Source organism: Aristolochia californica, unplaced genomic scaffold (genome assembly GCF_029961685.1).
Source record: "Aristolochia californica isolate CCGP_79_NKW_82.1479 unplaced genomic scaffold, dmAriCali1.0.hap1 SCAF_15, whole genome shotgun sequence".
Classification (NCBI taxonomy): domain Eukaryota; kingdom Viridiplantae; phylum Streptophyta; class Magnoliopsida; order Piperales; family Aristolochiaceae; genus Aristolochia; species Aristolochia californica.
The window spans coordinates 24,801,662-24,858,483 of record NW_027181826.1 but is presented as its reverse complement, the minus strand read 5'-3'; the positions used below and the strand labels follow the sequence as shown (position 1 = coordinate 24,858,483).

The following is a 56,822-nucleotide window of genomic DNA, read 5'->3' as shown; positions in this document are numbered from 1 at the left end:
TTGAAAGGTCTCCTTTTGGATTTGAAAGTGGTTGAGCAGGCGGCCTTTATAAGAAATTAAAAAACAACTGGTCAACAAGTGTGACCGGCTCGAACTTTGAGGCAGTGTATGGGCCCCAACACAACCCCACCGGCACCGACTCAAGGAATGTTCACGTGGAGGTGGGGCCACTGTGCAAAATGCATCTTTGAATTTTTTTAAAAGGGGTTATTCTAATCATCATCGTACCCTCGCCCATGCATCCAAACCCATCCTGAAAAATGGAACGGTTGACGGTTAGGCCCTTTTGGGGCTTCCTCGGGAGTCGCGGGTGTGGGGGTGGCTTTTGCCAATTATATAACGTGCCATGTACGTTAAATTATGTACTAATTAAGCTTGATTAGATCATCTTAATGGTGGTTTTGGCTCTTTTGCATTTATGACGTATGGTGATATCATAATTGATAAAATTATGATGTCATTATTATAATATTTGTTAACTAAATAAAAATATTTTAATTATTTATTTATTTACAACATTTTTAAAATTAACAATTAAACGTGTAATTTTTTTTTACGACTATTGATACAAACGAGAGGTAGCGTATTAAATTTTTATCCATATCAAATATCATTAAATATCAAACATATATCAATTTAGATGTTGTCATGTATCGAGTAGTACACTATTAAGCACCTAGTCAATACTATCCAAAAGACTAGCGTGTTAACTTAATATAGCAAGTCATCCATTCTCAAGTCCATTAAGTCATGCCCTCAGAGAAATTACTATCCAATGGACTTATAAGTCCATTATAAGTGGTTTGGAAAATAATGGTACATTTGGGGGGATGCGCTGGTTTCTGACTTAAAAGGACCCATTTTTTGTGCTTTTAAAAGGGGGCATGCCAAACGTGTTTCTAGCCCCCCCTTTTCAAACTAAAAATGGTTTGGGCTGTATTCCTTAAGACAGTGCCAGAAACCACTGGTTTAAATGTGGTCCTTCTTAGTTAACATTTTTCCTTAAGACCATTATTTTTTGATATCCTTTTATCTAATATATGTCAAATAAATTATACATTTTTTGGATAAAAAATATTTTTTATTTCCTTGGACTTATAATGTCCAAACCACTTAGTCTTGCTGCTCTCGTGCTGTATCTGAATCAGGAATCCTTTATAAAGTGGAACGAATGACGAACACAGAAGATGTGGGACTAACATTAATTGTAAACCCACCCCTAATCAGGAATCTTGCGGCCTCTCTATTTCCACTTCCCCTTCGCTAGGTATTGTGCCTTTCTATAGTAAATACAATAATAATCATCCTATGCATTAATAATATTTTCATGAATGAGAAATAATAAAATAATTATTTTATTATTTTAATGACAAATAAAATAATAAAATATTGAACTAAGTCCATATAAGTTAGGTATATCTAGTTATTAATTTAATTATTAATTTTGAATCAAATGACTAAAAAGTTTATCCCTATGTTCTTGTTTTGTATTTTTGTTTTATCCAATGCATTCATTTGATTATATGTTTATTTTTATTAATTTTATTGATAAAATAAAGATAATGATACAGTCATACACGACTAATCAAATTCTCTAACTTGAAGTTTTGAGATTTTTTTTCTCCAATTAAAGAGAGAAGAAAATCAAGTGTTACTAAGGGCCTTGTAGTAATAGGAAGCTGATTAAAATGATTTCAAACGGCAAATACTACCACTGCTGCTACTATTATTTGTATTGAACGTTTAAAAATATTATTTATAATAATTTTATTTACATTATTACAACTATGTTATTATCCTTAATTTATCAATATAAATTAATAAAAATATAAAATGAACGTATATTAACCATGAATGCATGCTATAAGAAATAAATTCAGAATTAGAAGATGTAAAAAATTTAATCGTTTAATTTAAAATTAATCACCTTGTTTGTACCAATTTTTTTTTTTTTGGAAAAATTACATAATTTATAACAATGTTAATTACTTTATCATATTTATGAATATAAGAGGTTAATACAATACGAAAAACTATTTGGTGTGAAACATATGGAACACTATCTTAACCGTTTGATCATGGGAAACGACTATCTTAGCCATTCGATCAATGGCATGATCGAATGACTGATATAGCCCTTTCCCATGTTTCGAACCAAATGATTTTCTATATTGGATTAGTCGTGTATGACTGTATCATTATCTTTATTTTATCAATAAAATTAATAAAAATAAACATATAATCAAATGAATGCATTGGATAAAACACAAATACAAAACAAGAACAAAGAGATAAACTTTTTAGTCATTTGATTCAAAATTAATAATTAAATTAATAAATAGATATACCTAACTTATATGGACTTAGTTCAATATTTTATTATTTTATTTGTCATTAAAATAATAAAATAATTATTTTATTATTTCTCATTCATGAAAATATTATTAATGCATAGGATGATTATTATTGTATTTACTATAAAAAGGCACAATACCTAGCGAAGGGGAAGTGGAAATAGAGAGGCTGCAAGATTCTTGATTACGGGTGGGTTTACAATTAATGTTAGTCCCACATCTTCTGTGTTCGTCATTCGTTCCACTTTATAAAGGATTCCTGATTCAGATACAGCACGAGAGCAGCAAGACTAAGTGGTTTGGACATTATAAGTCCAAGGAAAGTCCCCGGGCCAAAATTAAGTATTTAGAAATCATAACTCCTGGGGCGTGTTGTATAAATAAACACGAATTTGAATTCATGTTTGGGAAATTCCACTAGTAAAACCCCCTAATAGCCTGGTGGAATTTTATAGGAAAGAGACTTCTAACTGATCCTAACATGTTTTAAAAGTGGTGAATATGCATGCCAGAAAAGTGTTGAGGATGCAAGTGACCTAATAATCCAAAAATTTCAAGGAGTAGAAAAACTCAAATTCCCAAGCTAATGTGTGGTTGGAAATTTACCAGAGCCAAACAACCCACTTTTTACCTATCCTTAGAAATCATAGATACTTTTTGGAATTAACTCTCTCAGCTTTTGTGCATTTCCAATTTGGATGTTAAAATTTTTTTTCAGATCCAAACTTGAGTTTTCACTCTCCAATTTTTCTCATAAACAAAAAAGATATAAGGCAAATAGATTGAAACAAAATTAAAATTTTAAAGTTCATGTATGCAAAAAAATTTAAACACTATAATAAATGTAAGCGAAGAAAATTATTTCACGCACTAAAAATGAACTCCAAAATTTTGTTATCCATGTTTGGGAAATTCCACTAGTACAACCCCCTAATAGCTTGGTGGATTTTTATAGGAAAGAGACTTCTAACTGATCCTAACATGTTTTAAATGTGGCGGATATGCATGCCAAAAACATGTTGAGGATGCAAGTGACCTAATGATCTAAAATTTTCAAGGAGTAGAAAAAATTAAATTCTCAAGTTAACGTGTGGTTGGATATTTACCAGAGCCAAACAACCAACTTTTTGCCTATCCTTAAAAATCATAGATATTTTTTGGAATTATCTCTCTCAGCATTTGAGTATTTCCATTTTGGATGTAAAAAATTTTTTTCAGGTCCAAACTTGAGTTTCCACTCTCCCACTTTTCTCGTAAAAAAAAAAAGATATAAGGCAAATAGATCACAACAAAATGAAAATTATAGAGTTCATGTATGCAAAAAAATTTGAAAACTATAATAAATTTAAGTCAAGAAAATTATTTCACGCACTAAAAATGAACTCCAAAATTTTGTTATCCATGTTTGGGAAATTCCACTAGTACAACCCCCTAATAGCTTGGTGGAATTTTATAGGAAAGAGACTTCTAACTGATCCTAACTTGTTTTAAATGTGGTGGATATGCATGCCAGAAACATGTTGAGGATGCAAGTGACCTAATGATCCAAAAATTTCAAGGAGTAGAAAAAATTAAATTCTCAAGTTAACGTGTGGTTGGATATTTACCAATGCCAAACAACCCACTTTTTGCCTATGCTTAAAAATCACTGATACTTTTTGGAATTATCTCTCTTAGCATTTCTGCATTTCCATTTTGGATGTTCAAATTTTTTTTCAGATCCAAACTTGACTTTTCACTCTCCCATTTTTCTCGTAAAAAAAAAAAAGATATAAGGCCAATAGATCGCAAAAAAAGGAAAATTTTAGAGTTCATGTATGCAAAAAAATTTGAACACTACAATGAAAGTAAGTGAAGAAAACTATTTTACGTACTAAAAATGAACTCCAAAGTTTTGTTATCCATGTTTGGGAAATTCTACTAGTTCAACCCTCTAATAGCTTGGTGGCATTGTATGGGAAAGAGACATCTAACTGATCCTAACATGTTTTAAATGTGGTGGATATACATGCTAGAAACATGTTGAGGATGCAAGTGAACTAGTGATCCAAAAAAATCAAGGAGTAGAAAAAATTAAATTCTCAAGTTAACGTGTGGTTGGATATTTACCAGAGCAAAACAAGCCACTTTTTGCCTATCCTTAAAAATCACAGATACTTTTTGGAATTATCTCTCTCAGCATTTGTGCATTTCCATTTTGGATGTTCAAATTTAATTTCAGATCTAAACTTTTTTCACTCTCCCATTAACAAAAAATGATTTAAGCCCAATAGATCGCAACAAAATGAAAATTTTAGAGTCAATGTATGCAAAAAAATTATAAAACTATAATAAATGTAAGTGAAAAAAATTATTTCACGCACTAAAAATGAACTCCAAAGTTTTGTTATCCATGTTTGGAAAATTCCACTCATACAATCCCCTAATAGCTTGGTGGAATTTTTTAGGAAAGAGACTTCTAACTGATCCTAACATGTTTGAAATGTGGAGGATAAGCCTGCCTGAATCCTGTTGAGGATGGAAATGACCTAATCATCCAAAAATTTCATGGAGTAGAGAAAATTAAATTCTAAAGTTAACGTGAGGTTGGATATTTACAAGAGCCAAACAACCCACATTTTGCCTACCCTTAAAAATCTCAGATACTTTTTGAAATTATCTCTCTCAGCATTTGTGAATTTCCTTTTTGGACCTGAAATTTTTTTTTCAGATCCAAACTTGAGTTTTCACCCTCCCATTTTTCTTGTAAACAAAAAAGATATAAGGCTAATAGATCACAACAAAATGAAAATTTTAGAATTCATGTATGCAAAAAACTTTCAAAACAATAATAAATGTAAGTGAAGAAAATTATTTCACGCACTAAAAATGAACTCCAAAGTTTTGTTATCCATGTTTGGGAAATTCCACTAGTACAACCCCTTAATAGCCTGGTGGAATTTTATAGGAAAGAGACTTCTAACTGATCCTAACAAGTTTTAAATATGGTGGATGTGCATGCCAAAAACATGTTGAGGATGTAAGTGACCTAATGATCCAAAAATTTTAAGTAGTAGAAAAAATTATATTGTCAAGTTAACGTGTGGTTGGATATTTACTAGAGCCAAACAACCTACTTTTTGTCTGTCCTTAAAAATCACAGATACTTTTTGGAATTATCTCTCTCAGCATTTGTGCATTTCCATTTTTTATGTTAAATTTTTTTTTTCAGATCCAAACTTGAATTTTCACTCTCCCATTTTTCTCGTAAACAAAAAAGATATAAGGAAAATAGATCGCAACAAAATAAAAATTTTAGAGTTCATGTATGCAAAAAAAATTGAACATTATAATAAATGTACGTGAAGAAAATTAAGTATTTAGAAATCATAACTCCTGGGGCGTGTTGAAAAATAGCAAAATATTTTATATCAACCCTTGAATTCATTGCAACCTTTTTTTTAACCTTATATACTTTAAAGCAGTCGAATTGGTATTTGGTGCATTGAATCAGGTGGAGCTGAGATGTATTCCATTTTTCAAGGGTGCATGTGTCGTTCCTTGTTTAAAACATTAGTAGGAAAAACTAATGGAAGAATTGAGGTTATTAATATTGCAAATTAATAAATGGTGCAACAACTCAATTCGTAGCAACAACTCAATTCTTCCATTAGTTATTAAACAACTCAATTCTCCATTTATAACCATGAATGCATGCTATAAGAAATAAATTCAGAATTAGAAGATGTAAAAAATTTAATCGTTTAATTTAAAATTAATCACCTTGTTTGTACCAATTTTTTTTTTTTTTGGAAAAATTATATAATTTATAACAATGTTAATTACTTTATTATATTTATGAATATAAGAGGTTAATCCAATACGAAAAACTATTTGGTGTGAAACATATGGAACACTATCTTAACCGTTTGATCATGGGAAACGACTATCTTAGCCATTCGATCAATGGCATGATCGAGCGACTGATATAGCCCTTTCCCATGTTTCGAACCATGTTTCGAACCAAATGATTTTCTATATTGGATTAGTCGTGTATGGCTGTATCATTATCTTTATTTTATCAATAAAATTAATAAAAATAAATATATAATCAAATGAATGCATTGGATAAAACACAAATACAAAACAAGAACAAAGAGATAAACTTTTTAGTCATTTGATTCAAAATTAATAATTAAATTAATAACTAGATATACCTAACTTATATGGACTTAGTTCAATATTTTATTATTTTATTTGTCATTCAAATAATAAAATAATTATTTTATTATTTCTCATTCATGAAAATATTATTAATGCATAGGATGATTATTATTGTATTTACTATAAAAAGGCACAATACCTAGCGAAGGGGAAGTGGGAATAGAGAGGCTGCAAGATTCCTGATTACGGGTGGGTTTACAATTAATGTTAGTCCCACATCTTCTGTGTTCGTCATTCGTTCCACTTTATAATGGATTCCTGATTCAGATACAGCACGAGAGCAGCAAGACTAAGTGGTTTGGACATTATAAGTCCAAGGAAAGTCCCCGGGCCAAAATTAAGTATTTAGAAATCATAACTCCTGGGGCGTGTTGTATAAGGGGGGGTTAGTGCACATGACTCAGGACATGATCTTCATGCGCATTACGCAGGTCATGTCCTGATGTCGTTAGGGAACACCCAAATTCATGTCATGTACATGAATATACATGAATCAAGAGTTCATGTCTCAAGAGTAAAGGGCGGAAAGTGCTTTCCGCCCGATTTTGAGAATCATGTACATGACTCTCTCGCGGGGCTGTCTCTCGGGGATCTCTCTGCCGCACACCCTCTCTGCCGTTGCATTCCGGCAGCCCTCTCTCTTTCTCTGCTCCCTCTCTCGTCTCCTTTCCCGCAGCCCTCTCTCGTCTCCGTTCCCGCAGCCCTCTCTCGTCTCCGTTCTTCGTTCCCGCAGTCCTCTCTCGTCTCCATTCCCGCAACCCTCTCTCATTCTCTGCTCCCACTCTCATTTCCGCAGCCCTCTCTCGTCTCCATTCCCGCAACCCTCTCTCATTCTCTGCTCCCTCTCTCATTTCCGCAGCCCTCTCTCATTCCCGCAAAGCACGGGAGGTCAAACATTTGCAGAGCTTCTCGGCCTCCCTCTCTTCTCCCTCTCGGCGTACCGTCGGAGCGCCGCCTCTGTCGGCATTGCCCCCCGCCGCCGTCGCCGGCCATTGCCTTTGCCTTTCCCGGCCCCGTCGCCATCGCCCCGCTGGCTCGCTGCTGAGGAAGACGAAGATGTTTAATTTTTCCTAAGTTAGGAAAAATTAAACTATCTTCATAAAAATTATTATTTTATAAATTTTATTTATAAGATAATTATTTTTATTTATAAAATAATTATTTTTATTTTACAATTACTATATTAAAATAGTGATTTAATAGTTATAATTAAAATATTATTAAAATAAATATTTGATAAATTATTTTGGCATAATTATCCGATTGTTATAGTTAATTAAACCAATGGTTTTAAATTTTGTGATAATATATTATTAATTAATAATACATAAAATATATTATGTACAAATATATAGTGTGTTAAAGTTATGATTAGATCAATTTTTTCTCTTAAATTATTCATTTTTAGGTTAAAATATATCATATGTTATTAATAAATTAATAACTTAATGTATTACTTTTGTTTTTTTATTTATAATGTTATTTATTTATTATTTGTAATTAATCATATACGTATTTCATTGGCTCGTGTAATTACCATATTAATGTATAATAAAATATCTAATTCAATTAATAAATATATTAGTATATTTAATTATACTTTCAATAACTTATTCGTGTAGTAATAATGGTTGTTTTACCTAATTTGGGGTTTAAGGATTATGTTGTAATTAAGTGCACTGTAAAGGTTTAGAAATTCTCTTGTTTTTTATGTTTTTCTCATGTTGGGGCACTAACACTGGAAACTGTTTTCCAGTGCACATGAAGTCGTTAACACTAACACAAATTCTTACTTGATCTTCATGTACATGACATGACATGATCTTCATGTTGGACATGACTTGATCTTCAAGAATCCACTTTGGGGCACTAACCCCCCCTAAATAAACACGAATTTGAATTCATGTTTGGGAAATTCCACTAGTAAAACCCCCTAATAGCCTGGTGGAATTTTATAGGAAAGAGACTTCTAACTGATCCTAACATGTTTTAAAAGTGGTGAATATGCATGCCAGAAAAGTGTTGAGGATGCAAGTGACCTAATAATCCAAAAATTTCAAGGAGTAGAAAAACTCAAATTCCCAAGCTAATGTGTGGTTGGAAATTTACCAGAGCCAAACAACCCACTTTTTACCTATCCTTAGAAATCATAGATACTTTTTGGAATTAACTCTCTCAGCTTTTGTGCATTTCCAATTTGGATGTTAAAATTTTTTTTCAAATCCAAATTTGAGTTTTCACTCTCCAATTTTTCTCATAAAAAAAAAGATATAAGGCAAATAGATTGAAAAAAAATTAAAATTTTAAAGTTCATGTATGCAAAAAAATTTAAACACTATAGTAAATGTAAGTGAAGAAAATTATTTCACACACTAAAAATGAACTCCAAAGTTTTGTTATCCATGTTTGGGAAATTCCACTAGTACAACCCCCTAATAGCTTGGTGGATTTTTATAGGAAAAAGACTTATAAATGATCCTAACATGTTTTAAATGTGGCGGATATGCATGCCAAAAACATGTTGAGGATGCAAGTGACCTAATGATCTAAAATTTTCAAGGAGTAAAAAAAATTAAATTCTCAAGTTAACGTGTGGTTGGATATTTACCAAAGCCAAACAACCAACTCTTTGCCTATCCTTAAAAATCACAGATATTTTTTGAAATTATCTCTCTCAGCATTTGTGTATTTCCATTTTGGATCTTAATTTTTTTTTTCAGGTCCAAACTTGAGTTTCCACTCTCCCACTTTTCTCGTAAAAAAAAAGATATAAGGCAAATAGATCACAACAAAATGAAAATTATAGAGTTCATGTATGCAAAAAAATTTGAAAACTATAATAAATTTAAGTCAAGAAAATTATTTCACGCACTAAAAATGAACTCCAAAATTTTGCTATCCATGTTTGGGAAATTCCACTAGTACAACCCCCTAATAGCTTGGTGGAATTTTTTAGGAAAGAGACTTCTAATTGATCCTAACTTGTTTTAAATGTGGTGGATATGCATGCCAGAAACATCTTGAAGATGCAAGTGACCTAATGATCCAAAAATTTCAAGGAGTAGAAAAAATTAAATTCTCAAGTTACCGTGTAGTTGGATATTTACCAATGCCAAACAACCCACTTTTTGCCTATGCTTAAAAATCACTGATACTTTTTGGAATTATCTCTCTCAGCATTTCTGCATTTCCATTTTGGATGTTTAAATTTTTTTTCAAATCCAAACTTGACTTTTCACTCTCCCATTTTTCTTGTAAAAAAAAAAAAAAGATATAAGGCCAATAGATCGCAAAAAAAGGAAAATTTTAAAGTTCATGTATGCAAAATAATTTGAACACTACAATGAAAGTAAGTGAAGAAAACTATTTTACGTACTAAAAATGAACTCCAAACTTTTGTTATCCATGTTTGGGAAATTCTACTAGTTCAACCCTCTAATAGCTTGGTGGAATTTTATGGGAAAGAGACATCTAACTGATCCTAACATGTTTTAAATGTGGTGGATATGCATGCCAGAAACATGTTGAGGATGCAAGTGAACTAGTGATCCAAAAAAATCAAGGAGTAGAAAAAATTAAATTCTCAAGTTAACGTGTGGTTGGATATTTACCAGAGCAAAACAAGCCACTTTTTGCCTATCCTTAAAAATCACAGATACTTTTTGGAATTATCTCTCTCAGCATTTGTGCATTTCCATTTTGGATGTTCAAATTTATTTTCAGATCCAAACTTTTTTCACTCTCCCATTAACAAAAAATGATTTAAGCCTAATAGATTGCAACAAAATGAAAATTTTAGAGTCAATGTATGCAAAAAAATTATAAAACTATAATAAATGTAAGTGAAGAAAATTATTTCACGCACTAAAAATGAACTCCAAAGTTTTGTTATCCATGTTTGGAAAATTCCACTCATACAATCCCCTAATAGCTTGGTGGAATTTTTTAGGAAAGAGACTTCTAACTGATCCTAACATGTTTGAAATGTGGTGGATAAGCCTACCTGAATCCTGTTGAGGATGGAAGTGACCTAATCATCCAAAAATTTCATGGAGTAGAGAAAATTAAATTCTAAAGTTAACGTGAGGTTGGATATTTACCAGAGCCAAACAACCCACATTTTGCATACCCTTAAAAATCTCAGATACTTTTTGAAATTATCTCTCTCAGCATTTGTGAATTTCCTTTTTGGATCTGAAATTTTTTTTTCAGATCCAAACTTGAGTTTTCACCCTCCCATTTTTCTCGTAAACAAAAAAGATATAAGGCTAATAGATCACAACAAAATAAAAATTTTAGAATTCATGTATGCAAAAAACTTTCAAAACAATAATAAATGTAAGTGAAGAAAATTATTTCACGCACTAAAAATGAACTCCAAAGTTTTGTTGTCCATGTTTGGGAAATTCCACTAGTACAACCCCTTAATAGCCTGGTGGAATTTTATAGGAAAGAGACTTCTAACTGATCCTAACAAATTTTAAATATGGTGGATGTGCATGCGAGAAACATGTTGAGGATGTAAGTGACCTAATGATCCAAAAATTTTTAAGTAGTAGAAAAAATTATATTGTCAAGTTAACGTGTGGTTGGATATTTACTAGAGCCAAACAACCTACTTTTTGCCTGTCCTTAAAAATCACAGATACTTTTTGGAATTATCTCTATCAGCATTTGTGCATTTCCATTTTTTATGTTAAAATTTTTTTTCAGATCCAAACTTGAATTTTCACTCTCCCATTTTTCTCGTAAATAAAAAAGATATAAGGAAAATAGATAGCAACAAAATAAAAATTTTAGAATTCATGTATGCAAAAAAATTTGAACATTTGAAGAAAATTAAGTATTTAGAAATCATAACTCCTGGGGCGTGTTGAAAAATAGCAAAATATTTTATATCAACCCTTGAATTCGTTCCAACCATTTTTTTAACCTTATATACTTTAAAGCAGTCGAATTGGTATTTGGTGCATTGAATCAGGTGGAGCTGAGATGTATTCCATTTTTCAAGGGTGCATGTGTCGTTCCTTGTTTAAAACATTAGTAGGAAAAACTAATGGAAGAATTGAGGTTATTAATAATGCAAATTAATAAATGGTGCAACAACTCAATTCTTCCATTAGTTATTAAACAACTCAATTCTCCATTTATAACCATGAATGCATGCTATAAGAAATAAATTCAGAATTAGAAGATGTAAAAAATTTAATCGTTTAATTTAAAATTAATCACCTTGTTTGTACCAAATTTTTTTTTTTTTGGAAAAATTACATAATTTATAACAATGTTAATTACTTTATTATATTTATAAATATAAGAGGTTAATCCAATACAAAAAACTATTTGGTGTGAAACATGTGGAACAATATCTTGTTTGATCATGGGAAACGACTATCTTAGCCATTTGATCAATGGCATGATCGAGCGACTGATATAGCCCTTTCCCATGTTTCGAACCATGTTTCGAACCAAATGATTTTCTATATTGGATTAGTCGTGTATGACTGTATCATTATCTTTATTTTATCAATAAAATTAATAAAAATAAACATATAATCAAGTGAATGCATTGGATAAAACACAAATACAAAACAAGAACAAAGAGATAAACTTTTTAGTCATTTGATTCAAAATTAATAATTAAATTAATAACTAGATATACCTAACTTATATGGACTTAGTTCAATATTTTATTATTTTATTTGTCATTAAAATAATAAAATAATTATTTTATTATTTCTCATTCATGAAAATATTATTAATGCTTAGGATGATTATTATTGTATTTACTATAAAAAGGCACAATACCTAGCGAAGGGGAAGTGGAAATAGAGAGGCTGCAAGATTCCTGATTACGGGTGGGTTTACAGTTAATCTTAGTCCCACATCTTCTGTGTTGGTCATTCGTTCCAACCTGATTACGGGTGGGTTTACAGTTAATCTTAGTCCCACATCTTCTGTGGTCGTCATTCGTTCCAATTTATAAAGGATTCCTGATTCAGATAGAGCACGAGAGCAGCAAGACTAAGTGGTTTGGACATTATGAGTCCAAGGAAAGTCCCCGGGCCAAACTCTGTAGAGATACAGCCCCCGCGAGGGAGGAAACCTTCGAGTGATCATCTGGTTCGCTTTATTGCGAGGGCTGAGACGCGAGCGGAGCCTAATCACCAGATGGTCGCCGGAAACTTTGGCCGATTTCACAGATATCCACTTGATCCTCAGAGAGGTATTAACAGAACGGGGCTTATGTTCTAGCTGCTCTTCTTTTTTGGATGTTCAGAGAGAAACTAGTAACTTTCAATGATCTGTTTCAAGTTCATACGGTAAAGAGACGGCTTGTTGGAGCCTAATCAAGCCGCAGATATGAAGCAAATGGAAAGCGAAACACCATGATGAGATACAGGATTGATGTACAAAGATGAATTTTTTTATCTAACTGTACATGATTGATTACAAATGCGTGTCTGGATACGTCAGGTTCAACTCAGTTTTCGGCTGTAGAGATTGATGCTTCTTCTGCTTTGATTCTGTCTAAATGGGCTCCTGCTCTTCTTTTTTGGATGTTCAGAGAGAAACTAGTAACTTTCAATGATCTGTTTCAAGTTCATACGGTAAAGAGACGGCTTGTTGGAGCCTAATCAAGCCGCAGATATGAAGCAAATGGAAAGCGAAACACCATGATGAGATACAGGATTGATGTACAAAGATGAATTTTTTCTTCTAACTGTACATGATTGATTACAAATGCGTATCTGGATACGTCAGGTTCAACTCAATTTTCGGCTGTAGAGATTGATGGTTCTTCTGCTTTGATTCTGTCTAAATGGGCTCCTGCGGATTTCTCGTTACTGTCAGTTGATGGTTCTTCTGCTTTTGCTCTGTTAAAAGACTTCTGGGTTTCCAACACGGCGAGCTTATGGGCTGATTTCTGGTAACTGTCAGTTGATGGTTCTTCTGCTTTTACTCTCTTAAAAGACTTCTGGGTTTCCAACACGGCGAGCTTATGGGCTGTTGTCGATTTCTGAACATTCTCTGTTGTTGGTTCTTCTGGTTTTATTCTGTTTAAAGACTTTTGAGTTTCCAACACGGCTGGCTTCTGGGCTCTTGCAGTTGATGGTTCTTCTCGTTTTATTCTGTTTAAAGACTTTTGAGTTTCCAACACAGCTGGCTTCTGGGCTCCTGCACATGATGGTTCTTCTCGTTTTGCTCTATTAAAAAACTTCTGGGATTCCAACACGGGTTGCTTATGGGCTGTTGGCGATTTCTGAAATTTGAACTCAATTGTACAATTCGAATTAAACAACTCAATTGTTTTTACTTCTTTAGGTTGGGGAATAAGTTCCCAAGTGGCATTTTTTTGTAGAGCCTCCATCTCTTCGTTCATCGTTTTTTTCCATTTTGGATCAGCTAATGCATCCTGCACATTACTAGGAATAGAAACCCTGGATAATTGATCAACAGTAAATGCATATGATTTAGTCAACCTATTGGAGGATACATAGTTATTGATTAAGTATTTGGTCTTGGCTTCAAGATCAGGTTCATACTGTTTTTTTGGAACTCCCCTATTCAATCTTTGTGGATATCTAGATGTTATGTTTTCTATAGGAAGACATATTTCATTAGACTCATCAAACACAGGATTCGTATTTACCTGAGGAGGAACATTCTGGGTTGATTCTTCAGTTGTTGGTGCAGACGGGGGCAACTCTGGGGGTTCTTCAGGTGAAATTACTGAATCACAGTCTTGTTGCACATCATGACACTTAAAAAATTCATTCGCCGCTTCTAACTCAATAAATTCGGCACCTCTTTCAACTTCTCCGTTGGCTTCATGTGGAACATTCTCTTCATTTGAACTCTCCCCCTGAAGAGATGTCCAAGAAACTCCTCTTGAATAATAAGGGACTGATTCATGGAAGGAGACATCTAAAGTCACATGGAGCTTGTTGGTGTGTGGATCATAACACCGATATCCTTTTTGAATATTAGAGTAGCCAACAAATACACATCGCTTGGCACATGGATCAAGTTTATTTCGCAAGATCTTTGGGATATGAACATAAGTGGTACACCCAAAAATTCGGGGTTCAAGATTCGGAAGATGGGGAATTGAAACCAGGGATTGCAGCTTATGTAGAGGAGTTTGAAATTCAAGTACTCTAGAAGGTGTTCGATTGATGAGGTAGGCAACAGATGTGATAGCTTCACCCCAATAAAATCGAGGCATGTTCATGCCAAAGAGAGAGGCACGCACTACTTCCAAAAGTTGTCTATTCTTTCTTTCTGCCAATCCATTTTGTTGGGGAGTATAGGTGCAAGAAGTCTAGTGACGAATTCCATGAGTGGTCAGAAAAGTTTCGAGAGAAGCATTAACAAACTCAGTACCATTGTCAGATTGCAAAACACGAATCTGCTTTTGGTATTGAGTATGTATCATTGTATGAAATTTTTGAAATGCTAGACACACATCACTTTTGTGGATAAGCATAGAGACCCAAGTCATTCTAGTGCATTCATCAATAAATGTCACAAAGTAACGAGCTCTAGAAATAGAGGGAATCTTGGCTGGACCCCAAACATCAGAATGAATAACCGCAAAAGGTTTGAAACTTTTATTCAAACTCGGGAAATAAGCAATACGGTGGCTTTTAGCCAATTCACATGTGTCACAATGAAAATGCACATTAGTCAAACCTGAAAAAAGTTGAGGTCGCAATTTCTTAAGATAACCAAAGGAAAGGTGGCCTAATCGTCGGTGCCATAACCATACAGTTGTTTGAGCATTATCTTCACTTCTAGCTTGATTTGTCTGACTGATTTTCGATCCCCCGTTCTCTGTTAACTCCAAATAGTAGAGTTTGCCCCGTCTAACACCATAACCAAGAATCTTTCGGGTTAGAATGTCCTGAAAGACACAAAATGAGGGCCAAAAAGTTACAGTACAAGCAAGAGTGGAAGTAATTTGGCTAACAGACAAAAGGTTATATTCAAGAGAGGGAACCACAAGGACAGTATCTAATGTCAGATTATTGGATAATATAATAGATCATTCCCCAGTAATAGGAGAGGTACTACCATAGGCTGTTGAAATAACAGATTGTGGAGAAGGTAGGATGGATTGTAACTGACTAGGATCCCTTGTCATGTGATCAGATGCACCTGTATCAATAATCCAAGGTCTATTCTTAGAATGTACAGAAAATACTAATGCATTATCGAGAATACCTAGATGGGCAATATTTGCAGTAGGTAGCTCCTGATTCTCTTCCATGGATGTCACCATAGCTTTCCCAACAATCTTGTTACAGGGATTTTTCGAGAAATCCCACCACTCCGGATAGCCAATAATCTCATAACACCGATGTTGTGAATGTCCTTTTTTTTCGCAGTGAATACATACACGATTGTTACCTTTGCCAGAGGATTGAGGGTTCCGACTGCTTGATGATCCTTGTCGATTTTGGTTGACCAACATTGCCGAGTTCTCAGAGACTGGGCGATAGCTCCCCATTGTCTGTCTCTGTTGATATTCGCGTTTGACATATGCATATGTACTCTCCAAATCAAGTTTGGGATCTTTTCGCAAAATTTCTCCACGAACTTGATCAAATTCGGAGTCAAGCCCACTGAGAAAAATATGAACCCGAAGCCTAGCCATTGCAGAGTGCAACTGGATTAGCCCTTCGACTGTCCCTTCCTGAGATAAAGTTCTATGATCAAAATCTTGGAAAATAGCAACCAGTTCATTGTAGTATGTGAATAACGGTCTACCATTTTGTTTGGTAGAAAAAAATCTCTGGTTCAGCTCAAATATACAAGTTTCATCGGATCCATCATAGAATGTTTTTGATACTGCTTCCCATATCTCCTTGGCAGTGGAGAGGCGAATAAATCGCTGCATGAGCAATAGACTCATGGAGTCAATAAGCCAACTTTTGACTCTTTGATTTTCAGTAATCCATGCTTCAAGATTAGCATCACCAGATGCTGGTTTTTTTATTTTGCCGGTGAGGTATCCAGCTTTGTTGCGTGCGCCAATTTGCATCTCCATGAGTTGAGACCATAATGAATAATTGGTCTCATCGAGGATAATTCCAGTTGGAAATGCAGAATTATCTTGGTGGACTATAATCTGTGGTGATGGGATAAGTTCGGTGGATGCGCCTGTAGTGGTGGGCATCGATTTGAATTTTTTTTTTTTTAATCCGATCCGGTTCGGTTCAGGCCGGTCCGGTTCGGTACATTCTGGGCGGATTCAATTCTGGTCCGTTCCAGTGCTGTCCGATCCGGTTCTAGTTTAGACCGGTTCGGTCCACCCGCCGGCCTGGGTCGGCAGGAAAATAAATTAACAGTTTCTAAGTTTAAAAAAAAATACCGTCGTCTTCGGCAACGGTAGCCTTCGTCTTCGGCAATGGCAGCGGAGCGTCGGCTTCAGTCGGAACAGGGTGGTGGTGCCGTCGTAGGCGCTCGTCGGCGATCGTCGGCACTCGTCGGCGACGTGATTCCGACTAAATAAACTGCTTCGTCTTCGGCAACGACAACCTTCGTCTTCGGCAACGGCAGCCTTTGTCGTCGGCAACGGCAGCCTTCGTCTTTGGCAACGGCAGCGGAGCGTTGTCTTCAGTCAGAATAGGTGGTGGTGCCGTCGTCGGCGTCGGCGACGTTCTTTTGGCGTCGGGACAGCCGGAATATGGAGTTGTAGAACTCTGGGTTTTTTTTCTGCAACTCCGACGGATTTTTTCCTTCCTCCGGCTTCCTCCTTCGGCGATTACAGGAGCACTTAGCTCCGACTTTCTGCGACGAAAAAGAGAGGATAATTCTCCTGCTCTGAAACTATGTAAAACAGAGAGAACCGAAAATAATAACAGAGGTTGAACGAATGGTTTTCCGATGAGTTTATTCTTCTCCGTTAGGAGGCTATTTATAATACATTACAAGTTGATTTTAGGATCAATTTAGATCCTAAAATCAAGGAATAGAATCAAGAATATAATCACGGGATCGGAGGAAACAATCACGCTATACAGTTTCCTCCGATCACGCTATACAGCTATACATTTCAATATTATGTTTTCATGCTACGTTGATTAATTCCCTTATTATTTGTTAAGGGAACATAATTGACGAGGGGCTTAACCCCTGCTTGACTGAGTCATATCGGTGTTCTCCATAAAAACTCATGTTCTGTTTGGTTCGTTTGGGGTAATTTAGCAAACGTAAATACCAGCGCTGTCTACCCTTCAACAGCTAAAATGCTTATTTTGGATCTTGCAGGTGTGTTGTTCTTGGTCAAATAGCAGGACCCAAGACATAGTGAAGCTGGATACTGGGAAGAAACAGGACGAATCTCGAGACTAAGTTCTGTATCACCAATTGTAGAGAAGACAACTATGCAATTCTACGAAGGACAGGCCCCAAATGGAAAAATTACTGTTTATCTGATGCATATCTACAAGCTCGATCGCACACAGTCAATCGTCAAATCTTCACATTCGAAATTCCATGCTTTTCGTTCCCTCCGAACCTTCCAGTCAATCGTCAAATCTTTTTCTATTTCAGTACACTAAGTGGCTGTGTAGATCAGAATTTGATTTGGAACTACATCTGGCAAATTTGGCGATAATGGAGGAAAACCACCCTGCTTCCTCTAACGATTTCGAGGTACATAATAACTGATTGCTCATAATTGTCAACTTACAGCAAGTAGATTGGAATGCTTTCGATAAATCGCTTGAGCTTTCTAAACTGGTTGCAGGTTGTTAATGGCAATGAGCGCAGGCCACCGGCGACCTCAGAGAGTCAATACAACCCATTATCTGATCTTGCGGAATTTTATTATGATGAACCCAATAATTTCATTGGAGAAGACTACCTGGAATTCAATGATTTGATGGATTATCCATCTTCTTCTAGCCAGAAAAATTCGAGTGCCGTGAGCATGAATTCTGATTATTACATGGACTCCGAGCCTCGTTCAGAGAGATGCGTAACGATGGCTATCCAGAAGAAGAACGAAACGTAAATCGTATGGTGTCTACAACCAGCGGATCGATTCAGGTGCTCATGAGACCATCACCTCTAGGTATGCTAATCCCTTCCTACTTCGAGCTCGTTTTTTTCCCCTTCTTTCTTCTTTTATTTTAAAACTAGGAATTAAATAACTTAAAACTTAATTTTTCTTATTTCACATTAATTTGTTATCCTATACAGTCAAGTTATACTAACGTGATTTTTTTAGGCTAATGAATACGTGTTCATGTATTAACAGTTAGTGAACGCAACAAGGAGACCAACCCCAAGACTACCGACCCTCAAAACAAGGGAGGTCTCACCCATCCTGCGGCAACTACAGACCGTGCAACAAGCCAGGAGACCAAGAAGTGGAAGAGTGTTGCTGAAGATGCTAAAGGGAATGCCATTGCCGGTCCATCTAATTCATCATGGGGAGGGAAAAGAAGTGGTAGTAGCCTTGCTAAGATGGCTATGAAATTTTTATGCGTCTCCCCATCTTAGATTTATTTATTTATTTATTTATTTTTACCTGTCGATACAAACAGAGTCAGATCGAAACATTTAAGGGTTGGCACACTAGTATCATATAAGTCCTTGGTCCCACTTAATCGATTAGTATCCCACCAGGACTTAGAACACAACACCAATCTAAGAGTTCAGACCTACTGCTCAGTTCAGTATTGACTAGTTAATCATGTTAAACACTTCCTAGATTTTGGCCCCTTATTTAAGAATTAGGACTAGGGGTTTTGGTTAATTAAGATTCAAACTTCTGGAATCAAGACTTACCGGTGAGGATTTGACCAAAACAAAATAATCGAATCCCTCCATACAACTTGATTAGCCGAGGAGTTTGGCTCGAAGAATTGTAAAACCATGGTTCTTACTCAACTTGAGGTTAGCTAAGTTAGGTTCCATTTGACTTTGGGAGCCATTTCCCGAAATCAATCTACCAGAGTCTAATTATTGGCTATCCAATTATCCACGTGGCAGAAAGTGAGCCAATACTTGGGTCGATTTATGATTCTATCATTAGTTAGGCCAAAATAAGGCTCACCTTGAGTGCAGCAAATGATTTCTTGGTGTCGGCATCGAATTAGCATGGACCCGCGTATTTTGCGTGGCCCGAGATCGTTTCGGGTTTATGGTAACGGAAAACCGAACTTTCGACAACACGGAGAAAGGAGCAATAGGCTTAACGGAACCCGATACCTTATATTTTTTCATGACGAAAATACCCTTCAAGTAGTTATGGGAGTACAAAACTAAAACTTATTAGGTTGGATTGGGGGATCGGCTTTGACCCATCAATACGGGATAAGGATTACCCGATGTAGTTGGGCGAGTTGAGTTGGACTTTTAGAGACCTGAGAAAATACCTGGCTAATTAGGACCGTTATAATCCTCATTAATGATTAATATGTATCTTATAGTGGGTCATACTCGAGCTTAAAAGCGTTTACATGTAGTTGTCTTTTCAAAGAAGTCTAGGGAGTTTTTGGTCATTCGACAGTGGTGGTTAAAGTAGCACGTGAGAAAAAGCGTCCGATGACGTAGATTAATCTCCTCCGAGGAGAGACACCATACTATCCAATCGAATTATACCACGTGTCTCCAATTTACGTCTCGTTCGACTGGGGCGTGGTGAATCGTCAACGGGCGGGCGAAAAAGTCCGAACTTTAAGCTAACCTCAAGTTGATCATGGGATACTATCAAGAAATCGAGCAGCTGTGTATCAATAACAAGTATTTTTAATCGTAACTCCTTTTATCTGAGGGCATGACTTAATGGACTTGAGAATGCTCAGTTATAACGGTCAGTATTCCATCAAATGGTCAGAGTAGGGGGCATGCCAGAAATGGTTTAAAAATGGTTTGGGCTGTATTCCTTAAGACAGTGCCAGAAACCACTGGTTTAAACGTGGGTAAGCGAGGGTGGTATATCCCATCACACGTTCACTTGATAAAAGAGTCATTATTGGTATTTGGTGCATTGAATCAATAGAAAATCTTGTTATAGCACAAATGTTGGGAGAGCATTGTTTCGTCAGAGAAATAATTGTTTCAAACAATTGAAACAATCGGCACCACTCATTAAGTTTTGTCTTCCATCGGTTTTACAGGTTATGAAGTATAAAAAAAAAGGATTAATCATTTTTTAATGAATATTGCAAGAAACAAAGTAGACTAAAATAGAGAAGAAGTTTGTGGGTTCCCAAAGGAGTAGTATACGATAATTTATTATAATAATTAAATTAATAACTAGATATACCCAACTCAATTCTTCCATTAGTTTTTCCTACTAATGTTTAATATTGAGGTTTAATAATCATGTTTGGTTCGAAATTATATACGATAAAAATTAATAATTAAATTAATAACTAGATATACCTAACTTATATGGACAGTTCAATATTTTATTATTTTATTTATCATTAAAATAATAAAATAATTATTTTATTATTTCTCATTCATGAAAATATTATTAATGCATAGGATGATTATTATTGTATTTACTATAAAAAAAGCACAATACCTAGCGAAGGGGAAGTGGAAATAGAGAGGCTGCAAGATTCCCGATTACGGGTGGGTTTACAGTTAATCTTAGTCCCACATCTTCTGTGTTCGTCATTCGTTCCACTTTATAAAGGATTCCTGATTCAGATACAGCACGAGAGCAGCAAGACTAAGTGGTTTGGACATTATAAGTCCAAGGAAAGTCCCCGGGCCAAACTCTGTAGAGATACAGCCCCCGCGAGGGAGGAAACCTTCCGAGTGGTCATCTGGTTCGCTTTATTGCGAGGGTTGAGACGCGAGCGGAGCCTAGTCGCCGGAAACTTTGGCCGATTTCACAGATATCCACTTGATCCTCAGAGAGGTATTAACAGAACGGGGCTTATGTTCTAGCTGCTCTTCTTTTCTGGATGTTCAGAGAGAAACTAGTAACTTTCAATGATCTGTTTCAAGTTCATACGGTAAAGAGACGGCTTGTTGGAGCCTAATCAAGCCGCAGATATGAAGCAAATGGAAGCGAAACACCATGATGAGATACAGGATTGATGTACAAAGATGAATTTTTTTATCTAACTGTACATGATTGATTACAAATGCGTATCTGGATACGTCAGGTTCAACTCAGTTTTCGGCTGTAGAGATTGATGCTTCTTCTGCTTTGATTCTGTCTAAATGGGCTCCTGCTCTTCTTTTCTGGATGTTCAGAGAGAAACTAGTAACTTTCAATGATCTGTTTCAAGTTCATACGGTAAAGAGACGGCTTGTTGGAGCCTAATCAAGCCGCAGATATGAAGCAAATGGAAGCGAAACACCATGATGAGATACAGGATTGATGTACAAAGATGAATTTTTTTATCTAACTGTACATGATTGATTACAAATGCGTATCTGGATACGTCAGGTTCAACTCAGTTTTCGGCTGTAGAGATTGATGCTTCTTCTGCTTTGATTCTGTCTAAATGGGCTCCTGCTCTTCTTTTTTGGATGTTCAGAGAGAAACTAGTAACTTTCAATGATCTGTTTCAAGTTCATACGGTAAAGAGACCGCTTGTTGGAGCCTAATCAAGCCGCAGATCCATTCATGTATATGTATCTCGTTGCAAGTATAGTTCCTAGATTGTTTATATTGATGTTTCATGAAACAGATGACTGATGTTGTCTGCACAAGATGCACCGAGAGAAAAGTGGGTGTTGCGGATATCATTCAGGCAGGTGGATCTGCTGATCGTTATCTGGTATGTTTTTTTTTTTATTTCATTGAATACTTAAAGCTTTGTTACAACACTCTGCCTTACTGTTGCTGTTCTTATTTTCAACACGAATTAGTTGAAGTGTATTGCATGCGGCAATTCATGGTACGCCTCTCCAACAAGCGGTCTCTTTACCGTATGAACTTGAAACAGATCATTGAAAGTTATTAGTTTCTCTCTGAACATCCAAAAAAGAAGAGCAGCTAGAACATAAGCCCCGTTCTGTTAATACCTCTCTGAGGATCAAGTGGATATCTGTGAAATCGGCCAAAGTTTCCGGCGACCATATGGTGATTAGGCTCCGCTCGCGTCTCAGCCCTCGCAATAAAGCGAACCAGATGACCACTCGAAGGTTTCCTCCCTCGCGGGGGCTGTATCCCGGGGACTTTCCTTGGACTTATAATGTCCAAACCACTTAGTTCCTGCTGCTCTCGTACTGTATCTGAATCAGGAATCCTTTACAAAGTGGAACGAATGACGAACACAGAAGATGTGGGATTAAGATTAATTGTAAACCCACCCGTAATCAGGAATCTTGCAGCCTCTCTATTTCCACTTCCCCTTCGCTAGGTATTGTGTCTTTTTATAGTAAATACAATAATAATCATCCTATGCATTAATAATATTTTCATGAATGAGAAATAATAAAATAATTATTTTATTATTTTAATGACAAATAAAATAATAAAATATTGAACTAAGTCCATATAAGTTAGGTATATCTAGTTATTAATTTAATTATTAATTTTGAATCAAATGACTAAAAAGTTTATCTCTTTGTTCTTGTTTTGTATTTGTGTTTTATCCAATGCATTCATTTGATTATATGTTTATTTTTATTAATTTTATTGATAAAATAAAGATAATGATACAGTCATACACGACTAATCCAATATAGAAAATCATTTGGTTCGAAACATGGGAAAGGGCTATATCAGTCGCTCGATCATGCCATTGATCAAATGGCTAAGATAGTCGTTTCCCATGATCAAACGGTTAAGATAGTGTTCCATATGTTTCACACCAAATAGTTTTTTGTATTGGATTAACCTCTTATATTCATAAATATAATAAAGTAATTAACATTGTTATAAATTATGTAATTTTTCCAAAAATAAAAAAAATTGGTACAAACAAGGTGATTAATTTTAAATTAAACGATTAAATTTTTTACATCTTCTAATTCTGAATTTATTTCTTATAGCATGCATTCATGGTTATAAATGGAGAATTGAGTTGTTTAATAGCTAATGGAAGAATTGAGTTGTTGCTACGAATTGAGTTGTTGCACCATTTATTAATTTGCATTATTAATAACCTCAATTCTTCCATTAGTTTTTCCTACTAATGTTTTAAACTAGGAACGACACATGCACCCTTGAAAAATGGAATACATCTCAGCTCCACCTGATTCAATGCACCAAATACCAATTCGACTGCTTTAAAGTATATAAGGTTAAAAAAATGGTTGGAACGAATTCAAGGGTTGATATAAAATATTTTGCTATTTTTCAACACGCCCCAGGAGTTATGATTTCTAAATACTTAATTTTCTTCACGTACATTTATTATAATGTTAAATTTTTTTTGCATACATGAACTCTAAAATTTTTATTTTGTTGCGATCTATTTTCCTTATATCTTTTTTGTTTACGAGAAAAATGGGAGAGTGAAAATTCAAGTTTGGATCTGAAAAAAAAATTTAACATAAAAAATGGAAATGCACAAATGCTGAGAGAGATAATTCCAAAAATTATCTGTGATTTTTAAGGACAGGCAAAAAGTAGGTTGTTTGGCTCTAGTAAATATCCACACGTTAACTTAGACAATATAATTTTTTCTACTACTTAAAATTTTTGGATCATTAGGTCATTTACATCCTCAACATGTTTCTGGCATGCACATCCACCACATTTAAAACTTGTTAGGATTAGTTAGAAGTCTCTTTCCTATAAAATTCCACCAGGCTATTAAGGGGTTGTACTAGTGGAATTTCCCAAACATGGATAACAAAACTTTGGAGTTCATTTTTAGTGCGTGAAATAATTTTCTTCACTTACATTTATTATTGTTTTGAAAGTTTTTTGCATACATGAATTCTAAAAATTTTATTTTGTTGTGATCTATTAGCCTTATATCTTTTTTGTTTACGAGAAAAATGGGAGGGTGAAAACTCAAGTTTGGATCTAAAAAAAAAATTTCGGATCCAAAAAGGAAATTCACAAATACTGAGAGAGATAATTTCAAAAAGTATCTGAGATTTTTAAGGGTAGGCAAAATGTGGGTTGTTTGGCTCTGGTAAATATCCAACCTCACGTTAACTTTAGAATTTAATTTTCTCTACTCCATGAAATTTTTGGATGATTAGGTCACTTCCATCCTCAACAGGATTCAGGCAGGCTTATCCACCACATTTCAAACATGTTAGGATCAGTTAGTAGTCTCTTTCCTAAAAAATTTCACCAAGCTATTAGGAGATTGTCGGAGTGGAATTTCCCAAACATGGATAAAAAAACTTTGGAGTTCATTTTTAGTGCGTGAAATAATTTTCTTCACTTACATTTATTATAGTTTTATAATTTTTTTTTGCATACATTGACTCTAAAATTTTCATTTTGCTGCGATCTATTAGGCTTAAATCATTTTTTGTTAATGGGAGAGTGAAAAAAGTTTGGATCTGAAAATAAATTTGAACATCCAAAATGGAAATGCACAAATGCTGAGAGAGATAATTCCAAAAAGTATCTGTGATTTTTAAGGATAGGCAAAAAGTGGCTTGTTTTGCTCAGGTAAATATCCAATCACACGTTAACTTGAGAATTTAATTTTTTCTACTCCTTGATTTTTTTGGATCACTAGTTTACTTGCATCCTCAACATGTTTCTAGCATGCATATCCACCACATTTAAAACATGTTAGGATCAGTTAGATGTCTCTTTCCCATAAAATTCCACCAAGCTATTAGAGGGTTGAACTAGTAGAATTTCCCAAACATGGATAACAAAACTTTGAAGTTCATTTTTAGTACGTAAAATAGTTTTCTTCACTTACTTTCATTGTAGTGTTCAAATTTTTTTGCATACATGAACTCTAAAATTTTCCTTTTTTTGCGATCTATTGGCCTTATATCTTTTTTTTTTACGAGAAAAATGGGAGAGTGAAAAGTCAAGTTTGGATCTGAAAAAAAATTTGAACATCCAAAATGGAAATGCAGAAATGTTGAGAGAGATAATTCCAAAAAGTATCAGTGATTTTTAAGCATAGGCAAAAAGTGGGTTGTTTGGCATTGGTAAATATCCAACCACACGTTAACTTGAGAATTTAATTTTTTCTTCTCCTTGAAATTTTTGGATCATTAGGTCACTTGCATCCTCAACATGTTTCTGGCATGCATATCCACCACATTTAAAACAAGTTAGGATCAGTTAGAAGTCTCTTTCCTATAAAATTCCACCAAGCTATTAGGAGGTTGTACTAGTGGAATTTCCCAAACATGGATAACAAAATTTTGGAGTTCATTTTTAGTGCGTGAAATAATTTTCTTGACTTAAATTTATTATAGTTTTCAATTTTTTTTGCATACATGAACTTTATAATTTTCATTTTGTTGTGATCTATTTGCCTTATATCTTTTTTGTTTACGAGAAAAGTGGGAGAGTGGAAACTCAAGTTTGGACCTGAAAAAAAAATTTAACATCCAAAATGGAAATGCACAAATGCTGAGAGAGATAATTTCAAAAAATATCTGTGATTTTTAAGGATAGGCAAAAAGTTGGTTGTTTGGCTCTGGTAAATATCCAACCACACGTTAACTTGAGAATTTAATTTTTTCTACTCCTTGAAAATTTTAGATCATTAGGTCACTTGCATCCTCAACATGTTTCTGGCATGCATATCCGCCACATTTAAAACATGTTAGGATCAGTTAGAAGTCTTTTTCCTATAAACATCCACAAAGCTATTAGGGGGTTGTACTAGTGGAATTTCCCAAACATGGATAACAAAACTTTGGAGTTCATTTTTAGTGGGTGAAATAATTTTCTTCACTTATATTTATTATAGTGTTTAAATTTTTTTGCATACATGAACTTTAAAATTTTAATTTTGTTTCAATCTATTTGCCTTATATCTTTTTTGTTTATGAGAAAAATTGGAGAGTGAAAACTCATGTTTGGATCTGAAAAAAAATTTTAACATCCAAATTGGAAATGCACAAAATCTGAGAGATTTAATTCCAAAAAGTATCTATGATTTCTAAGGATAGGTAAAAAGTGGGTTGTTTGGCTCTGGTAAATTTCCAACCACACATTAGCTTGGAAATTTGAGTTTTTCTACTCCTTGAAATTTTTGGATTATTAACTCACTTGCATCCTCAACACTTTTCTGGCATGCATATTCACCACTTTTAAAACATGTTAGGATCAGTTAGAAGTCTCTTTCCTATAAAATTCCACCAGGCTATTAGGGGGTTTTACTAGTGGAATTTCCCAAATATGGATAACTAAACTTTGGAGTTTATTTTTAGCGCGTGAAATAATTTTCTTCATTTACATTTATTATAGTTTTCAAATTTTTTTGTATACAGTAACTCTAAAATTTTCATTTTGATGCAATCTATTTGCCTTTTATCTTTTTTTTTTACGAGAAAAATGGGAGAGTAAAAACTCAAGTTTGGATCGGAAAAAAATTTTAACATCCAAAATGGAAATGAAAAAATACATAGCGAGATAATTCCAAAAAGTATCTGTGATTTTTAAGGATAGGCAAAAAGTGGGTTGTTTGGCTCTGGTAAATATCAAAACACACGTTAACTTGAGAATTTAATTTTTTCTACTCCTTGAAATTTTTGGATCATTAGGTCACTTGCATGCTCAACATGTTTTTGGCATGCATATCCACCACATTTAATACATGGTAGGATCAGTTAGAAGTCTTTATCCTATAAATTTCCACCAAACTATTAGGGGGTTGTATTAGTGGAATTTCCCAAACATTGATAACAAAACTTTGGAGTTCATTTTTAGTGCGTGAAATAATTTTCTTGACTTAAATTTATTATAGTTTTCAAATATTTTTGCATACATGAACTCTATAATTTTCATTTTGTTGTGATCTATTTGCCTTATATCTTTTTTGTTTACAAGAAAAGTGGAAGAGTGGAAACTCAAGTTTGGATCTCTCTCTCGGAACATTTATAATGCTGAATTTGTATAAAGGAAATACTTTTTTTTCTCAGAGAAATTTTTTAGTCATGCTTTAGCTTAAAATAGTTTGAGTTAAATATTGGCTCCTCTTTTTGGATATTTACCAGAGCCAAACAACGTGATATTTTTTTTTCACTCCTGCTCGAGCGATGATTTTCAAAGAGGAGCCAATGCAGTCTGTCGTCTTCTGAAGAGAGATAGATCCAGTGCCATTTCGAAAATTAAAATCTTCTAGATTTTCCAATCTGATCCAGTCTTGATGTGTGACTCACTACAGTTTGCCATCCTTCTTCGTTGGCTGGCTCTTTCGATCTGGAGGTCTCTGCTTCAACGAGCTTATTTTGCTGCTGCGTCTTCTTCATCGATCCGGCATCCACCAAAGGGTTTGGGGGGCGTTATGGGAGGGTGTGTGTTTCTAGGGGTCTGGATTCTTTGAGACGAGAGAGGAAGGAGGGGGAAGCCCCAAGATGGGGTCCCGAGTGTCTCTCTGTATCCCTTCGTATCGATCGACATCACAATGTTCACGATGCTTCGCTTTACGATCCGCATCGACTTGTTTTCAATCCTCTCCGATTCGCATCGTTCATTATCTTGTCTTTCTCCGTGGCGCTCTGAATCGTATCGTTCACCGTCGCTCCTTATCGCATCATCGCTCTCGTTATCGTATTGTCTCTCCTTATCGTATCGTCGCGTCGTCGCTCCTCTATAAAGGGATACCATTAGTGAAGTAAGAAGACCAAAATACCTATTGTATAAGGAATGGGTACATTAGTTCTGTCATATTTTTGTCACCCCGGTTTGTACTGTTTGCTCCCAAATTCCTTTAAACTTACTATCCATTAGTTAAATTACATAGTCTATGAATTGTTCCGTCACTTTTTATCCTTCTTATTGTGTTCTCCTATATCTTGCGACAAGGAGAACGATTGGTTCTGCTTGTGAGAAAGATGGATTGTACTATTTGGAGAGCCACTCATAACACTCATTACAGGCATTACATTTTGATGATACGCCTTTACAATGGCATCTATGGTTAAGTCATCTCTCCCTTGCGAAGTTGGTTCAACCTTTTTCTGCATTTCCTTCTAGCATTTCATTGCAGTGCAAGTCAAGTCAATTGGGCAAGCATCACCAGACACATTTTCCTCTCAGTCAATCTAGAAGCAGTCGCTTATTTGACATTGTGCATTCTGATGTTTGGGGTCCTGGCCTGTATCTAGTATTTTTGGTTTTGTATTTTTTGTCTTTCATTGATGACTTTAGTCGATGTACTTGGGTGTATCTTCTATGGGAGAAATCTGAAGTATTTGATATGTTTCAACTTTTCTTTAATAAAATAAAGACACAATTTTTGTGTACCTGTCCTCCATGGTTCGCTGTGCCAAAGACTCTGGATGGCTTAATGTCATCTTTGCTGATCCAAACCAAGACATTGCCATTCTGCAATATGCAAATGATACCCTTCTCTTCGGCGACGGGCATGATGGACCAAGTTACCCATATAAAAGCTCTTCTCAATGTCTTTGAACTCTCATCTGGGCATAAAGTGAGCTAGGCCAAGTCTTCCATCTCCGGGTTTAACATTGACCAGAATGTCCTGGCTGCAATGGCTAACCCTCTCTGTCCCTTTTTGGGCCTTCTGCTGTCTTCCGGCACTCCTCCCAAAAGTAGTTGGTACTGTGTGGTTGGGCTGCTGGAGGGGCATCTGGCCACTTGGCTAGGTAAATTCCTCTCCAAGGCTGGTAAACTCACCCTCATAAAATCATGCCTACATGACATTCCTAGTTATTACCTATCCCTTTTCCATTGCCCCGCTTCGGTGAGAAACCATCTTGAAGGTCTCAAAAAGAAATTTCTTTGGGATGGGCTCAATGGTGAGAGAAAATATCATCTTGTCAAGTGGGCTGATGTGTGTCAACCTATTTATCTCGGTGGGCTTGGTGTTAGAGACCAACTCAGCCTACCTCATTAAGTGGATTTGGCGATTCAACTAGTCACCAGACCTGATCTGGAGGGCTCTTGTTGCTGCCAAAGCTAATAAGTTGAATGGTTGGTGGACTGAAGGCAGTCGTCGCTATTTCATGTCTCCTATCTGGAGGAAAATCTTCCTCCTGCTTTCGACCTTCAGTAAGGCGATCGAATGCTATTTGGGTAATGGGCGTCTCACAAAATTCTGGTCGGACTGGTCGGTCCTTTCCAAATTCCAAAACACCCACATTTCGGAACTTATGGTTTGATTCAGGTGGATAAAACCTTTGTCTTTGTACAGCCCTCACGGACTCAAAAGCTTTCTTGGCCTCTAACGTCCTCACATGCCTCACAAATGTTAAAATTGGAGAACACATTCCGGACACTCTCATTTGGATTTCTTGTCCTAAGGGGGGATTAGTCAACTTTGACCATTATTTTCCTTAAGACAGTGCCAGAAACATTAGGGGGGATGCGCTAATATGTTTCTGCCAGAAAATAATGGTTTAAATTACACCCTTTAGACAACCCACTTTTAAGTCAGTGGTTTGGACATTATAAGTCCCGTTCAGCCAGACTGGGTGTGCAAATAGCATTAACCTCACTTGTAAGACCATGAAGGAATTTATAGATTTCTAAAGGGTGTGGCATTAATGACTATTCATAAGGATACATCATCTCAAGAGAGATACATCTCCTTATTCCCAAGGGATGTGTCCACTAAGTCAATGCAACCAATTAATCAACCTCTATAGGGGGGATGCGCCGGCTATTATTCCATGTACTGAACATCCAATGACAAAACATCTAGAAATGGGTTCCACGCCAATAAAATTATGATAATTTTATTTCATAAATAATATATTTGAAACCATAATTCTAATAATAGGAACCTCCCCAAACCCAAACGTAACAACTACATAGGCTGAAACTTCAGCTCAGATTAAGAAAAGGACTCATGGGCAGGACTGGTCAAAATTTACTAGTGGCTGCTCTCCCTCCCACTTTGGCCACAGTCTATGTCTGGATTTACTCTCCCTCACAATCAAGCGGTTTGATTAAGCTGAATTTTGACGGAAATGAATTGTACTGAGCTGATCAGCTGATCAGTGACGTTTGTCCTCTTGCGTTTTTATGCTCCTTAACCTCACAAATCACTCTGATCTCCTAAAATATTGATAACATCAGCCATTTATTTGCAGATCTCTATGTAAATATGAGACAAGGTTGGAGACAACAGGCTTCGGGTGCTCAACTCAGGCCTGTCAATACTTCCAACCTGCATGTGGAGCCCGCCTCCACTGCTGCCATTTTTGTCCATGACCGTTGCAGAGATTCAAGAGCTCAGGTAAATTCAACTTATTGCTCCAATTGATGGGGTCGATCATAGGCGAATTCTGGCAGAATTCCTCGAGCTGGACTTCAGAGGATCAAATTGTCAAGACCCGATTCAGGCTCTGTTGAATGATTTAACGTTACCCTAAGGAATCCAGATGCGTCTCAGATTTCAAAAAGGAGTCCCAGATTATGTCGGATTTCAAATTAAAGATCGAGTTGCCCATTTTGCAAATGAAACAAAACCAGAGCGTCAACAACAGATCTTGTAGAGCCGAACAGAATGATGGATCTGGCGTTAATAATGTTTTTAAACGTTTTGTCACCAACCCAACCAAAAGAACAGCGACGTTTTTCCATTTTGTTTTGCATGAACCCGTTATCTCTGTAAAATTCAAAGCAAACCCTCCGCATGAAGTATCTCACCGGTTCCGATTTATTGGATTAGGTGAGGCGGAGGCCTACAGGGAACAGAAAATTCCCCACACCCATCGCGCCTCTCTCTATCATATTAATCTAGAAACCCAGAAAGAAATTCCTTTTAAAATCTAATAAGATTGTTCGTAGTTGAAAATTTAATGAAAACTGTGAGAGCAGGAATGTCGAGGTTCACAATCTGATAAACTGATATGTATTTACTAGCAGAAAGAAGAAATGGGTCGCCTGGAACTGTGAATTGTGGAGAGAAGAATGAAGATGGATGATGCTTCAGGGGCCGGAAGGACAGAAGGTGATTACATAATCTGTGCCGGTACAAGTGAAGGTACTGGAGGCGTCGTCGTAAGCGTAGCTATACGCCGTCGGACAGGCGGTCTTGAATATCTGGGAGTAGGTGGTCGGCGAGCAGGTCGACGGCAAGGAGTTGGGGCCCGTACAACAGTACTGCGGCTTGTCGAACGCCGCGCAGGCGCTCTTACACGCCACCACCGCGTCGCCTTCTTGAAGCTGCAGCTCCGCCGGACAGCTGTGGTTGAGGTCCGCCAGGCACCCGGCGTACTGACAGTCGCCCGTGCCGCCGGTGGGTTTGATTCCCATCCCCACGTTGTATCCATCCACCAGGCTGACATCGTAGAAGTCCTTTCCACCGCTGCCCTGCAGCGTGAACTCCGCGAGAGTAACGGGCGGAACGCCCCCGGCTCCGACAGCGCATTTCAGGGAACCGCAGTCGCCCGTAGAGCACCGCCCGTTCCCGGCGTCGTCGAAAGAGCACCCAGTGCGCGCCCAGAAGCGTCCGGACCATCCGGCCGGGGCCGTCATGGAGGCTGACGCTCCGGGAGAAAGCAAAAACCCGCCGTTTCCGAGAGGAGCGGCGCCGTTACCGGACAGCGTCCCCGGCCAGACGGGATTATTGCACTGGTTCACGAAAGTGAAAACCGCTCCCGGAACTCCCTTCAATCCTGCAATCAACAGCAACAAATAAAGAAACCGCGAGTTAACAACAATCCTAACCTTTCTCTGAATTGAATTCAATCCACTATCCAGACACAGAAACGAAGAGAAAGCACGTACCGAGGAAGAGGACTATTAGAAGAAGAGACCGGTGCAGAATCGCCATTGAAGAATCACACGAGCAGCAGCGAAAACCGATACCTGTAATCAGACTTCCGAGTTAGAAGAAGATGGGTTACTGGGTTTACTATATATAATGCAAAAATTTTTACGTACCTAAATTTAAATTCATTTTATAGTATTACGTGCGATCCGCGTTTAAAAATCTGACACATTTTCAACCCGACAACGGGAAACCGGTGTCGGCGACCGATACTTTTCAGGTTTTTCACCCGAAACGCACTGTTACCAAGTCAACCAGTCCTGGCCGTTGATCATCCCGGCTAACTGGCCTCCACCGAAGGGTTAAGAGGATGACGTAAGAATGTTCGACATGGAAAGTACTATGCTACCCATGGTTTGTTAAATCAGGTGGTGTTCTTTCGAGGGCGTTTTGGTCATAAAAAATGAAATTAAATGGATTGCTTTTAGGTTTTCTTGGTATCACGTGACAGTCTGAGAGAGTCGTGTCCGGTTGGTGTCGACAACTGAGGGGAAGCGAAGTCGGTTGGTCGGGGGAGACACGTTGGCGCCAGAGAAGCGGGCCCAGAAGCACAGTCACCCACGTTACGAGCGGTTTGACAGTGCGTGACGTACTTGGCAGTTTATCGGGTCGGCAGGCACGACTTGGACCGTTTGTTTCGGTTCAACGGCTCTAAGTGTAGCTCAACCAACCACCCATGTCACGCTCCGGTCAGATCGAGACGAGATGCACCTGAGCATCGGTTACATGGATTACTTGCTTTTTTCCACCTTTCCTTCTTTGTCTATATTTTTCACCTACAAATCAAGAAACCCGATCCGACCAAAGCTTGGATAGGTTTAGGGTAGTCTCCAGGGGACTCCGCCCTTAACAGAAGACTGGGTTGGGGGACACTACCTTAAATTCAAGTTAGAAAATTGGAGTACTGCAAATTCTATGGCTCACACTAGCCGGGTACTTATATATATATGTAGGAAAGGTAACAGCATTATAAATCCACTTTTGGATAAATTATAAACCCAAATCTCTCCAAGAAATTTTAGCCTCCCTTTCTCTCTCAAGTCCAATTTCTCTATGTTTTAGCAATTTTAGACTCATGTCTAGCAAATCTTTTTTTTTTATATGGTCGAGCAGTTGGTTGTATTCTTACAACCATGTATAATCTAAATTCGAGATGGCCCTCATGGAAAAAACTTTATCAGACAACCTTTACCCGTCACGGAAACACAAACCATAAAAAATAGAATACCATGTGGTAGATATGTATAACACCCGAATCTCCTCACCACATGGCAAAAACATTCTATAACACTTCAAAAATTCTCAACAACATTCTAAAACATTTCAAAATTAATCAACTATTTTCACTACTGCATACGTACTAAACAATGCAAAAACACACACATCAAGTCCAAATTCACCAAACCCCCCTGGTAGAGCCCCATATGACTTCACAGTCACTACGAACTGTACCTCGTCAGTGATGGGGGTCGGGTTTCGTTGGCTAATGGACGCCTGTGTAGGCGACTCAGCCTTGTTTGAATTGGACTAAAAAACCCCTAATAAAACCTAAACCTAAACCCTAAACACTAATTTCAAAACTTAATACCCTAAACGCTAGACCTCCTAAATCTTAAAGCCCTAAACCCTAAACCCTACACCCTAATTCCAGACTCTAAACCCAAAAAACCCTAGACCTTAAAAACACAAAAGCCCCCAAACCTTAAAAACCCTAGACCCCCTAAACCTTAAAAACCCTAATCCCTAAAAATACCATAAACCCTAAAACCTAATTCTAGGTCCCTTAAATACCGAGCACCAAACCCTAAAAATAAACCCTAACCCAAATCAAGAATTTAGACCCTAAACAGTAACCCTAAATCCCACAATTATGCACAAATAACCCCCAATTAGGCACTGAAACTAAAATTAAATCAAATAAATACTAATTTAATGGAAAAAAATTAGGGTTTAGTCATACCTTCTGAAATTTGGGGAAAATCGAAGCGAAGAGTGAAATCAAAGCCGAATGGGGAAATCGATGCCCAAATGTCAAAATCGAAATCAAAATGGGGAAATTGAACGAAATTGGAATGTATTTTGGGGGAAAAGAGAATAGCGAGAGAGAGAGAAGGGAGTGGGAGGCTGAAAGGGAGAAGAGAGGGAGAAGAGAGAGAAGAAAGGGAGGCCGAGAGAGAAAAATAGAGAGCGAGTCCAAGAGAAGAGAGGGAGGCACGGAGACGAGAGAGGGGGTGCGGGAGAGAGGGCGAGTCCGAGAGAAGACCGAGAGACAGAGGCCGGAGAAGAGAGGGAGCAGAGACGGAGGTCGGAGAGGAGAGTCCAAGAGAAGAGAGAGAGCAAAGCGTCGGGGGCACAGGGAGACGAGAGAGGGGGTGCATGAGAGAGGGAGAAAAAGCGAAAATGAGAAGAAAGCGAGAGAGGGGGGGTGCGAGGAGAGAGAGGGAAAAAAAAACGTCGAGGGTTCGAACCCCCGCGTTCCCTTCATCCGGATGAATGGAAAAAAGGGCCGAAAACCACTTTCCATTTTTTTATAACGTGAAGATGATGTTCCGCTTCATCCCCAGCATCCCGATGACATGAAGTCTGGCGCTCCACTAACGACGTAAACTGATGAACAGCATAATGCACCTGATCTTCATATTGGGCTTCAAGTTGACTAACCCCCCCTTAGGAACACTAAGGAACTTAGAAATTTATGTGGGCAAGCATATTTTAAAGTTTGACTCGAGTTTAACATTTATAGCACATTTTCCAGCCGCTATGAGTTATTAAAAATAATTAATAAATCATTTTTTTACTAGCAAATATATTAGTAGGTCACTAAACAATTTTGGAGACCTATAACCTTCCAAATCTATCTCTAACATTCTAAAAGATTGAATTTTTGTTGTATTGCTTTGAATCTAATGTCAATGATTCAAATACATTATTTCTAATGCTCTAATGCGGTAGTCGAATCCACCCATGGGTTCAACTCCATAGGATTCAGCTTCCTACAGGGTTCTAATCCACTTTTAATTCCAAAAGTTTTTGTAACTCGGGTTATAAAACATAGAAAAATGATCGAAGTTAGCTTAAAGTAATTTCTCTGAGGGCATGACTTAATGGACTTGAGAATGGATGACTGGTTGTATTAGTTTTTAAGTTAACAGTGGATAGTAGCCTCATATTTCTTAGAATGGATGATGTATTCCATACCTAATTAGTATTTCTTTGATAAAAAAGTATTTTGCCAGACATAATACTATCAACTGAAAAAATGATCAAACTTAGATTTATTTGTATGTGGGCAAAATAATGGCTTGTTTGACTCGTGTAAATATTCCACCGCACGTTCACTTGAGAATTTAATGAGCGTTTTTTATTCTCTTTAAAAGGTTTGGATCCATAGCTCATTTGCATCTTTAAAGGGTTTCAAGCATGCATATCCGTTTTTTAAAAGCATGTGTGGAAAAATCTCCTTCTTATCAAATTCCAAGCTATTGGGGTTGTTGAACTAGTGGAATTTCCCAAACTTGATAACAAAAATTTTGTGTTCACTTCTGGTGGGTGAATAAATTTTCTTTATTTACATTTGTTATTGCTTTAAATTATTTCCATACACAAACTCTAAAATTTTCATTTCGTTGTGATCTATTTGTCTTTCATCACTTTTTTGTCTACGAGATGAAGGGAAAAAAGTGAAAACTCATGTTTTCATTGAAGCAAAAGTATACATCTAAAATTGAAATGCAGAATGCACAAATTTAGAGAAAGATATTTCAAAAAAGTGACTGTAATTTTTAGGGATTGTAAACTCTTTTTAGTTTTTATAAATCAGGTTCTGCAATCGTCGGGAAAAGGGGGAGGCGGGGGAATTTTTACTGAGTGTTGAATCCCAACCCATAAGTCATTCCTTAAAAAAATATAGCTTGTTACGCGTGATGAATCACATTCCAATCATCAATGATCGTTAGGTCAGCTTTTCGTCAAAGGCAAATTAATGGCTTGTGTGACTCGGGTAAATATCCCACCAGACGTTCACTTGAGAATTTAATGAACGTTTGTTATTTTCTTTAAAAGGTTGGGATCCATTGGTCATTTGCTTCTTTAACATGTTTCTAGCATGCATATCCATTTTTTAAAGCATGTGTAAAAAAATCTTTTTCTATTCAAATTCCAAGCTATTGGGGTTGTTGAACTAGTGGAATTTCCCCAACTTGGATAACAAAACGTTGGTGTTCATTTGTGGTGTGTGAATAAGTTTTATTTACTAAAAATTATTATTTCTTTTAATTTTTTTCATACACAAACTCTAAAATTTTCATGTCGTTGTGATCTATTTGTCTTTCATCTCTTTTTTGTCTACAAGATGAAGGGAAAAAACTGAAAACTCAAGTTTTGATTTAAGGAAAATTTACATCTAAAATGTAAATGCACAATGAACAAATTTAGAGAGAGATATTTCCAAAAGGTGTCAGACTCATTTTAAGAGTTTGAGTCCGAACTCCTCGAGGAAAAAGTGTGGCACTCCTCAACCTATCTAATTGGAGAGATAGGTGTAGCACTTTTGGGCACTTTGTCCTCTTCATGCACATCATGTTCTCCATGGCATCCCACCCTAAATTGAACATGGGCTAGACCCAACCTTAAGGTTTTTGGTGAGTATGTCTTCTAATAATAAGGGCCTTCATGAAATTATCAGCAAGTTGATCTTCCATATGTATATGTTGTCAATCACTATTAAAAAAAATCGCCTTTTGCCAAACAAAATGAGAGTCCAATCTATGTGTTTCTAACAATCACTTGATATTAGATTACCAATCATAGGAATAACACTTTTATTATCATTGAATAAAGTTGATGTTTTAGTGAAATCAAGAATAAGATTAAGAAGTTGTAAGAATCAAGTGATCCTACAATTGTTGCTTGTCATGATTTTGAGTGCCACAAAGCTTTGCAATATTTTAATTCTTATCTGGCACAACATCAATTATTCTATGATAGTTTTCCCTCTAGATAAAAAAATCCATTTCACATTTGTGGCACTCTCACTTTGGCATTGGTAGCTATTTTCATAGGTAGACGCCTCTAGGATTCAAACATGAGATGTGGTGTTTGTTAGCCTAGGTGGCTTCTCAAGTGGGGGGATAAAATGTATGAAATGCTAAAAGTAAGATATGAGAAATATTTAACAAGCAAACACCATAAAGAAAATGAGTTTTTTTTCTCGATGTTCTCCTAATGGTAGTCATTGACCAAGAACCCTTGCTCAGGAAAATTTCACTAATTTGTTCTTTTAACTTAAAACTACAATGAGATTTATGGATCTCATTAAGCCAAGTGTAATCCCCAGTTACACAAATAGATCTCTCCCTTAGAGTTTGGCTCTATTTGGCATTCCTTTTCTAGATTTCAGGCCCTAGAATGCCAATTCTTCTAGCCTTAAGGTACTAGAGAACCTCTATTAAAAAAAGTAAAAATACAAAAGAATAAACTTAGACTTACAACTTTCTTTTGGAAAGATAGTAATTTTTCAAGTGAGATCCAAACCTCCAAATCTTTAAGAAGTTAAGTGAAATGTATAGGAGCTTGTTGGAACTTTGAATGCATGGAATTGTATGAGAGATTGGCAGATTTGGGCAAATTTAGAGTTTTTCTCTTCAAAAGGGTAAAGTTAGAATTTGAAGCTTAGAAATAATCTTCTGAGGTTTGATATGACAATGTAAGTTCAAATCTTATTCTTACAAGTTTGAGAGCATATTCATAAGATTCCTAGCCAAACTAGCCATTTTTTGACCTTTTACAAAAAGCAACAAAAAGTGTTGATCGATCAATGAAAAGGTAAGATTGATCAACTATATTTTTTGTATTCACTTGGTTTATTGATCAAGTAGGGCATCAATCAATGAGTTTTCAACATTTCAGAAAACTCATTGATTGATCAACTTAATTCAATTGATTGAACATGCTTGATAGCAATGCAAAGTTCTATATGATCCATCGTGCAGTAAAACATGATCAATCAGACTTTATAGGCTCAACTAGTAGCATTCTATATGATTGATCTTGTTGTACAAGCTCTACCACACTGCATTTTGTATGATCGATCATGTCCAAGTAGGGTGATCGATCATGCCTTGTGCCAGAGTGTAATTTTTAGTTTTAAGCATGATGAAAACAAGAGTAAGGGTTTGACAAGTTTAAATAAGTTATATGCATCATTTAAACATGGTTTTTGAAACAAAATATGCCCTAAAAATCCATAACATAAATATGCTTAAGAATCAAAGTTTGATTGAGTATCTACTTACATAGCTAGAGTTCTTGAGATTTTCTATTTCACTTTGACTCTAGGTCTTCAAGTGTTCAAGCTTCTTATTTGTGTAAGTTCTTCTCCTCACCAACAATCTTCAATGTGTTTTTACCTCGAGGCTTGACTTGGAAACTTGAAAACTTGATTATTCATTCTTTTCTCTTTAGCTTTTGCCATAAACCTCACAATATCTGTACTGCAAGGCATATGTCTAAAATACAGTGATGACACTTTTAGCACATTTTTAAGCTATTCATTTTTTTATCGTCAAAATAATGAAGATCAATATGATTGTACCATTGTCATAACAATGTTTTTTGATACCAATATCAAGTACTTAGCCAAGATGTTAAAAATTGTAAAACTGTTGAAACATAGAAACCTAGGTCCTTGAACCTATCTCATACTAGGTTTGACTAACATACTAGTTGTACCTCAGGTTGGGAATAAAGCCATAATAGAGGAATGTTAGTATTTGAATAATGACGGAGAAAGTAGTAAAAAATAAAGGGCGTAAGAGGGTTATGAAGGAGCAAACAAGAAGTAAAAAGGAAAATCAATGAAATAAATAAGTTTAGTTGGCGCTAGCTTGTAGGGAGAGCGTGTCATCCAAATAGTTTCTGCTTTAGGTCGTTTTCTATTTTGCACTTGTTGTTTCCTCTTTAGCATAAGAGTGCTTTGACTACGTGTTTTTTCTTTTATTTCCACTTAGATAGTTTCTTCATTTATTTGAAAATTTTGAATTCATTATAAAAAGAAATAAATCATGGATATCGTATACAAATTGAAACCATACTCTAATCCTATCCTCACTCTTCTCTTTAGACAAACTCTCTCTCTTCTTCTCCTTTTTGTCTCTTCTATCTTTTCTCTCTTTTCCCTTGGTTCAATCCACTGCAGTGAGTGTAGACCCAATTTTTTGACCATGAAGAACAAGAGCTAGTTCTACAATCTCTTGCTTGGCATCCTCTATAATTTCTACTACGCCCTCGAGTGGTAGAAGATGTGGCCTTATTTCCTAAGTACATAACAGATGATACTTCAGTATGAGAGGTGGAGGAAGGATTTGGTATATGAAGTATAGAGATGTTAGTGGAGTAGAGCTGAGCAATCTTCCACCCTTGAATCATTCCTATAAATCGAGCCAAGTATTCATGTAGATTGTCCCCTTGCTTTGTATTGAACATGGTTTGGATTACATCATACAACTTCTGTAAGTTTTCTGTACTAGAGTACAACTTAACACAAGTGTCCCAATTTTTTTTTTTCATTTTCAAGGTGCACAATATTGTTGGCCACATGCTCCTCCATGCTAACAATAATCCTACTAATGACTAAGGTGTCATTCTTGAGCCATTCTACATAAGAACTACCTTCTTCATCAATGAGTGGAGCTGGTTTGGTTAAGTGACCTAAGAGGTCTCGAGTAATGAGAAACTTCTTAACTAATTGGGACTAGCTCAGATAATTAGGTAACTCTCAAGGGTATGATGGTAATTTTAAAGAGATCACTCTTGCTTCCCATATAGTCTCTAGCCATTATCATCAACAAGGAAACAACTTCTTATGTGCAATATTGAAATCACATGGTCCAATTTCTATTTTAAGTTTAATGTTTCTCGTACTTGCCTTTTAATAATTTCTAGCCCTTTCTCTATCAGACAGATTGGGACTTGAGATTGGCATGTCTTCTTTTGTATGCCTTTGATTGCGAGGGTAACTTCTAGCAGCTTTATGGGGACTTCTTACCTAGTGTAGATGAATGCACTAGCTTGCTTTTGGCCACCAAGGTTTGTTTAAAGCAAGACTATTAAGCCTGTATCATAGTATTATATGAACCTTACCAATTTAAATAAGGAAATATGTTTAAATTTTCATTTACTGGCTTTCTTGGTGCGTCTTTGTTTACCACGCCATGATTCCCCTTTTTCTGTTTGCTGCACTGCATGGTTGATTTTGAAGTTTTTTGGGGTTGCAAAGTACATCATTTTTAAATGCTTTTCCACTTTAAACTGCTTCATTAACTTCCTTTTAGAAATTTGTTAAACTGATTAAATTGTTGTATCATCCATTCATTCTACATCTTGATTCTTAAGTGGACTAGTGGTTTGATGGTTTCATGCTAGTCACTGAACCTTGAATACTTTTAATGTGTATACTACATGGAAATAAAAAACCTTGATATTCACGCAAGCATTCTGGTGGGAATTTTAGATACATCTAATCCTTGGACTTTCCTTCTTTTTTTTTCTTTTATAACAATGAGAAAAAGTATTCTAGTAAGAGGGCTCCCAAGGGAGGCAAGAATGCAAGCAAAAAACATACAAACAAGAAGAAGCTAAAAACGAACAAAAGAGCACCCCTGGTCGAAGTGCCAGGGAAGTCAGAAGGGGAGTGAGGTTCCTACAGCAAGGTGCTGCTTGGGAACCCCCTCCCTGGCCAAAGTGTTAGCATTACTTGGCACTTCTAGGGCTGTGATTGTAAAACAGAGAACCGAAAAATAAGAACAGAGATTGAACGAATGGTTTTCCGATAAGTTTATTCTTCTCCGTTTAGGAGGTATTTATAATACATTACAAGTTGATTTTAGGATCAATTTAGATCCTAAAATCAAGGAATAGAATCAAGAATATAATCACGGGATCGGAGGAAACAATCACGCTATACAGTTTCCTCCGATCACGCTATACAGCTATACATTTCAACACTCCCCCTCAAGTTGGTTCATAGATATCAGTCAAACCCAACTTGTCAATTATACCATGAAATGTTTTCCCTGATACTGCCTTCGTGGGCATATCAGCCATTTGACTCGCAGATTGAATAAAGGGGAATTGTATAATCTTTGCATCGAGGTTCTCTTTGATGAAATGACGATCAACTTCAACATGTTTAGTGCGATCATGTTGAACTGGATTGTGTGCAATTGCGATAGCTACCTTGTTATCACAGTGAAGATTCATAGGTTTGTCGTATTCAATCCCTAAGTCTCTCAGTATATTCCGTATCCATAACAACTCGCATACACCATGAGCCATACCTTGAAATTCAGCTTCAGCACTTGATCTTGATACTACCTTCTGTTTTTTGCTTTTCCAAGTGACAAGATTCCCTTCCACAAAAGTAAAGTAACCCGACGTGGATCTTCTGGTTGTCTGATCACTTGCCCAATCAGAGTCTGTATACCCTTCAATACTAGAGATACCATTTTTTTAGAATAACAAACCTTTTCCTGGAGCACTCTTTAAGTATCTCAAGATCCGATAGACTGCTTCCATATGTTCTTCTCTTGGTGCATGCATGAACTGGCTCACAACGCTTACTGCATATGCTACATCGGGCCTTATGTGGGATAGGTAGATTAATCTTCCAACTAATCGCTGATAACGCCCTTTGTCTGCTGGAATTTGATCAGGAAGAATTCCGAGTTTATGATGCATTTCCATCGGCGTCTCTATTGGTTTACAGTCAAGCATTCTGGTTTCGGCTAGAAGATCTAACACATATTTTCGCTGTGAAAGGAAGACTCCATGTTTCGATCTTGCAACTTCAATCCCCAAAAAATATTTTAAGTTGTCTGAGATCCTTCATTTCGAATTTAGTAGCTAAATACTCCTGTAAAGCTTGCATTTCACCTGGGTCATCTCCTGTCACAACCATATCATCAACATATACAATTAATGATGTTACCTTTCCTTCTTTGTGTTTTATAAACAAAGTATGATCTGAGTTACTTTGTTTATAACTAAACTCCTTCATTGTAGCCGAGAATCTCCCAAACCATGCTCTAGGTGACTGTTTCAGCCCATACAATGACTTCTTCAATTTACAAACTTTACCTTGAGACAAAGAACCACTTTTTACACCTGGTGGTAGTTCCATGTAGACTTCTTCTTCTAAGTCTCCATTGAGGAAGGCATTTTTAACGTCAAATTGTTGCAGAGGCCAATCTCGATTTGCTGCTATAGATATAAGAATACGAATTGTATTGATCTTAGCTACTGGTGCAAAAGTATCCTGATAGTCTATCCCATACCTTTGCGAATATCCTTTTGCAACTAGCCGAGCTTTATATCTGTCAATGCGTCCATCCGGTTTGAGTTTCAATGTGAACACCCATCGACATCCAATTGTTTTTACTCCTTTAGGTTGGGGAACAAGTTCCCAAGTGGCATTTTTTTGTAGAGTCTCCATCTCTTCATTCATCGTTTTTTTCCATTTTGGATCAGCTAATGCATCCTGCACATTACTAGGAATAGAAACCCTAGATAATTGATCAACAGTAAATGCATATGATTTAGTCAACCTATGGGAGGACACATAGTTATTGATTGAGTATTTGGTCTTTGCTTAAAGATCAGGTTCATACTATTTTTTTGGAACTCCCCTATTTAATCTTTGTGGATATCTAGAGGTTATGTTTTCTGTAGGAAGACATGTTTCAGTAGAGTCATCAAACATAGGATTCGTATTTACCTGAGGAGGAACATTCTGGGTTGATTCTTCAGTTGTTGGTGCAGACGGGGGCAACTCTGGGGGTTCTTCAGGTGAAATTACTGAAGCACAGTCTTGTTGCACATCATGACACTTAAACAATTCATTCACTGCTTCTAACTCAATAAATTCGGCACCTCTTTCAACATCTCCGTTAGTTTCATGTGGAACATTCTCTTCATTTGAACTTTCCCCCTGAAGAGACATCTAAGGTCACATGGAGCTTGTTGGTGTGTGGATCATAACACCGATATCCTTTTTGAAGATCAGAGTAGCCAACAAATACACATCGTTTGGCACATGGATCAAGTTTATTTCGCAAGATCTTTGGGATATGAACATAAGCGGTACACCCAAAAATTCGGGGTTCAAGATTCGGAAGATGGGGAATTGAAATCAGGGATTGCAGCTTATGTAGAGGAGTGTGAAAATCCAATACGCTAGAAGGTGTTCGATTGATGAGGTAGGCAGCAGATGTGATAGCTTCACCCCAATAAAATCGAGGCATGTTCATGCCAAAGAGAGAGGCACGTACTACTTCAAAAAGTTGTCTATTCTTTCTTTCTGCCAATCCATTCTGTTGGGGAGTATAGGTGCAAGAAGTCTGGTGACAAATTCCGTGAGTGGTCAGAAAAGTTTCGAGAGAAGCATTAACAAACTCAGTACCATTGTCAGATTGCAAAACACGAATCTGCTTTTGGTATTGAGTATGTATCATTGTATGGAATTTCTGAAAGGCTAGACACACATCACTTTTGTGGATAAGCAGAGATACCCAAGTCATTCTAGTGCATTCATCAATAAATGTCACAAAGTAACGAGCTCTAGAAATAGAGGGAATCTTGGCTGGACCCCAAACATCAGAATGAATAACCGCAAAAGGTTCGAAACTTTTATTCAAACTCGGGAAATAAGCAATACGGTGGCTTTTAGCCAATTCACATGTATCACAATGAAAATGCACATCAGTCAAACCTGAAAAAAGTTGAGGTCGCAATTTCTTAAGATAACCAAAGGAAAGGTGGCCTAATCGTGGTGCCATAACCATACAGTTGTTTGAGCATTATCTGCATTGCTAGCTTGATTTGTCTGACTAATTTTCGATCCCCCGTTCTCTGTCAACTCCAAATAGTAGAGTTTGCCCCGTCTAACACCATAACCAAGAATCTTCCTGGTTAAAATGTCCTTAAAGACACAAAATGAGGGCAAAAAAATTACAGTACAAGCAAGAGTGGAAGTAATTTGGCTAACAGACAAAAGGTTATATTCAAGAGAGGGAACCACAAGGACAGTATCTAATGTCAGATTATTGGATAAGATAACAGATCTTTCCCTAGTAATAGGAGATGTACTACCATTGGCTGTTGAAATAACAGATTGTGGAGAAGGTAGGAGGGATTGTAACTGACTGGGATCCCTTGTCATGTGATCGGATGCACCTGTATCAATAATCCAAGGTCTATTCTTAGAATGTACAGAAAATAATAATGCATTATCGAGAATACCTGGATGGGCAACATTTGCAATAGGTAGCTCTTGATTCTCTTCCATGGATGTCACCAAAGTTTTCCCAGCAGTCTTGTTACGGGGATTTTTCGAGAAATCCCACCACTCCGGATAGCCAATAATCTCATAACACCGGTGTTGTGAATGTCCTTTTTTTTTCGCAGTGAATATATACATGATTGTTACCTTTGCCAGAGGATTGAGGGTTCCGACTGCTTGATGATCCTTGTCGGTTTTGGTTGACCAACATCGTCGAGTTCTCGGAGACTGGGTGATAGCTCCCCATTGTCTGTCTCTGTTGATATTCGCGTCTGACATAGGCATATGTACTTTCCAAATCAAGTTTGGGATCTTTTCGCAAAATTTCTCCATGAACTTGATCAAATTCAGAGTCAAGCCCACTAAGAAAAATATGAACTCGAAGCCTAGCCATTGCAAAGTGCAACTGGATTAGCCCTTCGACTGTTCCTTCCTGAGATATAGTTCGATGATCAATCTCTTGGAAAATAGCAAACAGTTCATTGTAGTATGTGGATAACGGTCTACCATTTTGTTTGGTAGAAAAAAGATCTCTGGTTCAGCTCAAAGATACAAGTTTCATCGGAGCCATCATAGAATGTTTTTTATACTGCTTCCCATATCTCCTTGGCAGTGGAGAGGCGAATAAATCGCTGCATGAGCAATGGACTCATGGAGTCAATAAGCCAACTTTTGACTCTCATGCTCCAAGATTAGCATCACCAGATGCTGGTTTTTTTGTTTCGCCAGTGAGGTATCCAGCTTTGTTGCGTGCGCCAATTTGCATCTCCATGAGTTGAGACCATAAGGAATAATTGGTCTCATCAAGGATAATTCTGGTTGGAAACGCAGAATTATCTTGGTGGACTATTATCTGTGGGGATGGGATAAGGTCGATGGATGCGCCTGTAGTGGTGGCCATCGATCTGAATTTTTTTATTTTTTTATTTTTTATTTTTAATCCGATCCGGTTCGGTATGATCTGGGCAGATTCAATTCTGGTCCGCTCCAGTGCTGGTCCGATCCGGTTCGGCTTTAGACCGGTTCGGTTCGATTCGGTCGACCCGTCGGTCTGGGTCGACAGAAAAATAAATGAACAGTGCCTTAAGTTAAAACATAAATACCGTCGTCTTCGGCAACGGCAACCTTCTTCTTCGGCAACGGCAGTGAAGCGTCGGCTTCAGTCGGAACAGGGTGGTGGTGCCGTCGTTGGCGCTCGTCGGCGATCGTCGGAACTCGTCGGCGACGTGATTCCAACTACGTAAAACGCTTTGTCGTCGGCAACGACAGCCTACGTCTTCGGCAACGACAGTCTTCGTCGTCGGCAACGTCAGTCTTCCTCTTCGGCAACGGCAGCGGAGCGTCGGCTTCAGTCGGAACAGGGTGGTGGTGCCGTTGTCGGCATCGGCGACGTTCGTTTGGCGTCGGGACAGCCGGAATATGGAGTTGCAGAAAAAAACAAGGTTCTGCAACTCCGACGGATTTTTTTTTCCTTCCTCCGGCTTCCTCCTTCGGTGATTACAGGAGCACTTAGCTCCGACTTTTTTCAACGGAAAAGAGAGGATAATTCTTCTACTCTGATACCATGTAAAATATAGAACCGAAAAATAAGAACAGAGATTGAACGAATGGTTTTCCGATAAGTTTATTCTTCTCCGTTTAGGAGGTATTTATAATACATTACAAGTTGATTTTAGGATCAATTTAGATCCTAAAATAAAGGAATAGAATCAAGAATATAATCACGGGATCGGAGGAAACAATCATGCTATACAGTTTCCTCCCATCACGCTATACAGCTATACATTTCAACAGTGATGCCAAGAAACATCTATGTTTCTGCATAAATCCTTGAAATTTTTCATTATTGCTGCTGTTATATTTTTGTTATGCATGTCAATCCATCTAGTTTCCAACGTCAAACTTTCCTGTACTGGTATTAATCTTCTATTTAAATGAGATACATATTCCCTGAGCTTAACCGCTGCTTATGAACCAGTTCTAATGGATTCTATTTTTTCAAATTGTTGTGCTTACTCCTTTCTCTTCGTTACAGGAGGACCTTTTGGAGCTGCAGGATGAAAACCTGGCGTGGACTATGAAAGAACACCATCATCGTGCACTAGAATTTTGGGAAAAGAATTGGGTAATTTATTTCTTTGCTATTCTTGTATGTAATGATGCACATAATTAATTGTACTTGCTTCCTTACCAATAACATCAATAAGTCGATACTGTACTCTTCCTTCAGCATTCTGCCGTTCCTCTTAAGATAAAGAGACTTGCTTGTGATCCTGAAAGATTCATTTGGGCAGTGGGTATTGTACAAACACGTTGTATCAATTTGCAGATGAGGATTGGGGCTCTTATCCAAGATTCTAATATGTTGATACCTTATGCTGGTAAGCTTTCTGCTCTTAAAATTTTTCAACTTTTCGTAGTAACTTAAGGCTTAATAAATCTGAATATTTCATCACTAAGTGATATATAACTAGGATGTCTCTTTTTTAGTGATTTATCAGAAACAGATTTCTTGTTTTCATATTTGATACGTCGCATACTCATTCCTGTATTTTAGAAACAAAAAAGGTTTTTTCAGTGTAACATCTGAACAAGTTTTTGGCTGCATATAATTGGTAAGAATCTGAAATTAGAAGTCTTGTTTTGTTAGATATGCTCAATCATTCCTTCCAGCCAAATTGTTTCTTGCACTGGCGTTTCAAGGACCGCATGCTTGAGGTTATGATAAATGCTGGGCAGAGAATAAGGAAAGGAGATCAGGTACACATTACCTTCTAAGTTCAACCCATCTTCTTTACTGGTGGCTGATTTTATTTTATTTTTTGGAATGGCGATAGTAACAAATTCTAGTGAGGGTGATTTGAAAATGTCTTGGCCACTATCTTTTCATTCCTCAAGAAACTAGGGTTTTGTTTTTTCACTCAAAACATGGTTAGGGATGTGGTGGTCATGATTTTAGCACTTAAAACACCAAAAGCATCAGCAAGTGAAATCCACTTTCAGATTATTTTTAAGTTGTAACTTTCTTATGAAGATTAATGTTTCTCCTGTTAGTCCCTTTGTTCTTGTCTTGCATAATTGCGCCTGTTTCATAGGATTGACATCAATTTTGTATTCTACTCTTTGCAGATGACTATCAATTATATGAATGGGAAGAAGAGCAACATGTTCATGGAAAGATATGGCTTTTCATCATCAACGGTATTTGCTCCTGAAACCCACCTTGATCAGGATAAGTCTTTGTAGTGTAGCCCTGAAATTGTTGAAGTGGAGCGTTCCTTTTCTTTAGTAATACTCTTTACCTCTGTTTCCCACTCTCACGAAAGAAAATTATTTCTTCTGAACTGTAAAAGCTGTATTTCTTCTGGACAACTGAGAGGAGCAGTTGTAAATTGAAGACTTAAGAATTATCCCCCATGAAATTAGTTGTTTATTTTATTGAAACAGTTATCCTCTTTCATTGTTGTGGGCTTCTCCTCGACAAAAATTATTTTGCTTGCACCATCACTTGTGTGCTAGTTTAGCAGGTTTGCACTCTAACATTAACTAGATGTGAAGAAGCAGATGGTACATGCCTGTACCATTGTTTGTAAATGTCTGCCAGCTGAAGGCACACTGAACTCAGATAGTAGTTGTTGCTCTTCATGATTTTCATTGTATTTTAGGTTGAAACTGGGGAGGTCCTACCCATATGCTGTGTGTATTTATTCAACTAGTTGGCATTATCATTGCCTCTGCTTGCTTAAAAGAGAGTTGTATAGATTATAAGGCACACTAGGAGGCCAAATTCCTAGATTCTTTCATCGTGTGTGTCATTGACTAGTTGTCATGTGAATTCACTCATGGATTTTCCACATGTATGCAGAACCACCCATGGGACACCATACAGTTTTCTGGCAATGCACAAATTCACTTGGACTCTTTTTTATCAGTGTTCAATATATCTGGCTTGCCTGAGGAGTTTTATCACAATAGTAAGGGCAATACATTATAAACTATCCACAGAGTTTGACTAATCAAGTTCTGTATCCCCTATCCCTAGTAGAAGCGGCTATTATGATGTGGAATAACCATGTCTCTTGTTACATGTGAAGCTTGGCATTGTAGTGGCGAAGACCTTTTTGTCGATGGATCTGTAATAGCTGCTGCACGAACTTTGCCTACCTGGTCAGATGGTGATATACCTCCAATCCCAAGTGCAGAAAGGAAAGCTGCTAAAGAGGTGCAAGAAGAATGTAGAGAGATGTTGGCAAAATTTCCGACCAATTCCGGGGAAGATCAGCAAATCTTAGGTAAACACTCATAGATTCTATCCCTCTAGGTAGAGAAACTTAGAATTGCATATAAAGTTAGTTTTTCCACATTAGCATATATTAAGAAAATGGTGTTTGATTATGGTAAAATCCAGTTCTATGTTTTTCATTGTAATGTTCTTAATATAACAGATTCAAATCCACAAATGAGCAGGACTCGTGAAGCTGCAATTAATTCAAACCCCTGTTAATCTTTATATATCTAATAGCTCCAAAACTCTTTATTGGTCATGAGGTTAATATTGATTTGATATGGGTTCTTGCAGGTACCGCTTGCATCATAAGTTGTTCTTAGAGAAGGTGATCCAGGCCTTGGATATTTATCCAGATAAAATAGTATTTTAAGTGGGGATAAGTTAGTTTTTTTTATTTTTTTCTGTTGTACCATACAAATAGTCTAATGAGAAGGAAGGTTCAGGTGGATGTATTTGTTCATCATGGATCATCCCTTGAGATCGCCTTGAATTCAAGAATGTTGTTATCAGATTTGGTGTCTATAATTATTTGGGAAATCAGATTAGTTCACATCTTAAATAAAGCTCAAGCCTCTCGTATCTCTTCCAGGTCGAGAAGAATTCTTTTCTTGGATTAGGAGAAGTTTAAAACAAATCACCTTCACTTAATTTTCACGGTGATGCCTCATAAGATAGATTAACATCAACTTCGTCTCATTTGGTTCATTTCTTACTTGCTGAAATGACTTTATACTGTATAAGCAAGCTGCGCAGATTGGGTTCAAGGCAAGGATGGAAAAACCTACTGGGTGTTTCTCCTCAATTTCCCATTTAACCCAAGCAATGCCACCCCTGATTGAGTCTTTAATCTGTGTCCCAAGCAATGCCACCCCTGATTGAGTCTTTAATCTGTGTCAGGGATGTATCGTCTTGTCCAGAAAATACGAAACATCTACCCGAGTAAATCAGATATTTCAGACAAGATGCCCTGTCCGAATTGAAACTTATCCAAATGCAATGACCAAAGCTGGACCTGTCCAGTCTCCACAGTCTCGCTATTTCAAGTAAAACATCAGAAACACCACCTCCTTCCGTGGATATTTTTCGCCTTTTCCCTCACAAGAGATCATCTTCACCAGAGTATTAGTGGAAAATGTGTGACATGACTATCTGGGCACCCACCACCAGTGAGGTTTTCTTGTTCTTCGTAGAAAAATTCCGCGAGCATAGATTTCTCTTTCCTCAGCCTACTTTTCTTCTTTTCTCAAGGCTCTACAAAAGCCTCATCATCATCCTGCTGCATGCATCACATTTAAGCAGGGTTACGCGTATCAGTATCAGGAATAAAAGATAGAGGTCATCTTCAAGTTCAAGTTCCCGGCAGTAATTCTTTTTAATCCAAGTTAAACTCCTGTTTTTGCCAGTTAACTGTAAAATCTGAAATCAGACTTCTCACACGAGCAGTAGGTGGAGTGTACAGATTTGAAAATGGGTGTCTGAGTTGTAACTAATGATAAAAAAAATTCAGTCTGAATCCAAGTATTTTAAAATGGTGTATAGAGGTGAGAGAAGTCGCTGGAATCAATCAAACCTTCTCAGATTCTTCCACTAAAACTCACAGCATCCATTAGCGAATACTTCTAGTTTTTGTTTTCTTGAAATCACTTAACAGGCCTTTTCCTAATGCTATTGAATAAGTGGGTAGTTGAAGAGAGGAGACTGCAGCACCTTCCTGGAAATCTTCCGACACTATCAAGAACCCAAGCAGAGATGAGAGATTCCCCAGATAACCAAAACAAGGAACTTCAAATCCTGCAACACAGCAATTTTCTGAACACTAGAGATTTCATTTTATCAATCTGGGTTCTATTTTATTCGTTTGGTGGAAGCTTGACAGATGGTTTTTCACAGCCAACTGGCTGAGCACTGAGCAGCAGCAAGACAGGCCTGCACTGAGCTTGTTTGACCCCAGAAACCTTCTCACTCGCTCTCTCTCTATATATATATACTTCTTTATATGCAGGCCATCCAGAGAACAACAATGATCCGCAGGCTCCATTGAAATCTCTAGTTTATGTTTTCTGCTTCCATATGTGTTTTTCATGTAGTATTGATGGTTGTTTCTTTACATGATAAATCAAGCTCTCTCTGCATCACCTATTGTTCAATGAATCTTGCCAAGAGATGAGAAAAAAAGTGGAAGACTTATTTTGTCAAAATAGTGTGAGGAGTGATGCTTCTCCAACTTTCCTCTTTATTTCTATTAAGAGATATTATTTTTAACTGAGAATGAAGGGGGAACAGTTGTGCAATATGTTTTGTTTTTGGTGAAAGGCATGGCACCCTAATTGGGGGAGAACCTTCCCCTCCTTTTCTATCTCCAAACTCATTAGAGATAGGGAGGTAAGCTAGGTTCGGGTTTACCAAAACCCCAACCTGAACACCTTCCCTGAACCTGGAGACAATCACCATTCTTGTAACCCCGTCCCTGCACTCTTCCTGTAAATCCGACTTAAACCCGACCCATTCGATACTATAACATGTAGATAATCATATGTTTTCCCAATCCAAGGAAAACGATGAAGGATAAGATCAAACCACAAAATAGCCAATCCAACGGCTGAGATTTCAAAACTGGATCCACCAGGCTGACAAAAATGGTCCAACCGTTTCCAAACTTAGCTTAGAAGCAGACCGGCAACCGGCAATCGGTCCGACCGTCCTTCCACCCATCAGCATCAAATCGGGAGCCGCTCCTCAACCATTGCCATCTTCTGACGTCGGCCGTGACACCGACCCCGAACCTCTCACCGGGCATACGCCCGAAACATCCGGCCGGCCCACACACCCCGGTCCGAGCACCGCTGCCGCGGTCGGCCTCTCGGCCAGCGCGCACGTGGGCGAATCGCCATTCGCCGACGACGGCCGGAATATGGACAAATGGACCCCCCTGGGGTCTTTTCGCTTCTTCTTTTTTGTCTTTTTCGCGGCGAGGCTGATTCAGCCACCATGCGGCTGGAATTTTGTCTGGTAGAGAAGAGATAGGGTAACGTGACAGTGTTACTGTGAGACTCCCATGAGAAGCTTTAATTGAGAACACCAATGAACCATCTCTCTTTAAACTAATTGCCCATGTTAGCATGTTAGATGTCACATTCGGAAAATATGTTAGCCGATTCATTCGATATGTATCTAACTTTGAAGCGCCCATATACTAAGCGTCTAATGTGCTTCTCACTGGCGTCTAGTCTCAAACGAGGCATTTAAACTGTCATCATGCAGGAATTAAAGAAATAAAGAGGGGACATGGTTGTGTCAAAAGCAAAAGTGAATAAAGCAAAAGAGGGTAGCAACTAGCAAGGGCAGCGGGGACACAAACACCAACATGCCTCTCCACTATTAAAATCATTCCTTGCCGTTGGACAGATAAGCTGTCTCTTTTGTCTCTTCCCCAAAAGACCTCGCCTTCTCCCCCTTCAAATCCATTACAGACGACACTAGATCCAACAAATCCCCATTTCTTCAGCTTCCCTTCCTCCTCCTTCTTCTCTCGTTGGGTCATCATAACCGTTCGGTGATGGGTTATCGAGCTAGAAGGAGGTGGTGCACGCAGCCGCTGACGCCTCTGCTGGAAGGTCCCGACCCGGACACGTACAGTGATGAGAACAAGAAGGAGAGTTCGTGGGAGATAATTCGAGCTTGGGTCAGAATGCAGATGGACAGAGGGTCGTTTATCGGCGGAGGTGGTGGTGGTGGTGGTTCGCCTACTTCTGACTATAAATGCAGATGGACTAATAGGGCCGATCTTAAGCTCATGCTGGGTGTGCTTGGATGCCCGCTGGCGCCTATCTCTTTGCCTGATGATCCCATTCCCCAGCCGTGTGTTAAAGGCAGCCCCATTGTAAGACTTTTTAACAATCAGTCCAGCTTCCAGCTGCTTCACTGTTTGCTTTTTATCTGCTCGGTGTAATTAAATCCTTTGACAAATTCTCTCGCTCTGAGATGATCGCAAGTAACTGAAATCTATATATTTTTTTTTATTACGCAGGAGACTTCCTCCGCGAATTACATCATCCAGCAGTACTTGGCGGCGACGGGGTGTTTGAAGCAGCAGAAATGCATGAAAAGCCTGTATACGACGGGAGTGGTGAAGATGGTCTACTGCGAGACGGAGATTGGGCCTGGTAAAAACGTGAAGAGCGCAGGGCCACGAGGTGGGGAGAGCGGGTGTTTCGTGCTATGGCAGATGTCGCCGGGAATGTGGTCGTTGGAGATGGTGGTCGCCGGTCACAAGGTGGTCACCGGCTGCAACGGGAAGATTGTCTGGCGGCACACGCCCTGGTTGGGTATACACGCTGCCAAGGGTCCCCAGCGGCCGCTTCGCCGGCTCATCCAGGTACGTGAAGCCGGTGGGGGCATTTTGGGTGTTTTCAATTTTTAATATTAACTGAAAAATTAGAGAAAATTTCGCCTGGTTTGAATTATATATTAGAAAATAGGCCTGATTCCAAAATATTTATTCAATAATAAAAATATTATTTCTATAAATCCTTTATTAGGACTTAAATTAATTACGTGTATGTCCAGGGCTTGGACCCCAAGATCACAGCCAGTATGTTCGCCAACGCACAATGCTTAGGCGAGAAAACAATCGACGGCCAAGATTGCTTCGTCCTCAAAGTTGCGGCCGATCGGAGGAACGTGATCGAACGCAGCGACGGGCCCGCGGAGGTGATCAGGCACGTCCTCATCGGCTACTTCAGCCAAAGAAGCGGACTCCTCATATACATGGAGGACTCCCACCTCACCAGAGTCCAGACCCCCGGCTCCGATACTATCTACTGGGAGACCACGATCGGCAGCAGCGTCGAAGACTATAGGGAGGTCGACGGGGTCCTCATTGCTCACCAGGGGAGATCGGTGGCGACCGTTTTCCGATTCGGTGAGATCTCCGTGCAGCACAGTAGGACGAAAATGGAGGAGTTGTGGAGAATCGATGATGTTGTGTTTAACGTCCCGGGCCTCTCTAGCGACTGCTTCATCCCTCCGGCGGATATTTACGAACTGGGGTCGCGGGATTAGTGGTAAAAGACTGAAAGTGTAACTTAAACTGTTTTTTTTTTTTTTTTTTTTTGAGAAATTATAGGATGACTTCTTGTCGGGAAGATTATCAGATTAATGACCCATTGATCAAGAACAGTGTAGTTTTTATGTTTGTGGAATGTATATCTGTAATTCTGTATTGACATTTCTAATTGAAAAGAGAATCTTTATTCTTTTTAGCATTTCTTTGGGTTTGAATCCAGGTTTGTAACATTGTTTGAGGCCTGGGGTTTATTCCGACGAGTTCAACAGAGAAGCGGATCAGGAGTTGCTCAGGCTTACCATCTCACAACTCTGCTGAAATATGTAATTGTTCTTTTGGTTATTCGAATGTTTTCGGATCTGGATGCTTTACAGGTGAAAGTTAAGAGTCTGTTAATTCTGATGAACACTCTTCTTACAGTTTTTGAGCCTATCAGGTGTTTACAAAAATTTCTCTACGATCTTATGCTTCCTTTATTCAATTCATTGTTCAGTTTTTTATGCTCAAACCCATCTCTTGCTTCCATGATCGCGTCACTTGTTCTCTCTGGCGAGTTCCTGAGGTGTCTGTGGTCTTTTCTGAAAACAAATTGCACTGGGATGAACATAGAAAGAAAAATACAATAGCCATCCTCGATGAAATAGACCAGTACATAAGTTGTATCGCCTCCTCATGCTTTGGCAGAATCATGAGCTTGACTCTCCTCCCTCTCTTGCTCTTCCATGGTGTCACAAAACGCTGCACCTCGGGTCTCTGGCAAGGAAACGACGAACAAGCCGCAGAGCCCTATCGCTAAACCGAATACACCAAAGGAGATGAGAGACCCGCCTTCCTTCCTCCCTACTGCCACCAGAACAGATCCAAACACGCCCCCAAGAACCAGAGCCTGCCTCACGAGCGATAAGACTGAGTTCCTCACGCAAGTGGGGAAGAGCTCCAGTGTGTAGATCATGACTACGTTGATGGCGGAGCACGCGCTGAAGAAGGATCCCACCTCGAGTCCAATCCGTACCCACTTCGTCATCTCCCCCACTCTTCCCTCCAAGATTCCGCAGGCGATGCTGGTAGCTCCGCTGAAAAGGGTGAATGCCAGCACCATGCTCCTCCGATTCAATCTCCCTATCGCAAAGAATGTTAGCAACATCGCTGGGAACTCCGCTAGGGCATTGAAGGTGACGCTGAGATAGTGATTCAAGCTTAGCGTCTCCACCGCCAGTGGCATCGCGTAATACATCAGTCCTACACCGAAGCTCACCACCATCATTGCTAACAGTCGCCGAAGACTCCATCTATTCTCCCACAAGATCTTCATCGCCGAGTAGATGTTCACGTTTTGGGGCTCCTCTTCAGGGAAAACCCCAGAGGAGGTATAGTTTAGTTCGTGACCATTGGTAGCGGCGACCTTTCTAAGTGTTCCAATGGCTTCGTCTCTCCGACCACGCACGAAGAGCCATCGAGGCGACTCGTAAACCAGAAAATAAACAAGCAGACAGTAACAAAGCGCGGGGCTAGATGTCCAGAGGTACAGGGCTCTCCAAGAGGACTCACTGCACAGAAAAGCCAACAATGGTAGGGAGAGGAACCCGAGGGTGAAAGAGAAGAAACCGATGACACCAACCTCACCTCTCCACCTCTTCCCGACGAGCTCCGTCGACAGAACGAGCGTGCAGGTACCAATCGACGCCCTGCCAAAGCCGCTAACGAATCGGAGGAGGGAATACACCCATATATTCGGCGAGAAGACGGTTAAAATCCCGGTCAGCGACATGAGAAAGCAAGAGAGGAGGAGCATCCTCTTGCGGCCAAGGCAAGAGTCGGCGAGGGTGGCAAGGAGGAAACCGCCGAGGAGGCAGCCAACGAAGAAGGAGGAAGTTGGGAGGCTTGCAAGAAGAGAGCTCTCGCACGTCAGGTGCCACTCAGAGACTATAGAGGTCTGCAACGGCCTGTCCCACGCCCAAGAACTCATGGGTAGCTCGCACGGACTAGTTCCAGACCAGCAAGCTGGGTCACTGGCGTCTGTACAGTGCCACGAAGGCTGCTGATCGCTGAAGACGCTGATGAATGTCTGCTGTGCGTCGAAGACCCAGGCAAAGGAAACCAGCACGGTCTGGAGAAGCTGTGCAAGGCCGAATCCGCCGATGCACTGCTCTATGGAATCATCAAGGGAGACGGCGACTTTCTTGACGCCGTCTCCCTCCCACTCAGTCGAGATGGGGGGAAGAAGAAGGGGAGAGGTGTCTGCCATTAGAGCACTGAACCTCTTCGAATCAGATTTTTTTTTCAGGCAGGATTGAAGTGGTTATGGAAGGTAGCACAGTCCAGATTTCACCTCTAAATCTAACTCTTATAAAATTTTTAGTCTTGAGTCTCGATCATTAGAACTTTTAATGGTCGCAGTATTTTAGATTTCTAGTACAACTGGTTTTTCTTTGAAGGGAAATGCTTATCTTTGGTTTTTATTCTAGAGCCCGAGTCTCTGCTCTCTGGCATTCCGGGCACCTGGTTTTATTTTTAGAAAATAAACTTTTAGGATATTACCCAACTTTTGAACATAATTATACAAATAACCAATTTTTTAATTTATTTAAAAAAAAAACCTAATTTTGACACAGTAAAAAATGCAACGTAGGTTTTAACCAATTATGTTGTCACACTTTATCATCACACATCAGTAGTTGATGAGCCGAACACCACGTCATGTCATCTTCAAGAAACGCCGTCACCATCCATGTTGGATGAT

The 56,822-nt window shown here is 38.0% G+C and overlaps 3 protein-coding genes and 1 pseudogene across 3 annotated transcripts; 2 read left to right on the top strand and 2 right to left on the bottom strand.

Annotated features, from left to right (window-relative positions):
• Positions 1-31,451: 31,451 nt before the first annotated feature.
• Positions 31,452-32,439, bottom strand: LOC137951387 (pathogenesis-related thaumatin-like protein 3.5). The gene is made up of 2 exons (XM_068798004.1): positions 32,353-32,439; positions 31,452-32,240 (listed from the first exon to the last, which is right to left on the bottom strand). Exons 1-2 carry the CDS (start codon positions 32,396-32,398, stop codon positions 31,552-31,554), a joined length of 735 nt encoding a protein of 244 aa, XP_068654105.1. The 5' UTR covers positions 32,399-32,439; the 3' UTR covers positions 31,452-31,551.
• A 7,284-nt stretch (positions 32,440-39,723) lies between these two features.
• Positions 39,724-49,387, top strand: LOC137951298 (protein PLASTID TRANSCRIPTIONALLY ACTIVE 14-like; annotated as a pseudogene).
• Positions 49,388-52,372: 2,985 nt separating this feature from the next.
• Positions 52,373-54,278, top strand: LOC137951933 (uncharacterized). Its single transcript, XM_068798928.1, has 3 exons — positions 52,373-52,897; positions 53,045-53,392; positions 53,584-54,278. The coding sequence occupies exons 1-3, from the start codon at positions 52,574-52,576 to the stop codon at positions 54,076-54,078; spliced, it is 1,167 nt and encodes a 388-aa protein (XP_068655029.1). The 5' UTR covers positions 52,373-52,573; the 3' UTR covers positions 54,079-54,278.
• A 378-nt stretch (positions 54,279-54,656) lies between these two features.
• Positions 54,657-56,385, bottom strand: LOC137951690 (organic cation/carnitine transporter 2-like). Its single transcript, XM_068798532.1, has one exon. It carries the CDS (start codon positions 56,325-56,327, stop codon positions 54,753-54,755), a length of 1,575 nt encoding a protein of 524 aa, XP_068654633.1. The 5' UTR covers positions 56,328-56,385; the 3' UTR covers positions 54,657-54,752.
• Between the last annotated feature and the right edge of the window lie 437 nt (positions 56,386-56,822).

Bases quoted from the DNA above. Each gene is read 5' to 3' on its own strand.
- LOC137951387 (XM_068798004.1), bottom strand. From the start codon at position 32,398: ATGGCGATTCTGCACCGGTCTCTTCTTCTAATAGTCCTCTTCCTCG. The intron at 32,241-32,352 runs GTACGTGCTTTC...TGTTGATTGCAG, and splicing joins TCTAATAGTCCTCTTCCTCG to GATTGAAGGGAGTTCCGGGA.
- LOC137951933 (XM_068798928.1), top strand. From the start codon at position 52,574: ATGGGTTATCGAGCTAGAAGGAGGTGGTGCACGCAGCCGCTGACGCCT. The intron at 52,898-53,044 runs GTAAGACTTTTT...TTTATTACGCAG, and splicing joins GTGTTAAAGGCAGCCCCATT to GAGACTTCCTCCGCGAATTA. The intron at 53,393-53,583 runs GTACGTGAAGCC...GTGTATGTCCAG, and splicing joins CGCTTCGCCGGCTCATCCAG to GGCTTGGACCCCAAGATCAC.
- LOC137951690 (XM_068798532.1), bottom strand. From the start codon at position 56,327: ATGGCAGACACCTCTCCCCTTCTTCTTCCCCCCATCTCGACTGAGTGG.